Source organism: Sphaeramia orbicularis, chromosome 14, assembly GCF_902148855.1.
Source record: "Sphaeramia orbicularis chromosome 14, fSphaOr1.1, whole genome shotgun sequence".
NCBI classification, from domain to species: domain Eukaryota; kingdom Metazoa; phylum Chordata; class Actinopteri; order Kurtiformes; family Apogonidae; genus Sphaeramia; species Sphaeramia orbicularis.
Window position 1 is genome coordinate 11,495,025 of NC_043970.1, and position 72,089 is coordinate 11,567,113.

At 37.9% G+C, this 72,089-nt stretch overlaps 4 protein-coding genes across 5 annotated transcripts in view; 1 reads left to right on the forward strand and 3 right to left on the reverse strand.

Annotated features, from left to right (window-relative positions):
* The window catches only part of LOC115433251 (solute carrier family 22 member 4-like), a 16,478-nt gene extending 417 nt beyond the window's left edge, over window positions 1-16,061 (reverse strand). The window contains exons 1-10 of the mRNA XM_030154560.1: window positions 15,666-16,061; window positions 12,391-12,494; window positions 12,150-12,304; window positions 10,755-10,926; window positions 7,521-7,647; window positions 6,744-6,844; window positions 6,148-6,362; window positions 4,758-4,940; window positions 2,864-2,999; window positions 2,450-2,481 (exon numbers count right to left, since the gene is read on the reverse strand). Of these exons, the coding sequence (XP_030010420.1) occupies window positions 2,450-2,481; window positions 2,864-2,999; window positions 4,758-4,940; window positions 6,148-6,362; window positions 6,744-6,844; window positions 7,521-7,647; window positions 10,755-10,926; window positions 12,150-12,304; window positions 12,391-12,494; window positions 15,666-16,061 (1,621 nt within the window). The remainder of the gene's footprint in view (window positions 1-2,449; window positions 2,482-2,863; window positions 3,000-4,757; window positions 4,941-6,147; window positions 6,363-6,743; window positions 6,845-7,520; window positions 7,648-10,754; window positions 10,927-12,149; window positions 12,305-12,390; window positions 12,495-15,665) is intronic.
* A 9,418-nt stretch (window positions 16,062-25,479) lies between these two features.
* LOC115433252 (solute carrier family 22 member 4-like) lies at window positions 25,480-41,894 on the reverse strand. Its single transcript, XM_030154561.1, has 10 exons — window positions 41,420-41,894; window positions 40,703-40,806; window positions 40,462-40,616; window positions 39,034-39,205; window positions 37,197-37,323; window positions 33,747-33,847; window positions 31,803-32,017; window positions 31,533-31,715; window positions 25,896-26,031; window positions 25,480-25,555 (listed from the first exon to the last, which is right to left on the reverse strand). Exons 1-10 carry the CDS (start codon window positions 41,825-41,827, stop codon window positions 25,480-25,482), a joined length of 1,677 nt encoding a protein of 558 aa, XP_030010421.1. The 5' UTR covers window positions 41,828-41,894.
* A 447-nt stretch (window positions 41,895-42,341) lies between these two features.
* On the reverse strand, window positions 42,342-54,162 carry LOC115432484 (solute carrier family 22 member 5). The gene is given in 10 exon segments (XM_075353510.1): window positions 42,342-42,754; window positions 43,204-43,339; window positions 43,515-43,697; window positions 45,922-46,136; window positions 47,989-48,077; window positions 48,774-48,900; window positions 49,031-49,202; window positions 49,357-49,511; window positions 53,230-53,333; window positions 53,424-54,162. Coding segments are annotated over 10 exon segments (1,686 nt in total). The 5' UTR covers window positions 53,814-54,162; the 3' UTR covers window positions 42,342-42,639.
* Window positions 54,163-60,603: 6,441 nt separating this feature from the next.
* LOC115432483 (solute carrier family 22 member 5-like) overlaps window positions 60,604-72,089 on the forward strand; it is a 22,038-nt gene continuing 10,552 nt past the window's right edge. The window contains exons 1-5 of one of the 2 annotated variants that reach the window (XM_030153342.1): window positions 60,604-61,120; window positions 61,931-62,034; window positions 66,420-66,574; window positions 66,668-66,839; window positions 69,034-69,160. In XM_030153342.1, the coding sequence (XP_030009202.1) occupies window positions 60,671-61,120; window positions 61,931-62,034; window positions 66,420-66,574; window positions 66,668-66,839; window positions 69,034-69,160 (1,008 nt within the window). In that variant the 5' untranslated portion in view covers window positions 60,604-60,670. The remainder of the gene's footprint in view (window positions 61,121-61,930; window positions 62,035-66,419; window positions 66,575-66,667; window positions 66,840-69,033; window positions 69,161-72,089) is intronic. The other variant, XM_030153343.1, reaches the window with a different exon arrangement.

Sequence of the window (72,089 nt, forward strand, 5' to 3'; positions counted from 1 at the left end):
TCAGTTAAGACCTGTATAGGAAGTATCTCCTAAAAAAGATGCAAAAAAAAATGGACAAAGAAATGGTATATTTGGATGGACAGATTGGGAAGGCCGACCTAGGAACTCAATTAGTGGAACGCCAGTTGAGGTGGGTGCACTGTCACAGGTGTCGGGTATTAATTGTTGGAACAATATTACAGATCCTAATTATTGTATTTTTACTACTAGGGAATAAAGAGCAACAAAATGTGAATTCTTTGTCTTTATTTGACTGGTGAGGATTGTAGTAGTGGCCTGATCTGAAAAGTAATGTCTGTAAATTAATCTGACAGCCCTTCCATCCTGGACATCTGCATGGTGAATTGGATGGTCATCCTCAGGGTCATCAACGTCATATCAGAACTCGCTTAAATATACACGCCACTTTTAAGTGGTGCGCTTTCTGTATGGATTATAAGCTTTCCACATGAATGTTCACGCCGTTAGTGGCCCCCTGTCCAACCTGATTCGATGCGTCAAATACCACGCCCTGAGGGTTAGGGTTATGTGAACTAGAAATCTTGGCCTAAATTGACAAGTGATCAAATGGCGTTGAATAACATGCGAAAGGTCAAAAGTGTGTACGTATAAAATGCCACATGCCAAAAGAACTGGCATGACATACAACGCCATTTCATGAGAACCGTCTTGGGTCATTCATCTGTACAGCCAGGTGTTGCTCTCCTTTAAAAGTGGCTATATTATGGAAAACAACAGATGCCGCAATGATGTCACTTGCCCTTCCTGGGGTCACCCTGAGCTTACCCAGGCACTGGAACCTCGATTTGAGCATGCCTATGGTAATCTGAATCTACTCTAGTCCTGCAGGGGGCCACATTAAAATGTTGTTGAAGTGCCAGGTCAGGGTAAGGGGTCAGCAGAGAAAGCTGGCATGGATATGCTGTGTCTCCCAGTAGGTGCCCATCAATCTCTCCAGTACATGCATTTGGGGGTGTTCATATCAGGGAGACATAAATGATAATCGCACAAGGCGTTCAGTTTCGTACCATGTGTAAATCTGTGGCTTAGGCCAAACTCTGGATATACTGTATGTGGGACTCATGTACAGAGACAGGACACTTATTTGTGATGATGTGTGCTAGATCAAATGATGTAGATAGTTCAGAGACTGGCATTATGATCATTATTATTATTATTAGCTGCTGTATATTGTGATGTATACTGTCATGTTCAAGACAGTAGTTAAGATACCTGGACACTGACACTGGAAGGACTTCCTCTTAATATGGTCCCCTTCATTTTGTGCAGGAGCAGTAATAATACTGTGTGTTTCATCTACACACCCAACTACATTTGGAAGACCAGCAAAATGAAGCTTATCATTGATCTAAGTCTGAGTTTGCAGAACGTCTCTATATTAAATCCTAAATTATATTTAAAATAATGTTAGAGTGTAAGAGTGAATTGATAATGATAAACTTTATTTCAAACATAAGTAAGAATAAAATATTAAGGTGAACAAAAGGCAAAAAGAAATGTCAAATTTAAACAAAACACACCAAAATATTGAATATAATAACCAAAGAACAAGAAAAAAAAAGTTACACAATTGACAGCTATGTCATTGTGGCCTTGTTAGTAAACCAAACACAAAACCAAACACCAAAGTAATTATTAAACTGAAGCAGCTACTGACAAAGTACTGTGGCCCAAAATATTGGTTTGTCTATTACCACAGAGCCAGTCAGCGCCCCCGTTATATAATGTCTAGACTGGTAACTTGTCATGTCCCAAAAAGTACCAAGGCATTCAGATAGCAAATAGGTTAACCTTAAACACAGCAGAGATTTAGCTCAGTAGGTAACACTTCGGACTGCAACACAGAAGACTTGGGTTCCATTACCAGTCAAAGCAGCAAGGGTGCCGGTAGGTAAAATCTGACAGTGATATAAATCAGCCACTGGGACAGCATTCAGAGTGCAGAATTCGGACCGCACTCAATACACTGAACTGACACAGAACTGAGAAGTAACATGGCACACTGCCACATCTAACATGTAGCTCCGCCCACCTTCTCCAGCCTCACTGACTGCACAGAGCAAAGAACACCATAAAACAACATATAGAGCATTTAGAACAATAATTCCTATTCTATACTATATACTATCACTAATTTGTCATTTCTTCCATCAATTGCCACAGTACTGTGGCAGCAAAATGCACAAAAGAATGCACTGAAGTATACGCCATATATCACAATGGTACTGTGGCAACAAGAGGCTAATGAGTTCATGGAACAGTATCCATGATTGGCTCTAGTACAAATGCTAACATTTGATTGGCTCTGTGGCAACAGACAAATCGATATTTCGTGCCACAGTACTGTGGCAGTAGCCATTGCCTTATTAAATATATACAAACTATAACTTCGTTAATTTATTTTGATAATCAGATGTGCTCTTTCCACACTCAGCTTCATTTTCTTTTTTTCCTCGTCGCCTGCAAGAACATTAAAAAATAGTTAGAAATATGGAAAAAACACTTATGATATATGACACAGTAAATCATTATCTACAGTACATTATTTTTTTATTTGTAAAATAAAAGCCTGTGAAATAATAAAAATAATGATAGTAAAACAGTGAAAAAAAAAAAAAAAACATGTTAAGATTGTTTCACAGCAGTTATGGTCTACATAAAAAATACTCTCCACCTTGACATTAGCTTAATATTTATATTAATTCTGCATCATTATTGTATAAGTCTACGTGTATCTAATTTAATATTTTATGATATACTGTATGCACGCTACAAAGCAAGTTCCTTGGATTACAAGGATAGTAAATACAGTACAAAAAAAACATTCCTTGCATAGACAGACCTGCATATCGGCTGTATTTGTGATATGTCCTGAGGCAAAGGTTTCCCAAATGTCTCTGGCAGTAGGAGACATATGGCAGCACCAGCAATAGCAAAACCTCCCATCACTATGTAGGGAAGTGCCTTATAGAATTGACCTGCAAAGACAGAAATAATAATAATAAAGATTCAAACAGAAATATATAAGCCTTATGTTGTATAAAATGGAATTAAGACATGAATTACTTGCAAATCTCATGAACCCATATTTCATTCAAAATCATATTTACTATGAGATATAAAGCTGGAAAATAAGTTGTGATGAAAAGACAGCTCCAGGAATAGTTTGCAGCTACATATGGTCATTGGCAACAGATCAATAACATGACTATCTTACGAAAGGCAAAGTCTCTGAGAAGTAAAGATGGGCACAGGTTCACCAATCAACAAAAAACTGCTGCTACAAATTGTGGAACATTTTAAAACACTTTGCAGCTACATATGGTAGTTAGGAACAAACCAAAAAACAAACCAAAAAAACAGAAAACATGATTGGGTATAAAAAGACCATCTTACAAAATCAAAGTCTTTCTGAGGCAAAGACAGATTCACCAATCAACAAAAACTGCTGCTACAAATTGTGAAACATTTTTTAAAAATATTCTTTCAATAAAAGGCAAGGACTTTCAAAATCTAATTATCTTCAGTATATGATATAATTGAACGATTTTGAGAATCTGGAGAAGAAAGATATACTCCCAGGACAGAAGAGGGGCAGTTTGGAAGAAATGGGCATTTCTGACTTTGCATCACTACCTGACACTATTCAATCTCAGCGATGAAGCCTAGTTTAGGCAGTGGCGCCCCCTACTGTCGACACCACAAATACCGCCATGGTCAAAGGGCAATTAACCAGCAATTATTGTAATTTAATCAAGCAAATTCTTGTCAACAATTAATTGATAGTCGATTAATTGTTTACATCCCTTCTACTGACCGAAAATATTTAACTGCTGATCCACTAATCCTATCAATACATGCAAATAATTGGTGTAAAATACAATTTTCATTTTTCCATGGTCATCGGATATGACCCATTTGGACGTTCAGAGGCTCTGTAGTGAACGTGGAAACATCTTCAACACTGATTCACCAGTAAAACCCATGGAGTTTGATCAGTGACAGTGGATGGAGACACTTGGTTTATGTTCAAATAACTGATAGATTTTACTGAAAAAGTCACGTTTTCCTCAGTTTTCTCTGTTTTGATATAATAACCTTTGCATTTACTTTGAGTTTTCATGAACATCTACATGATCAGTGAATTAAATATTGGAAAATACATGGTTTATACTGAAAAATGAAAAAAAGAAGGGGATAATATTAAAATAAATGGTGATAAATCACATGAAAAAGGTTAAAAAGAGATAAAAAATTAATTTGGGAACTTCCACAAAAGTAGCACTGCATCTTTATGGGTTAAATTCTACATTTATTGAGTTTACACATTTAATATATTTTCGATATTCTACTATGAATAAAATAAAGAATATATCATATTGTCGCTATTGGGCTGAAACCTCTTATGTCCAAAACTGTTATTTTAGTTAGGAAATTGGAAATATTCTAAATGTACCCAGATGAAGTCAGAAGCTGTTTTCAACACTTTTCATTGGTTAAATATTTCTTTAAACATTGTATTCTATTTGTAATAAATTTAGGCAGTGTTTGGAATTGGGGTTGTATAAAATAAAATCAATAACTGCAAAAGATTAAAACACAAATTTGAATGAAGAATAAAAATACTGAGATCCATGACATTATGTCTAATATGTAGAGAATATACTGTCATAAACTATACTGTGTACATTTATGCAGCAGGTTGGAAAATGAAAATGTGAATGAAAAGTGCGTACCCAGGTAAATGATAAAGGGGGAGATGATTGACCCGACACGAGCCGCCATTGAGCAACATCCCATCGCTGTGTTTCTGATAACGGTGGGGAAGTGTTCTGATGAGAAGGCATACACCACACAAAATGCAGATGTGATGCCGAACTTCCCCAACATCTCAAGGAACACCCCCACAGCTGGGAAATCTACGGAAAAGGACATTTTAACAACACTGAAATAACTGAGCTTACACACATACACTATTGGTCAAAAGTTTTAGAACACCCCAATTTTTTCAGTTTTGTATTGAAATTCAAGCAGTTCAAGTCCAATGAACAGCTTGAAATGGTACAAAGGTAAGCGGTGAACTGCCAGAGGTAAAAAAAAAAAAAAAAAAAAAAAGGTTAGGTTAAACAAAACTGAAAAATAATGGTACTACCAATTCCTACAGGTGTCCCAATGTTTGTGAATTCCTTCCAACCCCCTCTGTCTGCATAAAAGTAGTGTTGGAACACACTTTGGTACCATACCGTTGTGAGCATTATTTGAACAGTACTGTACTGCAGAAAGTAGTGTGTTACTATAAAGATGGTGAGGAAAAGGCAATTAACGATAGAAGAGAGACAGACACAGGACAACAGCTTCAAGCACAGTGAAGATAGTGGTCGTAGTAAGCAAGTCTGAGTTTCCTGTGAGTCTCCTCTCACTCCAGCTGTTGATTCTCATAAACTTGTCTTCTGATTCGGTGGTGGCTTTGGCTCTGCCAGACCTCTTCCTGTCAGCATTTCCCCCAGTTTCTGAGTGCCTTTGGACGGTGAAGGAAACTGGACTTACTGACACCTGGACTTTCTTGGCAATTTCTCTGTAGGACAGACCTACATTTTTAAGTGTTATGATGGTCTGTCTCTCTTCTATGGTTAATTGCTTTTTTCTCTTTTCTATTTTTATAGTAACACACTACTTTCTGCAGTACAGTACTGTTCAAATAATGCTCACAACGTTATGGTACCAAAGTGTGTTCCAACACTACTTTTATGCAGACAGACGGGGTTGGAAGGAATTCACAAACATTGGGACACCTGTAGGAATTGGTAGCACCAACTTTCGAGGCTTGATCAACCTCCATTGCTGCAGAACTGCTTTTAGTTGTTAACCCATTTCTTGTTTGCCTTTTTGTATAATTCTGAAATGTAATGAAAACATTATTTTTCAGTTTTGTTTAAACCTTACCTTTTTTTTTTTTTTTTTTTTTTTTTTTTTTTTACCTCTGGCAGTTCACCACTTACCTTTGTACCATTTCAAACTGTTCATTGAACTTGAACTGCTTGAATTTCAATACAAAACTGAAAAAATTGGGGTGTTCTAAGACTTTTGACCAGTAGTGTATATATTTAATACCCCATCAGTCTTTACCTATTGGAATAAGGTGAACGCAGAGGATCATAACACCACCGACAAAGAGTGTCGATGACTGGCAGATGTGTCTGGAGCAGAACTTCAGCAGTACCAGGGCAATTATATAAGCTGGGACCTCTGTCACAGCAGACAGGAAGCAGTTCATGTACGGGCTGCCATGTAGGTTTGAAGTGTTTAGAAGTAACGCATAGTAGCTCATGGTAATGATGACCCTGAAGAGAAACAACAACAACAAACTGAATCACAAATAAAACATGAAACTACTTCACTTGTATCAATATTTGCCCAATTCTTTCTTTTTTTCTTTTATTTAAATCCTATATGTGTTACAAGTAAATTGGTCAAATATATTTTACATGTAAACTCAGCGTCAAGGTCATCAGCAACCTATTTTAGGGTTTGTGTTACAAATTTAAACTGATAGATTTTTCATTGTTTTTCAGTCACATGTTAAACACAGAAACAAACAAATGAATTTAGTACATCCATACCGGCTTCACAGTTCTATTACAACCATAACCCTAACTGTGTTCCATTGTTAATTTTGTCGTTTGTGTTTGTATTTGGGTGTAAAAACACAATGATGGACTTACCACAGAAGAGAACAAATCAATGTCAGGAGCAACATATTGCGGTTGCTTGAGATATCCAAAATGCTGTATTTTTTTTCTTTTTTTGCCAACACATCTTCAATCTGGGGAAAAAAGAAAAATTTGTGTTAAAAAAAAAAAAGAAAGAGACAAATTTTACAGTCAAAGAAAGTGACAAAGTGATAAGGGAAGAAGCACTGTTGTTTTCTATGCTGGACACAACTTTGCATGACAAGAATGGAGTTTGATGTTGAAATCACAGCAATTCCTCTACACATTTGAGATTATGAGGCCTAAAAAGGTATACATTTATTATGTTATGTTATTATTATGCTAAATTTTCTGCTTATTGATCAATGGTTCAGACTAAATTGTGACAGATCTGTTCATGTTTGGACACCTTTAGTGCAGTTATTGACAACACAAATCGAACGGAAAACTGAGGTGATTTGTGGTTTTACTGTGGCTGTTTCCCGTCTAATAACAGAGCTAAGCTAACAGCGCTATAATGTAAACTATCAGCTGACACAACAGGTGAAGGTTATAAGACAGTGTTTGTTTGCCACCTGCTGTGACTTAGTTTGAAGAAGAAAACTTAATAATACCATAAACAATGAGCTCTATACTTTATTCAGTGAGTCATATAGTCTGTGGATACATAGGGTTGGTGGTTTTGGTTGTATTAAGTATGTTCTGGGACGTTACTTCCCCTTGCTTGGTGTGTGTTTGAGTAATTATAGTTATAATAAAGTTATAAACTTGTTGATATTATGTGCGTACCTCATCCTCTGTAAAAATAGCCTGTGGAACCTTAACTTTATTCATCTTGGCAGCATCTCTCAGTATGGCCTCTGCCTCCGTTAAACTTCCCTGAGAAAAGAGCCATCGAGGAGACTCTGGGATTAACCTGGAAAGACAGAAACAAAGATAAGATAAGATAAGATAAGATAAGATAAGATAAGATAAGACAAGATAAGATAAGATAAGATAAGATAAGATAAGATAAGATAAGATAAGATAAGATAAGACAATAGAAACATGACAACCCCAGCTCTTGTCACTAAACAGATATTAGATCTGAGACATGAATGTTTTGATCCTGTCTGAATCATGTCATTATTTACGTATGGGATGTTTATCCTAAAACTGGTGGAGTATTAAAAATGTAATTCCTAATTTTCTCACTTTCTAAAAATGTGGTGGTTCTTATTTTTTTGTTTAGTATCTTTATTTTTTAGTTTTTGTAATTTTATATTCACTCCATTCCAGTGGCGGCTCCTCGTCTTTCAGACAAGGGAAGCTCATTGTTGGCTTACATTAAAAAAAAAAAAAAAAAAAAGTCAAAAATGTTAAGTTATTTAAACATACATTCGGCCCTCCGTTCCTTTTTAAGAAAATGGGCAGTGACCTTATCGTACCAAGTAGGCGTCTTTTCTAGGAACAGGACCAGTGTCCTCTCTGCTTAGATTGCCTTGGCCCATTGTGTTGTGGGTGTAAGACTTCAGCCTTTTTAAACAAGAGATGCTCCTTTCACTCCGACCTAGCCGACAGTTTGATTTAACCATCTACAAAACGATATTAAACTCGAACAAGAAATGATTAAATTATGTAACTGAAACAAGAAAACACTGAAATTATGTTAAATTGAAACAAGGAGGTACAATGAGTGTGTTTTATTTACAGTTCAAGAAATGAATGAGTAATTTCGTAGTGGTTTCTCTCTCTGATTTCACAGCAGAATGCGCAACAGTATTAAACTGAACTGTGTCAGTGAAAGAGGATATCTGAAACTAGCTGTCAATCAAACAGGATTCAGCCTTTTGACTGATCCTTCAATCAGCACATGGGATTCTGGCATCCAGCCCGGCCGAGCTCCGCCCACAGCTCCATTCAGCCCCAGAGACGACCGGCGTCCGGGGGCGGGACAACATGGTGGCATTTATCCAATTACCGTCCAGTTTTGAGGCAATGAAAAAAACTGTTCCACTCAGTCCCATTGAAGCCCATAGACGCCCACAGTCTACGGACAAATGCACTTAGCAGAGATCGAATGAGAAAACAGCGCAACGGGAATGTATGAGAAGTGAACAACATCAAGTCTACTGATCTGTGATAAAGCTGATTCTGAACGAACTCATCTGTGAGATGAACGCGTTCTAACACATTTGTAGTCAATAAAATGTCAACACAACCGTACATATTTAACGATTTAATTTTCGTAATTTTAGGGGAAGCCGGGCTTCCCTTACAGTCTATGAGAAATCGCCACTGCTCCATTCTTATTTCTGTAGCACTGGTGTTTGTAAATATTGCTGCACTGACTGGAGTTACACTCCTAATTTCATTGTACACACAATGACAATAAAAGCTATTCTATTCTGTTATTAAGTGAATTTCGGATGGGGGCAGAACCTATGGGGTGCAGCCATTGCTGGCCAGAAGGGACATACCCTCATTGATTCCGGGTGATTGAGTGCAAGTAAACAAGCAGCAGTTAGTGAGCAAGATTAATTAGAAAGCACATGTTCGCACTTGCTGCTTGTGTAGCCGTAAGCTTTGCACCCCATCAATGTCTGAGAAACACGACCCAGCACTGGTCTTTAACGTGTCATCTTAGGCTGGTGTCTGCTGTACGGGGTCAGTGACCAGTACATCGCACCCCAGGTAATCTAACAATCTGTCCTGTAATCGTCTTTTTGTCCTGCTGATGTAGAACACTTTGCAGGTCGGACATTCCAGTCTGTAGATGATGAATGTTGTTTTACAGTTCATAAAATGATTGATTGTGTATTGTCACATCACAAAAACAATACACAAAAGACGATTACAGGACAGACTGTCAGAACACAAATGTGCAATAAGAACTGGAAACATAAACTACCCGATGGCAAAACATTACCTGGAACTCCACAACAGTAACCCAGCCACGTTACAAGCTATTGGCATCGACTGTATTCCATCCTCCTTAAGAAAGGGGGACAGGCAAAAGACACTGAACCAACAGGAAGTTTTCTGGATTTTTAAACTCCAAGCCACTGCACCCCCTGGACTGAATGAAGAGTTGGACTTTTCTGTTTTCTTGTAATGCATTACTTGTTTCTTGTTTTACAGACTTTACACCGGTTTGATCTTAATTTCACAGGGATATGTAAATTTTGTAGTGTTTTTTTATTCATGTATACTTGTAAATATTTCTATTTGACCTGCAGTGACACCATCTACTGGTCGTTTACATGTGGACACCCTCTGCAGGCCATTACCTTCATGCCCAGCTGGCAGGTTCCTATTGGTTAGACCCTACTCTATAGGAACCTACAGTTTTTCAGGCTCCTGTTGACTTCCTGATGAAGGCTTGAAGCCGAAACGTGTTGAAGTGTTTTTTAGGTCTAGATATGACCATGCCATGGTAATAAGGCATTTTAATGTTTAAAGAGAGTGCCTTGGATTTTTCTTCCAGTGTGATAAATAATGTTGTTGACAATGCTTGACTGACGGAGCAGTGACTTAGTACTCACATGTACTTGACAATGTGCTATGGTGTTCCTCATGGAACCGCTACAATTATGTGATCTTGTGAAATAGCTAGCAATGAAAATTCACTACAGGTACAGTTGTTCAAACTAATTATGTTCAGTGTAAAGGTTTGGATATAAACAGGTACACTCTGTCTCTGTCTCTGAAGTTTGGTGGACATGGTACTATTTCAAGAACTGATTTCAGTGCCTTGAACTACCTTCTAAAACAACTCCAAGACATGGGATCAGTATGAGTCATCTGTGTAGTGAGAAGTATATGAGTTATGTCCCATTCCCAAACAAGGGCACAGGACATCATTTGTACTAAATCTTACTGTATTTCCTTTTTGTGTGAAACAGTAAAATGAGCTTTAACCTTCTTTTCTGGTGTGGCCTTTTTGCCCATGATTAAAACTAGTCAAGATCTAAAAACCACATTAAAGCAATAGTGTTAGTGTTGATCATGAGATATTGAAATCCGTCATATAAATATTCTTACCACCACAAAGGAATGTAGATCACACTGGAGGCAGCCACGGGAATCAGTAACATTCGCCAGTCTCGGATCAAGTAGGCAATTCCAGGCAATGCCATGTTCCCGATAGCTGAGGACATGAAAACTCCAAGGGAACAGAACACCACCCTGGCTTTTGGGCTTAAAATTTCTGTACCTGTATGAGTACATTGAAAGAAAAATCTGAATAATAATCATAGCAAACCTGAACCATGAGCCACTTACCCAGCAGGAACGTTGCACATATCTTCACTCTACATTCTTCTGTGTAAGAATCAAAATCTCTGAATGTGGTGTTATTGACACTAAGGTTGAAAATGTGCAAATTGCTGAGACAAAGTCCTTGAGTTTCTAACCCTACAACCAATGGACAAAATCACCCACGAATATTGTTTTAAATCAACCTTATGGAATTCTTTTTTGATTTTTGTCACAAATCCCCTCTACTGACCTTTGTTTCAACTGTTGTTTAGAAATGTTGTCATATCTTTTCAGACCCACAGAAATAAAAGGGAGATTGGAGATACTAACTCCGTTACAAACCATAGCACGAGTTAAAGTTGCCACCATCTCAGGAGATAGCAACTACACACTATGTCCTTTAAAAACAAGCTTCTCAGGTGTCAAATTCTTCATTAAAAGGATATTTCAGAGACTACAAACAGTTTTGGCGGAATTTAAATGAAGATTTATGTACAGACACAAATATCTCTGTCAACCTAAATGTATTTGTCATCAATGTGGTTTAGTCGAAATCTAAATACAAAACCCAGAAGTAACTAATTCAGATTCCTGGGTGCATTTCAAGGTGGCCATACCCTGAAAGGTCATTTTGACATGGTTCTCTAAAGATAGCAACACTATAGTACCATCTCACATGTCCAATCCTCTTTCTGTATTTATGGTCCCACCTTCCCCTGATAACTTTTAATGTGTCCCTGGCCTTGCCTCCAGTTGACACTGTGCATATGTATATTCCTGTGCATGCATATGAAATAGAGTGAGCAGTACTGTAAGAAAGAAAATAGGTAAAAGTTTAAAAAAAATTTTTGAATCTGGTGCCAAAAATGTATGTAGATCAGCTTTGTTTGATTTTTTCATAACCAACTATTCTCTTCTTGAACAAAGGTTTTTAGTGTTTTTTTTAATAAGTATTTTTATGAGTCAGTAAGTCCAGTTATATGTAAATCACTTTTTGCAGATGATAGCACAATTTACATTATCAACTTATCAATTTCTTCTGTTTCACATCAAAATGAAAGCAACAGAATAACAGTTGCAGTTCTTTTGGGCTCAGATTTATAGCTTCACATTGTCCACCAGTTGCAGTCATATTCCACACTGTCACAAATTTATAATTTGGAAGAAAAAAAAACATACCTAGCACAAATGCAATGATACAGTTGGAGAATCCCCCACCACCAACAAAGAAGAAAATGAGGGTGAACATCTCCCAGCTTGGAGAAAAAATCTGTGCTGTGACTGACACAGTCTGAAGAAGCATTGTGAGAAAAAGTGCCGGCCTCCTTCCAAACCTGGGTATAAAATTCAATTTATTGTTGGGTTAGTTTATTAAGTATGTTTACTTACATCCAATCAATACAATGTAATCCATACAGACCTGTCAGACATCTGGCCTGAGATAAATCCTCCCACCAACACACCAGCATACTGAATGGAGCTGGCCAGTGGAGTTTTGTATGCATCATCACAGACCAAGTCCCACTGCAAAACATACACATGTCCTTAACATGGTGAGATATAACTAAAACTTGACAAGTAATAAGAATAAGCAGCAGTCATATAGATGGCACAATGAGTCTGTAAGTAGAATTAGTATTGACCCAGGTCATGTAAATGTATTACAAATCTTGTCAATATTTAGAATTAGATTACAGAGGAAATTCTAATGACAACACAAGTAATGTTGCTAAGAACTAGTGTGTTCAGTTTTCTACTTTTCATTGAAGGTGTCATAAGAATTACTGAAAAATGACTAATTCTTCTTTTATAACCCAGAAGAGGAGGCAGTGTGTGGAAGCATGAATAAACATTTCTTTGACCCTGCTTTGTGTATCTAGTATTTCCATCTGGAAGGCATACTACTGTCTTTGACAGTTCAATAGTTAATCCCTTTAAACCCTAAGCCTAAAATGATCCATCTGAACTTTTTTTTTCTAATTTTGACGATAAAAGGTTAGAGAATATAATGTGAGTGAGTCCTTTTGCCCATTTTTCTAGAGCACTTAGAACTTACAAACTCTAGCTGCCATTTACAATTTACTGCATGTTATAATTTTGCTAAAATGGCTTCTTCTCCAGTTTCTAGTACAGGCATGAGCAAAATTACTGTAATGACCCAGTAAAGTCTATAAAGCGTGTCGTCTCAGGTTTCAGAAACCATTGGAATTTTTACCCTGCCCCTCGAAGGGGAGGCAAGGGGTATTGCTTTTGGTTCAGTTTGTTTGTTTGTTTGTTTGTTTGTTTCTTTATTTGTTCGTTTCTTTGTTAGCACTCTAGCAGCAAAACTATTGGTTGAATTCATACCAAATTGGGTTTATAGATTGCCAGTGACCCAGAATATGTCTTTTGCATTTTGGGAAACGTAGATCAAAGTTCAGGTTTTTTTTTATGGATTTTAAAAAATTTTTTCCCCCCATTTACTTTTAATGAGCAAAATTTCAAATGTCTATCAGTTTGGTTTCAAACTACTTCAAACTTAGCTCATATATAGAAGCAATTGATGTGCTGACATCAGCACAGGCATTGACAAGATGACATCTCCTGGACTGATGCCAAAATAAGCTATAATATATGCAAGAGGTGGGGTTTGTTGTGCCTGGCACCACTTGTTTACACTGTAAAAAAATATCCTGTTGTTTTTACGGAAAAAAAACTGGCAGCTGTGGTTTCCAGAACAATACTGTAAAAAACACATCCAACTGTAAACATATTTAACAGTAACATGTAGATTTAACATTTTAAACATGTAGATTTAACACTGGATTTAAATGATAAATGGACTGCACTTATTTAGCACATTTTCTCCACCTTCATGGTGTCCAAAGCACTTTCCAAATCCACCAGGTCCAACTGGGACCAGTTTAGGGTTCAGTGTCTTCCATGGACACTTTAACATATGGACAGTTGGAGCCAGGATTCGAACCACCAACCCTTTGGTTATTGGACGAGCTGCTCTACCAACTCTAGCAACCCATTAGTTCACAAATTTAAAATGTTACATTGTTAAATGTTTACTTTTTTAAAATAACTTGTATATATATATATATATATATATATATATATATATATATATATATATATATATATATATATATATATATGTACAGGGTGGGGAAGCAAAATTTACGATGAACATTTAGTTGTTTTTTCTCAGCAGGCACTACGTCAATTGTTTTGAAACCAAACATATACTGATGTCATAATCATACCTAACACTATTATCCATATATATATATATATATATATATATATATATATATATATATATATATATATATACATATATGTATATATACATATATATATACATACATACATACATATGTGTATATATATACATACATACATACATATATGTATATATATATGTATATATATATATATATATATATATATATATATATATATAAATATATATACATATATATATATATATATATATATGCAAATATGCCGTTATTTCAACATTATGTTCTTGCAATTTAAACGGCACCACATTGTTTTTCAATTTACAGTTTTATTTTCTAAAAACAATAGAAATACATCATTTCTACGTACAAATCTGGTTTTGTTAACATACTCTTCCTCTAAAAACTACAGCTATATTTGATTTAATTGTTAACACAAATTTTTTTTTCAAATAAACAACTTTGCATTGTATTGTCAATTACAGTTTTTTTATGTTGCAATTTTACAACTTTTTGGTGTTAATTCTACAGTCATTTTTTACAGTGTATTTATTTATTTTTTAAATAAGCATATGCGTAAATACATGTCCCCTTCATCATTGGCGCCTGCAGCCTTGTGTGTATGGAGTGAAATGTGAGTGAGTGAGTGAGTGAGTGAGAGAGAGAGAGAGAGAGAGAGATGTATGGGACATTGTGGCACTTCTGGAGAACACCCAACCCCTCCCCCGTTTTTACATATTATTCAATCCCCACCCCACCCACCCTCGCAAATTAGTTTTTTAAGCCCCGGGTGTTTTCAAGTCTTAACGACACAATTATTGCTTATTATTAAATATTAAATATTTGATATTTATTATTAACCCTTTCATGCACGAATTATAAGAACCTTAATCAAATTTTTTTCCTGAGTGTTTTTATTCCTCTTTAGGCATGAAAAAAAACAATGCAACTGAAAATTTTCTTCTGAAAAATAAATAAAATAAATAAATAAATAAAAAAAAAATTTAAAAAAATACATAAAAAAAAAATAACAGTAATGAAAAAAAAAAAAAAAAAAAAAATTCTTATGAACCTATTTTTCATGAAGTTGCAAAAATGTCCACTCAGCTGGACACCACACCTTTAATTTTTGATGCACAGAAACATATATTTTTTGGTAAATTGTGTGAAAACTATGGGGAGGGCTTGTGATTCTGGGGGTTTATTCTCAGGAGAGATCTATATAATGTTACCAATTCATGTCAGAAAAGATATGTAGTGTCATAAAACTTTAATATAGATATGTGTACAAAAAAAAACCAAAACATGAATATCGAAGAGAACAGCTGTAGAATAGCCGTCCACTGTAGTGACCAGTGTGCATGAAAGGGTGAAATTAGGCAAATGTATGAACTGGCTATTATACTTCTGTAAAGGACATCTTAAAAACAGCTTCAAATTAAAGTGAATCAGTGATTTTACTCACCTCTGTGACAATGGTAGACTGGTAGATTTCTTTGCTGTACGTCCATCCGTCCAGACAACGCTCCAAAGGAATCTGACTCACATTCACATCTACATCTGGGATTAGATTACTTTGAGAATACTCCCTGACAAGCTCCAGGTTAAGCCTTGAGCACGAGCTACGCTTTGTGATGCCGTCAACAGTTTCCAGTGGGATCGTCACATTCCTCCACATCTCACTAATGCTATAGTTTTCTGGGATTGTACACTCATGAGGTGGGGTATCACCTACAAATACTATGTAAACACCAAGAAGCCCATTTGGGATTATGCTGATGGCTAGGGCCAAAAAAATCCTTCTCTGGAAAGGTCCCCATGATCCAAGGAAAGATGTGATGGTGTCGTAGTCTCTAATCATGAAGCCTCCCATTGCACAGTAAATTCAGATATTAGAAGAAACAGAAGCTTTAACCAGTCAGATGATGTGCAGTGTTGCTGCGTCTGTGTCTGATGTACATGTGATAAACTCAGAGGCCAAGTTCAGCTTTTATATGTTTCTCTCTTCACGCCTCTGGGGTGATTACACAATTGCTGGCAGTGCAAAAATATAACTTTTGTTTTGCTGTGTTAGAAACTGATTTACACATTTACACATTTGCTTACTGTACAAAAATATAAATGTAATATGTTTTGCTGTGTTAGAAACTGATTTAAATGCTTACATGTGCGTTACATACAAGTTATGCATAACAGCTTATAAAAGCAATCACAGCAGAGAAAAAAATCTGCTGTCACTCATTCAGTGACACAACGACGCTCAAAAACATACTGGAATGGATTTCTACTATAAATACATTACTAAGTAAATGGCAATATTAGTAAAGATAATGAAGCCCTCTAACCGAACAAAATAGTCCAAACAAGGCTTGCTTTCTTAATTTGGAGGTCCTCCTTTATGTAGATGTGTTTTGTAACTGAAACATACAGAACATGTAATTACTAATTACATAACACATGGGATGCGCTTCTATAGCTAGCACATATACAGGTGTAAGGGCAGGAACGTTAGCTTCACATGTTCACATAACATATTCAAAGTATTAAGCAACTGACATTCAGAACTCATATTCAAGTGTTTACGAACATATACACTCACAAAGACGAAAATTTCCCAACGTACACTCTGCGCGTCCATGTGTGGTTTTGAACTGAGATTAGATGCTCCTCACTGAACGGGAAAAATAGATCCAAGATCAACTCTAGGAGAGAGTGCTCACTCTGCATATTGAACCGAAGCTCACAGCTGGTACAAAGATCCTTTTAGAAAGCGACCTCTCATTCTTATCAAGGTTCAAAGCCACTGCATTCTAACAGTTTTTAAAATATCAACTTATTTATTTATTTATTTATTTATTTACTTATTGTAACTTATTCAAGTGATTTATTCAACTTATAAAATCTTATAAAGTCTTTGACCTAAAAACATCACAGGCTGCATGTATTGGTTTTCAGCCACACCATAACTACATATCACCACTATGATACACCAAAGTACATGCACCACAGTTCAAAAAAATATTAATTTAAGCCTTTCATGCATACTGGTCATGACAGTGGACAGTTTTTCTACAACTGTTCTCTTGTGTATTCATGGGTTTTGTTGTTTTAGTTCCATATCAGCCAACACAGTGGACTCTTATGCACCATCCCATCCACTGCAATTCATACCATTACCAGAACTTTGGTTTTCTAGATAAAACCAGATCTGCATCTTATTGTGTAAATCAATTGCTAATTGTTATTAGACTGTAATTAACAGTTCTCTTAATCAACAAGTTTTTTAATTTGCATATTATCTCCATGAACTGAGTAACAACTAGTATTAGAGCATGTTCAAATGTGAGAAAACAGCACTGGTGGCATTAACCCTTTCATGAATGAATTATGAGAACCTTAATCAAGACTTTTTTTCCCCAGGTAATTCTAATTCCTCTTTGGGCATTAAAAACAAAAAAAAAAGCAACTGAATTTTTTTATGAACCTATTTTTCATGGAGTTACAAAGATGTCCACTCACCGGGATACCATGCATTTAATTTTAGAAGCAAAAAAACATGCACTTACTGATATACGGTGTGAAAACTATGAAATAAAAACATGTTTAATGCAGCTAATCTGATGTTTTCTCACATTTTAACATACTCTGATTCTAGTTATTACTCACTTCATGGAGATAAATGCAAAAAAACAACAACTTTTTGTTTAAAAAAGCAACTACAACAAAAAAACAACTGTTAATTACAGACTAATAACAGTTAGCCATTTTTTGGGGGGTTTTTTTTGGTTTTTTTTTTTACACTAAAACATGTTATTGCAGATCAGGATTGTCAAGAACAGGAATGTTACAGTAATGGTATGAATTGCAGTGTATGGGATGATGGTCCACTGTGTTGGCTGATCTTGAACTAAAACAACAAAATCCATGAATATACAAGTGAACACCTCTGAAAAGCTGTCCACTGTGGTGACCACTATGCATGAAAGGGTTAAATTAAAATAACAATACACAGTGTCTGTTTTCAGTCCTTTATTTTTTTCTATGTAAATTTCACCCATCTATCCTTCGAACATACAAAATTTTTCTATGACTCTACTGTTAAAACACAAATTCATCCATGTTGTTTGTGCAGCCGGAAGCTCTCACTCCACCATTGTCCATGGACGCCACAAACCAAACATGGTCAATGGTGGCATGTAACACAATGCTCCTGCTTGTAATAGCACACCGGATACTATTCTATGGCCCATGAACTTTTTTTTCTTCATTGGTCTAACAGTTCTTCCTTTTGAACACACTGTACATTGGGTTTTTTGTTTTGTTTTGTTTTTTTGTCATCCTTTGCACTCTTTGAACTCTACTGCTACAGTGATTATTGACAACTATTATACTGTATGTCAGGATTTCATCTTTTCACTGACAAATCACCATAAAGAAACAAAAGGGGAAAAAAACCCTAAAAAACCCCGAATATGCATTTTAAACTTAGTAGTTAATCATCTGATCTGACAATTTGAACAACATCAATAACCAATGTTCATTTGAGTTTTCATATCTGCATCAGCTAAACTGTTAAAGCTCTCTCATTGTAGCTTTCTCTAGTGTCCCTCCCCCTTCATTTTGCTGTACAGTCTTAGATACACAGCATTATGGTCATGCAGGGCCAAAGTTTTCCAACTAAATCACAGGCTCTAATCTTTAAACAAACTTAGCAATACCCTGTCTCTCACACAATATTACTCGTTAACAACTACTTGACAAAAAAACACATCTGAAAAATGAGGCAGGAGACAATTTATGACCTTATGACACTTAGCATCTGTCACGTCAGAGAGTGCATTAAGTACACCCCTTAGTCTCTGAGGTGTCACACAAGTACACTCATAATTTATTTAATTTTATTTGCACCCATATTAACTGAAATGCACTATTCAGTAATAATAATAATGACAATAGTATTAATACTAATAAAAATCATCATGTGATTTAACTGGTAGGGATCAAAAAGTCACACAAAGTGTTTTGTGTGAACAGTGTTCATGCTTTTTATGGTCCATGTTCTTTCAAAGTTTTTTTTTGTCCTGGTTTCTGGTGATGTAAGTTAACATTTGTTACTGTATTATCAAAATGTCGACAACATAAATTTTAAAATATATGCTGCCACATATAACCTAAAGCCTAAGGATGCTTAAAATTGGAACATCAAACTTTTAGTGATAAAAAGGTGGAGCACTGAGAGGACTATACTTCAGAACAATGGAAAAAACCTTTCTGTTTGATAATGTACGTTTCAAGGTAAGTAGGAAAAGTCACTTATGAACAAAATAACGCTACCTTTTCATGCATCTTTTCAAGAATAACCATGATTTTCTAATGCTCCCATGTCTTGGGAATACAAAAATGTGAAAAAAATTCAAATCAAGCCCAACCCCCCGCCCCCCAAATGTTTTTTCAACCCTTCAAACATGGGGTTTTTGGCAACTTTCAAACCCTCTTGACTTTTGATGAAGTACAGTGTAGCAATCTGCTCATGCTGGGCCCTTAAATGTTTTTTTGTGAGACATGTCATGTCTTAAGCGTGCTTTGCACCACAAAGGTGTAGTGTCAAGGTCAAATTATAGGTCAAAGGTCACCCAAATGGTCAAAAATGCATATTTCATGGAATTAAGCTGTTAATGTGGGTTCTTCCAAATGTTTGGCTCAGGTTCTCTCCTCAGAACACATCTATTTACCACAAACAACTTCCATTCAATAAGACACATTAAACACAACTGTTTACTCAATGTATTATCCATATAGACATGTTAAAAATAACAAACGGTAGTTTCACATAACTTTGCAATTTACATGTATATGTCCTGTTGTGGGCAACACAGTGGTGCAGTGGATAGCACTGGTGCCTTACAAACAGAAGGTCCTGGGTTCGATTCCAACACCAGTCGATGGGGGTGGGACCTTTCTTTGTGGAGTTTGCATGTTCTCTCCCTATCTGTGTGGGTTCTCTCCGGGTACTCCAGCTTCCTCCCACCATCTAAACACATGCACTGATAGGTTAATTGGTTAATCTAAATTACCCATAGGTGTGAGAGTGATTGTTTGTTATGTTCAGCCCTGTGATGAACTGGCGAAATGTCCAGGGTGAACCCCGCCTTCACCCGTAAGTAGCTGGGATAGGCTCCAGCAACCCCTGTGACCCTAGTGAGGGTAAAGCTGGTTCAGAAAATGAATGAATGATTGTCCCGTTGCAATACTTGTAGCTCCATAACAATGGGTTGTGATGTAGTGTTAGTGATGGGTGACAGGGTGGTGCAGTGGTTAGCACTCGTGCCTCACAGCAAGAAGGTTCTGGGTTCAATTCCAACACCAGTTGATGGGGGTGGGACCTTTCTGTGTGGAGTTTACATGTTCTCCCCGTGTCTGTGTGGGTTCTCTCCGGGTACTCTGGCTCCTCCCACCATCCAAAGACATGCACTGATAGGTTAATCTAAATTGCCCACAAGTGTGAATGTGACAGTGATTGTTTGTCTCTATATGTTCAGCCTTACGATGAACTGGCGAAATGTCCAGGGTGAACCCCGCCTTCGCCCATAAGTGGCTGGGATAGGCTTCAAACGACCTAGTGAGGATAAAGCGGGTTCAGAAAATGAATGAATGAATGAATGAATGAATGAAATGTGCGCTAGTGTTTCCCGTCACACTAATGGCGGCAAATTCAAATGGAATGTATATGTTGCGATATTTTGTCTCTAATGTGTCTTTAAAGGGCCAAATTCCTTGGGGGATGCCACCAGGAAACCAGAGGGCAGAGAACTGAGGACAGGTTTGATAAAATGTCAGAATGGTATGAATTTTTGAAAAAACTAGGCATTTTGGTGACCTTTAACCTACATCACGAGCTTGACATTAGACTTTTCATAGTACAAAATACTCTTACAATATAATACGGCACTTACAAGATCATTAAATGGCCCATCATGAACATATTTACACATTGCACAGGACAAAGGAGTGGAGACGCTGTGAAAGTTTCGATTTTCAGATTTAAAAAAAGTCATTTTCGGGGTGGGGTGGGGGGGTTTGGATGAAAATTTCAAAAAATTACACAGGAGTGCTTGGAACATCTTGTTGCATCAGAAAATCAGGGCTAATGTGGTATTTGATATTAAGACCCCCCCCCCCATAATCATGAGGAGGCAGCCACAGCCAAATACCTACAGAGGGAAAGGCAGGTCCTGAAAAGTCAGCTGAATGAAGATAAAAATAAGATCCAGGTCATTAACACCTATGCCCTGCCAGTGATCAGATACCCCACTGGCAAAATATCCTGGTCCCTGGAAGAGATACAAGCCTCTGATATCAAGACAAGAAAGCTCCTTACCATGCATGGTAAGGAGCTGAGGGGAGGCCAAGGACTAGTGTCAGAACTACTGTCCAGGAGGAAACAGCAAACCTCCAGGAATATATCAAGACTAGAAAAGCACTCAGAGAGCGCAGACCTCAGTGCCCCCCCCAGCCCCCACCCCCCCGATGTTTGTTTGTCTGTCTGTTTGTCTGTCTGTCCAAGATAACTCAAAAAGTTATGGACGGATTTGGATGAAAATTTCAGGAAATGTTGATACTGGCACAAGGAACAAATGATTAAATTTTGGTGGTGACCGGGGGTGTGGGGGGGGGGGGCATGGGGGCCCACTGATCTGCCTTGGTGGAGGTCTGCGCACTCTTTTCAAGAAAAGCACTTGGAGAGCGCAGACCTCTCCAAGTGCATAGTGTACAGGAACATCTGTACCGAGTATGGACTGGAGGTCCCAGGGTCCAGATGGGGATCAAGAACAAACTGTAAGTCTTCCAGATCCAGACTGACAAGATGGGGATGGCCAATCAGCCTGATATAGTGGTGGTGGATCAACATCAGAAGACAGTGGTAGTGATAGATATAACAATGTCAAGTGATAGCAACATCACAAAAAAAGAACACGAGAAGCTCAGGAAATACCAAGGGCTGAAAGAGGAGATAGAGAAGATGTGTGTCAAGCCTGTCCCCAGACGATAGTCTGGTTTTGTCTGTCTTTTATGTTGTCTGTCATTTCCTGTTTTATTTTGTTAAGTTTCCCTCGTGTGTCTTGTCTGGTGTCTTTACTTCCTTTCCCTGATTGTGTCCACCTGCTCCTGATTACCTGACTCCACCCTAATTTGTTCCACCTGTGTCTCATTGTCTTCCCTCCCTTTTGTGTATTTAAGCCCTGTCTTTTCCCCTTCTCATTTGTCAGTTCGTATGTTCCTTGTGAGATACGTACCAGCGTTTTTGATCCTGTCTGTCTGTCTGCCTACCTGTTTTTTGACCCGGTTTGCCATCTCGTTTTTGCCTGTCTGCCTTATCCCTGTCGGTTTTGTCTGCCTCATTCTAACCTCCTGGTTTTGACCTCCTCGCCTGTTTTTAACGGTACGTGAGCTAGCCTGATCCCTATGTCCTGTTGCCTGTTTGACTGCCTTCCCGTGTATGATCTGTTTCTGCCACTGACCTCCCTCTGCTTTTCCCTAGTCGGGGTTCCGACGCGTACCACCGATCCGGACGGAGGGTTCTCGTCCCCGGTCCGGTGTACTAAACTTGAGAAGAACCCGGTGTCCATTATCCTCAAGATTTTGTTCATTATCATTTTCATTGAACTGTCAGTGAGCTTGGTGTTTAATAAACACTGTGAACTTTTCCATCTGTCTCTGGGTCATGCATATGGGTTCAGTTCTCGTACTCTGAGCATTACAATGTGGGGTGTGAAGGCAACAGTGGTACCAGTAGGTGTTATGCAACAGAGCATCCAGGTACATATCATTTATTACAATGAAAAGTCCCTCCAAGGTGCACAATTTTGAAAACGGAGAAAAGGTGAGGTGGAGAAGAGATTCAATTATAGGGGTATGTAACCTTTTATAACATAAAAAAAAGCTTGATGTTACCATGGCCATGGGGAACCATTTCAAATGGGGGGTGCTGTGAAGATCATGCCAATGGTGACTCAAAATCAATTAGGTTTTTCAATCAATGAAAATACATTGTTTGACTATTAATGTGATATTACTTGTGTAAGATAGATAAATAATTTTTAAAAAGTACAAGATATAACAAAATATACAAAAAATACAAGACAAACGAGTGACTGACTGAACACTGACTCATACAAGCCAGAGTTACACATTACTGCAGCAAGTACCGACAACTGTTCACTCGCAAAGTTGAAAATAATCCAAAGCACAGGCAAACACACAACTGGCAGCTGTGTGGGCTACTGGCTGCAGAAAGCAAGATTTACAAAACAGACTTCTTTAAGAGCATGGACTACTGATAAGTAATATTCAAGGAAAAGAATGGACATGTGTTTCTTCAAACTGAGGTGATCATGAGTAGACCTAGACCTGTTTATGCCCAGTCTGACTGTGATTTGATGTGGGATGGGAAATGAATTGTCTCCCTTCTCATTAAAAGTCCTTCGCTGATTGACAATAGAAACACTAGGTTGTTTTTTTTGTGATGAAAACAGTGATCAGATTAGACACTGACAGGTGAATCTGCGATAGGTGACAGGAGTGTGAGCGGTGCTGTCCGTGGTGCTGAAAGGGTTAATGTTGGTCACATTTTATTACATTCTAAACAATGGTGTTTTCCCACAATTTACAATTTATATGCATGTTTTTTTCATTAGGTCCAAAGGAGACTCTTCACATACGACTTGCCTACTGTCATTTATCTTCATAAACTTTTCCAGCTTTACATTTTTCCTAAATCACACTCTGGGTTTACTGTTGTAGCTGGCACACGGACCTTAAGCTGATGCTCCAAATGTGTTTTTGCGATCTGAGGCCACATTGATGAAAGTTGTCACCATCTCCTGTATGTCCACCTGTTCCACATTGTCTGCATGCATGTGCATGAGTGTGAGGTGCATCAGTCTCTTCTGGGTCATGCCCACATAAACTAGGAAATCTTAAATCTAACGCCAAATACATGTCTCGCCTAGGGCACCAAAATGTCTGGAACTGGCCCTGATGGCAGGTTCAGTCCTCCATAAACTACAACTAGAATTAAAGATGATAACATGCTTTTGCCAACAAAATAGACGCAGAAACACTGCCTCCGAGATGGTCACGAATGTTCATGAATGATCACGACTTTTAGTGTCTGCCCTCCATAGCGTTACTTTCTGGATACTCCAGCTTCCTCCCATGATCCAAAGACATGCAATCAGTCTAAATCTCCCATAGGTGTGAATGGCTGTTCCTCTCCATATTTCAGCCCTGTGACGACTTGGTGCCATGTCCAGGGTGTAGCCCACCTTTGCCCGATAGCTGCAGGAAAGGCTCTGGTACTCCCACAATCATCTGGTGGATTAAGTGGTTCAGAAAATGAAGGAATGAAAGAATGAATGAAAGACTGCTCCCCAGTGTGAAAGTGAAAGGGTGTTTGTTTTTATGTGTCAACTCTACAATGAATGTTGAATGATGACATGTCAACTTGTCAGCATTATATTGTTTTACTGGAAGAGGAACTTCACTTTTTTGCGCCCCCAGGCTCTCCTATCTTTTGTATTGAAGGGGGTCTACTGTGCATGCACCATTTATAATGAGAGTCTATTATATTGACATACTATTTCGGTAAACGGAGAGCCTGGGGCACAGATTTTTCTCTCCAAACAGGAAACACATGACTGCTCATTAAAAGACCAAAAACATTTTCAAACTACACTTGAGAGCAGATTGTAAACAGTACTCACAGGTTGTATCATACATAGCTCATTTATTTAAATATTAAAGTTTCAGTAAAATTATTTTAGGTGGTTCCTATCATCATCTTCTTCATGTGAGACAAGTGGGACGGCATCCTAGTGCCCTCTATTGATGAGCCACCACTGGATAGATCATTATTTTTAACTGTGGTATGGCTTAAATAAAGTGTATATGATGAAACTGCATCTGAAGACATCATGAAGAAACTAAAATATGGACACAAACAGAGTTTTTAGGACAATCACCTCAAGCTGACAGGTGTCCAACTTTTCAAAACTATATTTATTTACAAACAATAATTATTTGATTGACAAAGGGCCTCACAATAACTTAAGTATATGATAAACACATTAAAACACATTTAATAAAATGCTTTACAAACAAAGTCTAATGCGCAAGATATAAAACAATTATTTTTTGTTTTTGAGACAAAAACTAATACAGTAACAAAACCAAATTAAATATACACAGAACTAGTAATTAAATACATACAAACAAACAAACTATAACTTGGTTTCTTTGTATTGATAATTGGATATGCTCTTTCCACACTCTTCTTTTTCTTTTTTTCCTCGTCTCCTGCAAGAATATAAAGAAAAAAAAAAGTTAGAAATTTAGAAAAAAGGCTCTTGATATATGACACAGTAAATCATGATCTACACTACATTATTTTACATTTGTGAACTAAAAGTCATAAAACAGTGAAATTAAAAACAAAACATGTTATGATTGTTTCACAGCAGTTATGCTCTAAATCAAAAACATTCTCCACCTTGACATACGCTTAACATTTATATTGGTTCTGAAACATTATTGTATAAGTCTATGTGTATCTAATTTAATTTAATATTTTATGATATACTGTATGCACACTACAAAGCACTACAGTACAAAACAAACATTCCATGCGTAGACAGACCTGCATATCGGCTGTATTTGTGACATGTCCTGAGGCAAAGGTTTTCCAAATGTCTCTGGCAGTAGGAGACATATGGCAGCACCAGCAATGGCAAAACCTCCCATCACTATGTAGGGAAGTGCCTTATAGAATTTACCTGCAAAGACAGAAATAATAATAAAGATTCAAACAGAAATATATAAGACTAATTTTTTTTTTTTTTTTAATTTGGATGTTGTGTAAAATGTATATAGGATGTGAATTACTTGCAAACCTCATGAACCCATATTTCATTCAAAATCATGTGACTGAGAAAATATAAAGCTGGAAAATATGTTGTGATGGAAAGACACAGCTCCAGGAACATTTTGCAGCTACATTTGGTCGTTGGCAACAGATCAATAACATGACCATCTTACAGAGGCAAAGTCTGTCAGAAGTAAAGACGGGCGCAGGTTCACCAATCAACAAAAAACTGCTGCTACAAATTGTGAAACAATTTTTTTTTTTTTAAATCTTCCAAAAAAGACAAGGGCTTCCAATATCTCATTATCTACAGTACATGATATAATTAAAAGATTGTAAGAATCTGGAGAAGAAAGACAGACTCCCATCCAGATGGTGTCTTTTTCAGGGAAGGCTTTGCATATTTCAACTACACAATTCTAAAGGACATACTGATCTTTTAAAACACCATGGCTTTGTAATAAAAGAGTCCAGGTGCTGAACTGGCATTTTTTCAGTCAAGACATGGCATCAACTGAAACATCATCATCTTCTACAACAGTATTTTTCAACCTTGGGGTCGGGACCCCATGTGGGGTTGCCTGGATTTCAAATGGGGTCGCCTGAAATTTCTAGTAATTGATATTTATTGATTGATATGATACTTAAAAACTTACTAATAAAAATATATATTTTGAGTTGAGGGTGACAATCACAATACTTAAAAGACATGACAAGCTCTGAAGCTGAAACTGAAGCACTGTGGTACTGTTTATCTTTCAAATGTTCATTGCGGTCAGTTTCAGATGCTGCAGCTCTTTCATAATTCATAGTTTGTGTTATTGTTTGTTCAGTATTAATTGTCAGCCTTGTAAATACAAGCTGGACTGACTGTACATATCCTGACCAAGGAAAATAAAATTCTCACTTCATGCAGTGATCTACACCTGGCTTTTCTGCCTCCGCCCCAAATAATATACATTATATAGACTAAATGTCATCTAAAATTAATGTTTATTTGCAACATAATATAGCAAACTATCACATGATCAAAAACAGATTAATTTTAGCATAAGAAAAAAAAAAAAAAAAAAAAGCCTCCTTTTAGAATGTCTGGGGTCGCCAGAAATGTGTGATGTTAAAATGGGGTCACAAGCCATAAAAGGTTGGGAACCACTGTTCTACAACCTTGATTCACCAGTAAAACCCTTGGATTTGGATCGATGAAAGTGGATGGAGACACTTGGTTTTTATTGTTATGATAGAGTTAGAGGGAAGAGAGTCAGTCTGCTAACCAGGCTACGAGCTAATGCTAACGCTAGCAGACCAGCTATTCCATCGCTCTTTTTATCTAATGTCCGGGATTTGGATAATAAAATGGACCTGCTATGGCTGAGGCTGAGCCAGAGAGAGATGCAGAGCTCCAGCATCTTTGTCCTGACAAAGACTCAAGAACAACATGCTGCACTCCGTCTTTGAGCTCGACAGCCATTTACTTTTTTGTTCAGTCCAACCAGAGGGGGAGGACTATGCATCTACATTAACAAAGGCTGATGCATGAACTGTTTGGCGGTGGACAGACACTGTTCTAAGGCTGTGGAACACTTAATAGTGAAATGCCACCCTCACTATCTGCCCTGAGAATTCAAAGCAGTGTTTACTTTGGCTGTTTACATTCCCCCCACAAGCTACCGCAAATAACACTCTGAGAGAGCTGCATGATAGCATCGGCTTACTTCAAATTAAACACCCTGAAGCATTGTATGTGGTGGCAGGGGACCACGTGAACCTGCAGGACACTGTACCCGTGTTCCACCAGCATATTATAAACACTCTGGACAACGTGTATATCAACAGACAAGGAGCATACAGAGTCGTGCCCTGCCCCTATCTCGGTGCCTCAGACCCCGGGGTGCCATTAAGCGGGGGGGGGGCATGACACATTCATGGGGCCCAGCATTTGATGGGGGCCCATAGAGCAATGGAGGGGGTCCAGTGAATACAGGTTAGAAGTTGTGAAAATGTTGTGTAAGGTCCACTGTATAATAGAGGCATAGGAGTCGGGAGTTGGACATTGAAAGCATGTTGAGTTTCAGTTCTGTTTCGTGTCAGTGTAAGTTATGTTAGTTATGGATTGCACCCCCACATACACCCACCTCCAACAGATCGACAAGATATTGAATTTTTGAAGGGTCCACAACGTATACCTTTCATGGGGTCCACAATTGCTAGCGGTCCCCCCGCTCAGACCACTTCTCAGTCCTGTTAGCTCCTGCTTACTGTCCAGTGTCTAAAAGCAGGAACAGTGTAACAAAGACTGAGGGTGGTTTGAGGGTGCTGTGTCCATACTCCAGGACTGTTTTGAGACCACAGACTGTCAGGTATTCAGGGATGCTGCATCATCTGGGAGTAGTGTGGACTTAGAGGAATACACATCAACTTTCACATAAAGAAATGCTTGGAGGATGTGACCACCTCCAAGACCAAAACCATCTGACCCAACCAGAAACCTAGGCTAAAGGCAGAGATGCACTCCCTGCTAAAAACCCAGGATACAGCATTTAGAGATGACGATGCAGCAGCACCCAGAGAAGCTAGAAGGAACGTGTCAGTGAACATAAAGAGATCCAAGTCCACATATGCTCTTTAGATCCAGGGGCCTTTTGACCTCAAATGACCCACAGAGCATGTGTAAGGGCATCAGGTGCATCATGGACTACAAGAAGAGTGATGCACAGTGCCTTGCATACCCAATGCTCTCCAACATCCTGAACACCTTCTATGTCCGCTTTGAACCATCCAACACCACCGCCCCTCCCCTGATGAGCCCCCAGTCGTCAACATCACAAAAGCAGAGGTGATGAGGACACTGCAGAGGGCCAACCCTAGAAGGCTTCGGGCCCTGATGGGATTCCAGGCAGAGTTCTGAAGGACTGTGCACACCAGCTGTCTGAGGTCCTGACAGACATATCCAACATCTCACTGTCCCATCATGCCTCTTGTCATCCACTATCATCCCTGTGCCACAGACCTCTGCAGCATCCTTCCTCAATGATTACCACCCCTGCACTCACCCCTGTTACCATGAAGTGCTTCGAGAGGCTGGTGATGAGGTACCAGAGGCAGACCATCGACGTGGCTGAGGACTCTTACTGGTGGAACCGGTCCACAGGTGACACCATCTCTACTGTGACCCACTAGGCCCTTTGTCACTTGGAGAATCAGGACTCCTATGTGAGGCTGCTGTTTCTGGACTTCAGTTCTGCATTCAACATCACGATCCTGCAGAAACTGGTGTTCAAACTAGCAACACTGGCTTCTTCATCCATGTGCAACTGGGTCCTGGACTTCCTGACCTGCTGGCCACAGAGTGTCAGGGTCAACAACTATAGATCCTCCACCATCATCCTGAACACTGGCTCCTCCCAGGGCTGCGTGCTCAGTCCACTGCTGTACACACTGATGACTCATGACTGCAGAGCTCACCACAAAAATAACCTGGTGGTGAAGTTTGCAGATGGCTGGACTCATCAGCCAAGGAGATGAGTCGGCATATAGGCTTGAAGTGGAGGACCTGATATGGTGGTATGGAGACAAGCTATTTGCACTGGCTTTCATACAAGTGTGTGACTTTTATTTGTTTTATCTTCTGGTTGTGTTTTTAGGTACTATTTATGCTTTTAATGGGTATCTGTTTTAGTCATTTTAGTTTATTTTATCTTCTATATCTATACATTTTTATTAGTTTTATTAGGTCTTTTATTTTTACCTGTACGCAGTGACCGGCAGTGAGCGAAAGCTCGCTGCAAAACAAATCTATCCATGGGTACAAATAAAGTCACCTCGAACCTTGAACCCTTGTAAAGCACTTTAGGCACTTCGTGTTGTTGTAAATGTGCTATATAAATAAACAACCTCAACCTGAACATTGAGAAGACCAAGGAGATGGCTGTAGATTTCCACAGGTCTGGTACCACCCTGCCTCCTCTCCACATTGATGGAGCAGTGGCAGAAATAGTCCCCAGGTATCTCAGGATACACCTGCCCAACACCCTGACCTGGCGCACCAACACCACAGCTGTGGTATAGAAGGCCCACCAGTACCTGTACTTCCTGAGGAGGCTGAAGAGGGCCGGACTGGATGCCAACCTCCTCAGGACCTTCTACAGGTGTGTGGAGGAGAGCGTGGTGACCTTCTACCTCACTGTGTGGTACAGTAGCTGTACTGGCAGAGAGGGAGGCTCTGCAGAGGGTGGTAAAGTCTGCACAGAGGACCATCAGGTGCCACTTAAGACCCATTAGGGACATCTACACCACCAGATGCAGGGGGAGAGCCACCTGCATCCTCCATGACCCCACCCACCCTCCACATTTACTGTTCTCCCCCCTGCCTTCTGGCAGGAGGCGGTGCTGCATCTGGGCAAAAACATCCAGACTGAAAAACAGATTCTATTGTGATGCAGTCCGACTGCTGAACTGCTCCACCCCCCAGACACTGCCCCCATAGACTGTCCACCATGCACCTTAACAGAATCATGATGCTGCTAAAGTCATAAATCGACTTTATTTCATTGCTGCTCATGCTGCCGCTACATGCACCATCACTTTAACTGTACTGTTGCTGCATACTGTGAAATTTTGTATATATTAAGAGTTATTTTATTATTTTTTATTTCTGTTGCATATTTTTTATAGTAGTTTTTATTCTACCCTATTTAACTTTTATATATTTTATTTTATATTTTATCCTTTTATCTTCTGTGCTACAAACCAAGACCTGGGTAACTATATTTCGTTCTGTCATGTACCAGTGATTAAATGACAATAAAGCTAAGTTTGAGTCTAAGATTTTACTGAAAAAGTCACTTTTTCTTCAGTTTTATCTCAGTTTTGATATAATAACCTTTGAATTTCCTTTGAGTTTTCATGAACATCTATATGATCAGTAAATTAAATACAGGAAAATACATGGTTTATACTGAAAACATGAAAACGAAGGGCATAATATTATAATAAAAGATGATAAATCACCTACAAAGGTTAAATACAGAGATAAATTCATTTGGAAACTGCCACAAAAGTAGCACTGGGTTTCTGTGGGATAAATTCTACATTTTTTCAGGTCACACATTTGATACGTTTTCTATATTCTACTATGAATAAAACTGAATAATATTTACAAAATGTTGCATTCAAATGTTTAATACAGTTTACACAGTGTTTGGAACTGGGGTTGTATATGATAAAATCAATAAATGCAAAAGAATCAAAATTTGAGTCAAGAATGAAAATACTCAGATCCATTACATTAGCTCTAATATGTAGAGAATATACTGTCATAAACTATATACTGTAAACTGTAACTATATACTATATACTGTGTACATTTATGCAGCAGGATGGAAAATGAAAATGTAAATGAAAAGTGCGTACCCAGGTAAATGATAAAGGGGGAGACGATTGACCCGACACGAGCCGCCATTGAACAACATCCCATCGCTGTGTTTCTGATAACGGTGGGGAAGTGTTCTGATGAGACGGCATACACCACACAAAATGCAGATGTGATGCCAAACTTCCCCAACATCTCAAGGAACACCCCCACAGCTGGTAAATCTAAGGAAAAGGACATTTTAACAACATTGAAATAACTCAGCTTAGTTACATTCACACATATACATTTAATACCCCATCAGTCTTTACCTATTGGAATAAGGTGAACACAGAGGATCATAACACCACCAAGGAAGAGTGTCGATGACTGGCAGATGTGTCTGGAGCAGAACTTCAGCAGTACCAGGGCAATTATATAAGCTGGGACCTCTGTCACAGCAGACAGGAAGCAGTTCATGTACGGGCTGCCATGTAGGTTTGAAGTGTTTAGAAGTAACGCGAAGTAGCTCATGGTAATGATGGCCCTGAAGAGAAACAACAACAACAAACTCAAATAAAACATGAAACTACTTTACTTGTATTAATAACTGTCCAGTTCTGTTCAGTTATTATTAATTTAAATCTTAGTATGTGTAAAAAGTAAATTGGTCAAATATATTTTACATGTAAACTCAGCTTGAAGGTCATCAGTGATGTATTTTAGGGATTGCGTTAGAAGTTTAAACTGATAGAGTTTTCATTGTTTTTCAGTCACATGTTAAACACAGAAACAAACAAATGAACATTCATATGGCATCACAGTTCTTCTGTTACAACCCTAACGCTGTCTTTGTTCTATTGTTAGTTTTATCATTTGTATTTGGGTGTAAAAACAAAATCAGAATCACAATACTTTATTGGCTTTATTGGCTTTATATATATAAACCAGAAAAAATATAGCTGAACAACAAAACAACAAAAACTATAACACACACACACACACACACGCACACCTACACACACACATACACACACACACACACACACACACACACACACACACACACACACACACCAATTACATGTATCAAAACACTCTATGAACACACACAATTAGAAAGCAGTTTGCACAATATGTAGTAGACAATATATAATCAATTTGATAATTAAAGAAACGTACATAAAAAGTGCGCAAAAATATAGTTGTGTGCTTTGAGGTTATATGGTGAATAAAAAGTGCTGTATGGGGCCATTATTGTAGCAATATTATTTGCAAATGCGTGTGGAGAGTTGAGTGTCCGCATCTCAATCTGTCTGTGCGCAGTCGGATTTGCAAATGTGTAAATGAATCTGTAAATGCGCGATGAGATTTGTGTGTCTGCACAACAATCTGCAAATGTGTAAAACAACTTGTGTGTGTGTAATCAGATTTGAAAAGTCAAAGTATTTTCACTACAAGACCCAGAATTACAGACAAATCATTGGTTACAAGTCAAGCGGCTTCTCGATTGGCTCTCTTTACACACGTGAATTTTGCTACACTTCTGCCGTGACAGATCCTCAAATGCGCAGCGGGATTTGTCTGTAAAACCAGGGTTTAAAATGAACAGTGAAAGATGTTTTTCACTGTTCATTTTAAAATGTTCATGTTCATTTTCACTGTTCATTTTAAAATGAACAGTGAAAGATGTTTTTCACTGTTCATTTTAAAAGGGTCATGGAATCCACCTTGTGAAGAAGAAGATTAATCTTCTTCTTCTTCTTCGATTTTTAGTGGCAGTTGGTGAACCTTGCAAGCACAACTCATGTAAACTCACGTCAGGTACAAGAACGAGCAAAGCCGAACGCAGCCGGAATGAAGGAGCCTGTGAGCCTGAGCCCAGGGCAGCTGAGCCCAGGCACGCAAACCCTGGTTTTACAGACAAATCCCGCTGCGCATTTGTGGATCTGTCACGGCAGAAGTGTAGCAAAATTCACGTGTGTAAAGAGAGCCAATCGAGAAGCCGCTTGATTTGTAACCAATGATTTGTCTGTAATTCTGGGTCTTGTAGTGAAAATACTTTGACTTTTCAAATCTGATTACACACACACAAGTTGTTTTACACATTTGCAGATTGTTGTGCAGACACACAAATCTCATCGCGCATTTACAGATTCATTTACACATTTGCAAATCCGACTGCGCACAGACAGATTGAGATGCGGACACTCAACTCTCCACACGCATTTGCAAATAATATTGCTACAATAATGGCCCCATAGTGCTGGACTTACCACAGAAGAGAACAAATTAATGTAAGGAAAAACATGTTGAGGTTGCTCATGATATCCAAAATGCTGTATTTTTTGTCTTTTGTGGCCAACACATCTTCAATCTGGAGGAAGAAAAGAACATTTTTTGTTTAAATAAATAAATAAATAAAAGAAAAAAAAAATATGGTCACTTTCTTTGGAAAGTGACAAAGTGATAATAGCTAGAAGCATTATTGTTGTTTTGTACACTGGACACAGCTTTTGGGCTAGTACATTGCACTTTGTCAGGCCTCTACCCTTATACCTGTCCAACATCTGAAGGCTAAGCTTCTGCTGATGTAGCTGTTAGCATAACTGAGGCATGCAAACTCCCTAACCATAATTAGGTGGCAATCCCTTAGAGGGAAAATGGAAAAATAAAACAACAAAACATAAAATAAAACATTCCTCATCAGATAACTACTAAAAACATGACATTCACCTTCATTGGATGGCCTATATCAAATATATTCAAACTCCTCAATAACACCTCTCACAACTGCCACTATTAACAAACTAGATTCAGATAACTTTATTTATCCCCTAGGGGCGATTCAGTCAGCAGACATGAGTCGCAACAGGACAGGACATTAGACACACATTCCACAGCACAATACACTCAGATCTGTCAATGGACAGGGCAGCTGAAGGGTCCAGCCATGAGGTGCAACAGTGACAAAGTGCAACAGTAGCAATAAATAGATCAAATACATTTAAAACCTAAAAACAACACATGTGTACCCTACACTACACATGACCCACTGTCACTGGCATTTAAAAGCCTGATGGCAGAAGGAATGAAAGAATTGGCGTAACTGTTGGTTTTCCTGCTAGGAGCGAGGCAGCGCCTCCCAGAGGGCATCAACTCCTACCTGTTTTTGAGCACATGGTCAGAGTGAGCAACAATGCGCTTTACTTTCTGAAGCACTTGCCTGACTCCACAGTCAGTGGTCTGCACACCCAGGACCCGAGCACAAACTTTAACAGTGCCAGACAAGCTGTTTTTGGTTTTCACTGACAACCCATGAAACCAAGAAATAAAGGAAAAAATTAAAAAACTCTTGATAAAGGAATGATAAAAGACACATAAAATGGGTTTAGATACATTAAAGAGTTCAATTTCCACAGCAGGTAGATACGTTGGTGACCTTTTTTAGAATAGCCTCCTTTTTTATGTCAAGCTTGAGGTCGGGGTCAAATATTGTGCCCAAGTATCTGTACGTATCTACAATTTTGACCATTTCTCTGTTGATGATACTGACTTCATGTTTTGAAGGTTTTTTTCTGAAGTCAATTATCATTTCTTTTGTTTTTGTCACATTGAGATCTAGATAGTTGTCTCCACACCATGTGACAAAATCAGACTGGGCTCTGCCATGCCCTGATTCAGAGCCCTGTAGAGGAGACAACAGAACAGTGTCATCTGAAAACTTGACCAGATGACTGCCTTCCTGGCTGGCTCTGCAGGTGTCCATATACATAATGTACAGCAGGGGCCAGAGAGCACAGCCCTGGGGTGAACCAGTGCTGGACGTGACACAGTCAGACATTTGGCCATTCACTAAAACCTGCTGAACTCTGTCAGGTAAAAAATCTAAAAGCAGCAATAAAATCTGCTCTGAGAGGTTAAAATAAGATGCCAGACATTCAATTAAAATATGTGGTTCCATCTTATTAAAAGCAGAAGAGAAATCTAGAAAGGGTAGGCCAAGTTACAAAAAAAGACAAATTATTTCAAGTCTTGAAAAATAAAACTGAAAAATGTAATAATAATAACAATAATAATAATAATAATAATAATAATAATATCCACCCAGATCTTAACAACAAACAACATAGAATTTGTCTGAAATGGATGGCATAATTCTCAAATAATTTTGCTAATAAAGACTAAAATAGGCCCTCTCACTCAGTATAGCCAATATTTACAAAACAAAGAATTTACATAGTAATAAAAAACAATCCACCATGTCTAATTTGTGGAACACAACAGATTTAGAACTGAATACTTCAACTTTTTTCTTTTTTGTGTGTCTTTTTGTCTTGTTTTAAGCTTGTTTGATTTGCAAACAACTGAAATCTAACTGAACAGCTCCACTCTCCTTTTCTCCTGTTTCCCTTTGTAAAAACCCTCCCAAATTCATCCATATCCAAACTATTTGTTAGGAACTTCTCATTGGCCAAGATCAGCAAATTCCTCTTTTTGTTATGTAATATAATGTGGCGATAGGGGGTGAGGATCCGTGACAAAGTGGAGAAGGAACTCTCACACGTTGCTGAAGACACACCAGTTACCAGGGCTGTTACATATAGTTTATGCAACTCAGGAAAGGCTTCCTTGTACTCCTGCAGGAGAGTAACTATCAGTACAGCCTTTCATTTGTCAAAATGTTGCCTTGGGAAAATCATTCTTTGTGTGAACAACACTTAGACACAAGTCCTCCAGTCAGAGAGATATTTTAGGGATATTTAAAGGACTTTGGCTCTGTGTTGCAGACAGGGGGACAGTGGTGCTTATGGGATCGAAAACGAAACACATCTCTAAGTGACTAAAACTGACAGAAGAATAGACTGTTCCCCAGTTGACGGTACACATATAGATGTATTTTTTAGCTGTTGTTAAATATTTCATGAGTTGCTATGATTTTGATGACAGAGATCTGCTGCTTCCTCGAAGTCTCCGGCTGTTGTGAAGCTCATCTTGCTCTTCCCTGCCTACTGATACCGGGTCATTTACATACTAACAGTGATTGGATGTTTATCTGGGGGGAAGGTGAGTGGGGGATCACTGCTGAGTGCTGTGTGAGCCTCCACACAAACAGAGCACTGAGGGAAAGAGTGAAGAAGAGAAGCTTTTTCCAGCAGATTTTTCAGCTACTGAGGTTAATCTTGTCTATATTGAGTTTGTGGCTAATCTATTATTTTCTTTCCCAACGTATGAAAGTTAACAATAATAATAATACAAAAAAAAGTACACAGCACTTTGGCTAACTGTGTTGTTTCTAAAGTGCTTTATAAATAAAACTGACTTTTTATAATGTTGTAAAATACAAATATTTTTCTTGTATTCTTTATATTTACTTCTCTTATGTTTTTTTTTTGTTTTGTTTTTTTTTTGCCACGTAGTGGTAAGTAACCAAGGATTGTAACTTCATTGACCGTGATTTTCTCCATAACAATAACAAATTTTGAAAAATTTCACAAAAGTAAAATAAAAAGTTTTGTTATGTCTTCCATTAACACACTAAGGTTGAAATGTTGAATTTCAGAGGATTTTTGAGTGCCCTATAAAGGGTTAAGTATGTTCTGGTACTTTACTTCCCCCTGCTGGTGTGGTTTGGAGAAGTGCTGTCAGTACAATCCCTTAAAAGGTTGTCTGAGTAATTATTGTTAAAAAAAAAAGTTTGAAACTTGCTGGTGTTATGTGCATACCTCATCCTTTGTAAAAATAGCCTGTGGAACCTCAGCTTTATTCATCTTGGCAGCATCTCTCAGTATGGCCTCTGCCTCCGATACCCTTCCCTGAGAAAAGAGCCATCGAGGAGACTCTGGGACTAACCTGGAAAGACAGAAGCAAAAATAAGATAAGACACAGCAATAGAAAGGTGACAACCCTAACTCTTGTCACTAAACAGACATGAGATCTGAGACAAAAATGCTTTGATCCCGTCTGAATCATGTCATTGTTTACATAAATGACGTTTATCATAAAACTGTTGGAACAATAAAAAATGAATTCCTGATTTTCTCTTTCCACAAAATTTAATGAGAACAAGGTGAAATGTGTTTGATTGAGGGTCTTTTTGGTGTTGGTGAGTGTCGCAAACTGCAATTTTATTAGAAAACAATCTTTTAATTTGAAAAGCATCATATGAGTAATAGGTATAATACAACTGAGATTAAGGGAGAAAAATCAACTTTTGCTTTACTGTTGACTATTATACATCTGGGACTACAAGAATAGAAGAGACTTCCCCTTTCTATGACGCTAATGCTGGCAAGAAGAGGAGAGACTAATGAAATCAAACATGTAAAAAAGAGTAAAGTTGACACTTAAAATGTACCTGTACTGGTCATGCTTATGACATTAGTTGTGCTTTGTGTGTTACTTATAAACAAGAGAGGCACAAATTCAGTAAAAAATGGCCATAAATGCACCACACGGGACCTTTTTATTACATGAATTAAAGGTGGGGAAGGTAACCTATGGGGAGCAGCTATTGCCGGCCAGAAGTGATGTACCGTCATTGTTTCTGGGTGATTGAGTGCAAGTAAACAAGCAGCTGTCAGTGAGCCAGATTGAGTGGAAAGCACATGTTCCCGTTTGTTGTTTGTGCAGCCGTAAGCTTTGCGCTCCGCCATTGTCCTAGAGATACGACCCAGCACTGGCCGATAATGTGTCATCTTAGACTGGTGTCTTCTGCACCGGGTCAGTGACCAGCCCATCACAGCTCAGGTAATCGGACAATACAATGTTACTGCGTCACTACCGGTACTGGAACAGACCGTGAAGGAAGCAACATGCATAATTGGCGGAGCAGTGACTTAGTACTCACACAAACATGACAAGAGGTTGTAATATAAGTTAATGGATGGAACTGCTGGTATTATGTGATCTTTTGAAATAGCTAGCAATGCAAATTCACTACAGGTACCCTTTAATCATTAGTTTGGAGAAGATGGAAATAATCTCTCTGAAGCTCCAGCTCAGTTATGGGATGCTTCAATCACCCAAACAGTTGTTCAAATGAATTATGTTCCGTGTAAAGGTTAGGATAAAAACAAGTACACTGTCTCTGAAGTTTGGTTGAAGTTTGAGATGGTACTATTTCAGGAACTGATTTCAGCGCCTTGAACTACCTTCTAAAAGAACTCCAAGACATAGGATCAGTACGAGTCATCTGTGTAGTGACTTAGCTTTGACATTTGGCTGCCTCTGACTGATAGTACATGTAAAGAACTACACTGAACAACAGTACAAGCAGGTGATGGAGAACAGGTACATGCTCAGTGGGTTCATTACTCATAAAAGTTGAAACAGAATTACTGGGTCTTAATAAGTCAGCAGTATGTATGAAGTATCTAAGTTATGTCCCATTTCCAAACAAGGGGATAGGACATCATTTGTGCTTATACTTATTGTATTTCATTTATGTGGAACGGTAAAATGAACTTTAACCTTTTTTCTGGTATGGCCTTTTTGCCAGAAATGAGATATTAAATTATGAGATATTAAAGATATTAAAATCTGTCATATAAATATTCTTACCACCACAAAGGGACGTAGATCAAACTGGAGGCAGCCATGGGAATCAGTAACATTTTCCAGTCTCGAATGAAGTAGGCAATTCCAGGCAATACCATGTTCCCGATAGCTGAGGACATGAAAACTCCAAGGGAACAGAACACCACCCTGGCTTTTGGGCTTAAAATTTCTGTACCTGTATGAGTACATTGAAAGAAAAATCTGAATAATAATCATAGCAAACCTGAAACATAAGCCACTTACCCAGCAGGAACATTACACATTTATTCAACTTCACTTTTCTGTGTAAGAATCAAAATCTCCGAATATGGTGTTTTTGACACTAAGGTTGAAAATGTGCAAACTGCTGAGACAAAGTCCTTGAGTTTCTAACCCTACAGCCAATGGACAAAATCGCCCACGAATATTGTTTTCAAATCAGCGTTGTGGGATTCTTTTTTGATTTTTGTCCCAATTCCCCTCCTACAGGAGTTTGGAGATCCTAACTTGGAGTTTAAGTTGCCACCATCTCAGGAGAGAACAACTACACACTGAGTCCTTCATGAACAAACTTCGCAGGTGTCAGACTCTTCATTAAAAGGACATTTGAGAGACTATCAACAGTTTTGACAGAGCTTAAATGAAGATTTATGTACAGACACAAATATCTCTGTCAACCTAAATGCATTTGTCATCGGTGTGGTTTATTCAAAATTAATTTACAAAACTCAGAAGTAACTAATTTCGATTCCCAAGTGCATTTCAATGTGGTCATACACTGAAAGATCATTCTGACGATAGCAGCACTATAGTACCATCTCACATGTCCTATCTTCTTTCTGAATCTATGGTCCCACCTTCCCCCTGATAACTTTATCAGCCTGTCAGCATGCCCCTGGCCTTGCCTTCAGTCAGTATTGTGCATATGTGTATTCCTGTGCATGCATATGAAATAGACTGAGCAGTAATGTGAAGCAGAAAATGGGTAAAAGTTAAAAAGTGGTGAATCTTTTCTTTGTGAGTCCTGGCGCAAAAATGTGTGTCACTCAAGTAAGAAGGAGTGATTTTCTTATGACCATCTATTCTCTTCTTGAACAAATTTCAGAGATTTTTGGTGAGGTTCAGATCTGGAAATATAGAGTAATCTCTGAATTTGCTCCAGCTGTTTTTGTTTGTTTTTTTGTTTTTTTTTACTTTATTCATTAGGGACCATTCACAGTTATAAAGATAAATGTTGCCATTCGATGCATCGTACCAGAGTTAGCCTTTGGCTAATTTACATCTGCAGTCCAGTTTTATGAGTCAGTTCTTTTGAGCTCAGATCTATATTCTTCTATTAGGTCGCTTCTGAGATCTGAAGGAGCACACTGCCCTGGAAATTACATGTGGCCTAAGATGTAACAATCACATTCCACACTATCAAAAATTTACATTTTAGAAGAAAAAACATACCTAACACAAATGCAATAGTATAGTTGGAGAATCCCCCACCACCAACAAAGAAGAAAATGAGGGTGAAGATCTCCCAATTTGGGGAAAAGATGTGCGCTGTGACTGACACAGTCTGAAGAAGCATCATGAGAAAAAGTGCCGGCCTCCTTCCAAACCTGGGTATAAAATTCAATTTATTGTTGGGTTAGCTTATTGAGTATGTTTACTTACATTCAGTCGATAAAATGTAATCCATACAGACCTGTCAGACATCTGGCCTGAGATAAATGCTCCCACCAACACACCAGCATAATGGATGGAGCTGGTCAGTGGAATTTTGTATGCATCGTCACAGACCAAGTCCCACTGCAAAACACACACGTCTTTAACATGATGAGATATAACTGTAGCTCGATAAGTTATAAGAATAAGCAGCAGTCATATAAATGGCACTATGAGTCTGTAAGTAGAATTAGTATTGACCCAGGTCATGTAAATGTATTACCAAATCTTATCAATATTTAGAATCAGATTACAGAGGAAATTCTAATGACAACACAAGTAATGTTGCTAAGAACTAGTGTGTTCAGTTTTCTACTTTTCATTGAAGGTGTCATAAGAATTACTGAAAAATGACTAATGCTTATTTTATAACCCAGAAGAGGAGGTAGTGTGTGCAAGCATGAATAAACATTTCTTTGACCCTGCTTTGTGAATCCAGTATTTCCATCTGGAAGGCATACTACTGTCTTTCACAGTTCAATAGTTAACATAGTTTAATTGACACATGAATGTTATTACTGTTTTTGGTATAATAATAATAATAATAATAATAATAATAATAATAATAATAATAATAATAATAATAATAATAATAATAATAATAGATTAGGTAAATGTATGAATTGGCTATTATACTTTTTGTAAAGGAAATCTTAAGAACAGCTTCCAGTTAAAGTGAGTCAGTGATTTTACTCACCTCTGTGACAATGGTGGACTGGTAGATTTCTTTGCTGTACGTCCATCCGTCCAGACAACGCTCCAAAGGAATCTGACTCACATTCACATCTACATCTGGGATTAGATTACTTTGAGAATACTCCCTGACAAGCTCCAGGTTAAGCCTTGAGCACGAGCTACGCTTTGTGATGCCGTCAACAGTTTCCAATGGGATCGTCACATTCCTCCACATCTCACTGATGCTATAGTTTTCTGGGATTGTACACTCATGAGGTGGGGTATCACCTACAAATACTATGTAAACACCAAGAAGCCCATTTGGGATTATGCTGAAGGCTAGGGCCAAAAAAATCCTTCTCTGGAAAGGTCCCCACGATCCAAGGAAAGATGTGATGGTGTCATAGTCTCTAATCATGAAGTCTCCCATTGCACAGTAAATTCAGGTATTAGAAGAAACAGAAGCTTTAACCAGACAGATGATGTGCAGTGTTGCTGCGTCTGTGTCTGATGTACATGTGATAAACTCAGAGGCCAAGTTCAGTTTTTATATGTTTCTCTCTTCACACCTCTGGGGTGATTACACATTTGCTTGCAGTGCAAAAATATAACTTTTGTTTTGCTCTCATGTGTGTTACATACAGGTTAGGCATAACCGCTTTTGGCTCATAAATCAATCACAGGAGACCAAAGTCCTGTCGGAATGCTATCACTGAGGAATTTAACTCATTCGGTGACATAACGACGCTCAAAAACATACTGGAATGGATTTCTACTATGAATACATTACTTAATAATTGGCAACATTATTAATGATAGTAAAGCCGTCTAACTTGAATGATGTAGTTTGTACAGAGTAAATAAGATGAATAATAGAATGTGTGCATCATTAGATATAAAATCAGTATAATCAGATATCACCCTCTTCATTCAAACACAGTGTATTAGAGTAGTAGGACATGTACTCATATTTTATTAAACAGATTAGCTAACAACAATTGGACATCATTCCGATGAACATGAATTTCAATTTTATACAAAAATGTAAAACTCTAAAATATGTTTGAATTAGTAGACTTTATCAGGGTTAAAAAATAATGTTTCTAATAAATGATAAAAATGCAGCAGTTCTTGGTAGTGAACTGTGTATGTTTGGGGCTGCATTTTCATTTTAAAGACTGTTATTTTGAAGCAATAGAAAGGTTTGATCTTTCTTTGCTTCATTCTTAAAAGTGAAGGCCATCATGGAAATAAGACAACAAGGCTTTGCACATTACATTTGGTCTAACTTTGTAAAGGGAGGTTGACAGTTCCTCCATTTTGGACACACTTCTTCTCTTTGGTTCCATTGCACAACCTATTGAAGAAGAAACAGTAAGAATGAAGACAACTGAATATCATCAAAAGGGTTACAAACATATAAAACTAGCTGATGGATATATCTTGATATATTTTTAGGTTCAGAGCATTTTTCCAGAATTCACCATGAATATGAATTCGCAGAAAGTAACCCCCCACCCCAAATATTCCCCATGTGTTTTTGCATAGGGGGTAAATATAATTTATGTAGTTTGGAATACATTTGTGGTGTACATGCCTTTGTATTTGAATGAGAATTTTTGGGTTTTACAATTAAAAGTCCTCCAGAATCATGTAACGTGTGCAACATATTTGACCATGTGGTTTTGCACGTCAAAGTCATTTTTTCAAACACTAATTGTACCTTGTTCTTATAAAAGGTGCTAGTATAAGGTTTTATGATAGCCTTTTAATGTGGTGAACTACAATGACCTGAAATGAACCTACCCGTGACATTCCTGCATTTGCTCCACTGTTTCTGGAAGATCCGCATTCAGTGTCTCCGGAAGGAAGAAATTAACAACAGAGGAGGCAATGGTGAGGCTTCCCATGAGAATATAAGGTAACGCCTTATTATAAGTACCTAGAATTCAATCAAAAAAGAAAACAATAATAAATAACCAAATTTTGCCAAACTGCCATCATTAGTTAATGAAAAAAGTGCTTCTTCTAAGTGTTTTAATTTCCCAGTGATAGATGTCTGTCTGTATACCCCTGGATGTAGTATCAAATGATGTACTCATTTAATGACCACACACCTAAATAGATGACATAAGGAGCTGTAATGCTGCCAATGCGTGCAGCAGAAGAGCACATTCCCATGCCCACGTTCCTGAGGACAGTGGGGTAGATCTCAGCCGTGTAGATGTAGACGATGCTGAAGGCCATTGTGAAGCCAAACTTTCCAGTCATTTCCAGTGCCAGAGCAACGTACTGAAGGGCTGAGGGGCAGACAAAGAGGATACATGACGCATTTGGGCATTCCTATGAATTGTCCATTGTCTGGGGACATGTATTCAGCAATAATTATCCAGAGCACTTAAATGTTGAATGTTGTGTAATTATTACTCAAAAGTGGGTACTGAACAGTTAACACTTAGACAATGTCAGTTAATGTTAGCAGGTTGCTTTTGTATGTCACTTCAAATAGTAAAGTTCCACCTCTGCCTTCTGTTGAAACACTCATGTTACATATCTGTGGTGGTGCTGTCCATGACATAACAGCATATAATATATTCACAGTAAATATCTAAGTTGTGCAATCTGCAATATAACTGCTTACACATGTTAAACAGACAGAAGTTTATCTACCTTTAGCTTGCACATTTACAACTTCCTCTTATCTAAACCCATCTCTTGTAATCAGCTAAATTCATGATCGCATAAAGGTCAGCAGGGACACACAGGACATAAATGCAGATCATTCATATCTGGCACAGTAAGTGCATTCTCTTTTGGAGTAGGACTTTTTTCCCATTTGTCTCCATCATGTTTTAAATAAATGTTTGCTGGAATTTGAAGTCAGATGGACTTGATGCTTGGGGGGATGGAGACGCTATAGATACTGTCCTGATCAAAATCTTAAGACCAGTTGAAAAATAGCTAGAATTTACCTTTTGCACATTTGGATCTTAATGAGGTTTTAAGTAGAGCTACAATATACAAAAGCAAGAAGGGGGAGTGAGATGAAAAGCACTTTGAAAAAGTAATTTATTGAAAACAACAAGTAAACTGAAATAGGCTGTTTATCAGCTGATCAAAAGTTTAAGACCATCGCTCAAAAAATTACAAAAAACTCTCCAAACCAGAACAAAAAGTTTTCTCAGTAGGACTCAGTAATGAGTAGCTCCACCGTTCTTGTTAATCACTTCAAAAATTCGTTTGGGCATGCTTGATGTGAGTGTTTCCAGGAGGCTGGTGGGAACATTGCTCCAAGTGGTGAAGATGGCTTCGTGAAGGGCATCAGCTGTCTGGAACTGATGGCCATTTTTATAAACTTCCCTTGCCATCCATCCCCAAATGTTCTCTATGGGATTTAAATCAGGGGAACATGCGGGATGGTCCAAAAGAGTGATGTTATTCTCCCTGAAGAAGTCCTTCGTCAAGCGAGCATTGTGAACTGCAGCGTTGTCCTGTTTTTGAACCCAGCTGTTACCACACAGACGAGGGCCCTCAGTCATGAGGGATGCCCGCTTCAACATCTGCACGTAACCAGCCGCCGTTTGACGACCCTGCACCACCTGAAGCTCCAGTGTTCCACTGAATGAAAAAGCACCCCAGATCATGATGGACCCCCCTCCACTGTGCCGGGTAGGAAACATCTCAGGTGGGATCTCCTTGTCATGCCAGTAACGTTGGAAGCCATCTGGACCGTCAAGGTTCAATTTTTTCTCATCAGAGAATAAAACTTTTTTCCACCTTTCAATGTCCCATGTTTGATGCTCCCTGGCAAAGTCTAAACGGGCAGTTTTGTGGCGTTGTAGGAGACGAGGTCTTTGAATTCGTTTTTTGTTTTTGAAACCCTTTTCCCGCAGATGCTGTCTGATGGTTATTGCGCTGCAGTCGGCACCAGTAAGGGCCTTAATTTGGGTCGAGGACCGCCCTGTGTCTTGACGGACAGTCAATCAGATCCTCCGGCTCAGCGCAAGGTGTAACTTTTTTGGGTCTACCACTTGACTTTTTTGTTCCATAATGCTCAGGATCTGTCAAAAAATTTAGAATGACTGTCTTGCTGCGTCCAACCTCAGCAGCAATGGCACGCTGCGAGAGGCCTTGTTTATGCAGCTCGACGATCCGACCACGTTCAAGAAGAGAAAGCTTCTTAGCTTTAGCCATCAGGAGGGCATGACCGTGTGAATGCCCGAAAGAAAATGAGAATTTTGAGCAGATTTTGGCTTTTATAGCCTGCGGTCTCAGACTTTTGATCAGCTGATAAACAGCCTATTTCAGTTTACTTGTTGTTTTCAATAAATTACTTTTTCAAAGTGCTTTTTGTCTCACTCCCCCTTCCTGCTTTTGTATATTGTAGCTCTACTTAAAACCTCATTAAGATCCAAATGTGCAAAAGGTAAATTCTAGCTATTTTTCAACTGGTCTTAAGATTTTGATCAGGTCTGTAGTGAATGAAACTCATGGTTCTTCTTAATTGGGGAAAACAAGTCTTACTCTCTGGGATGAACTGGATGAGCAGAAGAACTCCTCCTCCAATGACAAGGAATGATGACAGAAGGGCTCTTCTTGGGCATTTTTTTAGGAGCCAGGTTGAAACTACATAAGCTGGGACCTCAGAGGTGGCCGATAAAAAGCAGTTCATGAAGGGGTTTCCGCTCAGGTTTGAGGTATTCAGAGATAATCCAAAATACCCAATATTTATGGCCATCCTGTAACGGAACAGAAAAGGACACATTTAAAGAACATCAGAGAAACTTAATATTTGTCAGCTGTGATCGTCTAACTCAGTGGTTCTTAACCTTGTTGGAGGTACTGAACCCCACCAGTTTCATATGCGCATTCACCGTACCCTTCTTTATTAAAAAATAAAATATGATTTTTTTCCAAATTCAAGACACAGGTATATGTTTTACTGGTGCACAAAATGAACTGTGCATTAACATCACTGTTTTCAAAGAGCAAAACCAATACAGTGCATGAAGTCACAACAAATTACATACCTTTTCACAAAGACATGACCTTTTTTAATACTACCACACTGAAATGGTTTTAATTTTTGTATTCCAATAATGAACTTATTGTATTTATGCTATTTATCATTTTTAACATTTTAACACACACCCATCACCTAATTTCCATCAGGCTACAATAATAATGAATATTTACTGCAAATCAGTGTGACTTCTGCTGTTGCCTTTGAGAGACCAGTTCAGAAATGCGTGGCTTCACCTTGGCAAGTGCCACTCTCATGTCATTTTCACAGCAAAGTCTGTACCTTTTCTTCGTTTTTATGTCCAGCATCCTTATTACGGCACTAACTCGGCTTTAGTGTAATACGATTTCTCCATCCGCGACGGTGCGTCGGTCGTCACATGATTGTAACTGACCAGTGCGGTGACCGAAAATGTAAACAAACGCTACACATGGCTGCCTCCGTTGTTAACAGGAAGTAGCAAAAGTCATAACAACGATGTGGAAAATACTCAAATAATTCATCATCAGACGAGTGGAAGAGATTATAAACACTTCTGGATGTGTTGTAGTGCTATAAGCAACAACAATACACCGCGTATATTGGATGTCAATCAGAGAAAGAGTCTCCGAAGCCGTTTGTTTACATACACGGACCTAGCCCGACACACACACCCGACTAATGAGTCGAGTGTGTGTCTTGACCTCCGCCGAACCCCTGAGACTGACTCACTGAACCCCTAGGGTTCGATCGAACCCAGGTTAAGAACCACTGGTCTAACTACTTGCCCTAGTCACTTGATCAATCCTCAAATACATAAGATAAGATAAGATAAGATAAGATAAGATAAGATAAGATAAGATAAGATAAGATAAGATACGACTTTATTTATCCCACCGTGGGGAAATTTCACAGTTAACAGCAGCAACATACAACAAGCAAGTGCAGGGAAAAAGACAGACCGCAAACGAGTGAGAAATTAAAATATAGAGGAAAAAAATAAGAAATTTGGTATTTATATAGATATCTATATAAATAAAGAATAAGAATTCAAATTAAAAAAAAAAATCTTATTTACATATTTACATCATCATGGATACACAAGTGCATGGTGTGATATGGGAGGTGGGGTTACTGGGAACTGTTATTGTTATGGTTTGTGTCTGTGTGGCCGCCGGCTCCTCCCTCTTCACATCATCACCTCATTATCCATGATCTGACTCACCTTCTGTGCGCTGCACGGCTGCGGCGCATCACCTTTCTGCCTATTTAAGGCTTGGTGCTGCAGCCGTGCAGTGCTGGTCCATTTGTCTACGCCACCCACTCCATAACCCGGACATTCAATTCAGCTTCTGCGGACTGTGACAACTATCCAGGTTTTGTGTTTCCCGTTGTTTTAGTTTTCATTTATGTTTAATAAACTTGTGTTTTTTCCTTTCAGTACCATGCACTTGAGTCCTCTCATTTCCACCTTTGTGACAGTTATAAAGTTTAAAAAAGGAAAGGAACATCTAATACAATATTACTGGAAGATATAACTAAACATAAATAATAACTATTTCTTCTCTGAAAAAATTGTAATAACTCACCATAAAACCAGACACATCAGTGTGATGCTCCTTATGTTCTTGGATCTCAGGACATCCAGTATTGTATATGCTCTGGTCTGAGACGTAGCCTGTTGCAGAAACCAGTGTAAGCAAAAGAAACTGATAAATTTCTGCCCAGTGGTCCAGCACTTCAATATCTGTAGAGTCTCAGGTCTTTGGAGGAAGAACTAACATCTGAAGAAGTGGAAAACAAGATCTGAAAAGGGATGACTTTGTTGTAAAATAAGTGACTGTTTATGTTTATGGCCCTTGTCACCGCCAGAAGGTTATTATTTTATTTTATTTTATTTTATTTTATTTTATTTTATTTTATTTTATTTTATTTTATTTTATTTTTTTAAACAATGTGCCTTCCAGTAACTAAAACACTTTCATAGCCTAAAATTAACAGCACTCTGTAAAAAAAAAAAAAAAAAAGAAAAAGGCAAACAATTCAATGAAAAATAACTTTGAGATATTCCATGGTTTGCAGGAATATACTGTACATTGTAAACTTTGTTTTGGATAAATTCCTTTTGCCTGTCAGAGCTGGATTTCCTCTCATGCACATTGAACGTGACTCTTAACATGAGGTTATAATGCTTTCCTTTGTGATGATAGAAAAATAACAGCAAATATGTTACTAAAAAGCACATATTGCTCAACAGTTGATAATGCTCACTAGTTATGACTCTGATTATAACAGTAAGTTTATAAGGTGCTCTGAAATTAGATTACATCAGACAGAACAAAGTGTGTTAATAATGTTCATATGTGAACCTCACCTCGGTCTCTTTAAAAATGACAGGCGGTGCCTCCACTTTGTTTTTCCTTGCTGCATTTCTCACTATAACGTCTGCTTCCTCCACTCTTCCCTGAGTGATCAACCACCGTGGTGACTCAGGAATGAACCTGTCCAAAAAGTTTAGCTCTAATGAATGTCAACAATATAGAATGCTGAATGTGACAACATAATGTTAGTTGTGAAAGTATAAGCTTAGTATTGTTACAAGATGTCAGTCCAAAATTTGGAGTAATTTACCACCACAGTGGAATATAGACCACAGAAGTTGTGGCCAAAACAGCAAGAAGAGTCCTCCATTCTCTGATGCCGTATGCTATCCATGGTAGTGTCATATATCCAATACAATAGAAAAGGAAGGCCCCGAGAGTTGTAAAGAGCACACGCATAGTTTTACTCAGCAGTTCTGTTCCTGTTAAAAAAAAAAAAAAAGATTAGAAATGATAACTACACAATGTAAATTAGACTAATAGACTAACAATTATTACATGAGTTATTCCTGAAGGAAAGCTGTGGCTGAAGGAGCATTGAATATGAAGTTGAGTGATTATATTTATAATTCCTACCAAGTACAAATGCAGAAATATAGAGGGATATCTGAGAGGCTCCAATAAAGAGAAACATAATACAGAACATTCTCCATGAGTGCGAAAAAGACTGCAACAGGACTGCGACACACTGGGCCCCGAGAGAGATGAAAACAACCTTCTTTCTTCCAAACCTAAAAAGAAAATAGTGAGATTGAGATTTTAAATTAAATTAAATTAGATTCAACTTCATTGTCATTACACATGTACAAGGAAAAGGTAACGAAAAGCACCAGAAGTGCAATCAGTTGACAGTATGTGCATAAATGCTATAAATATTCTATATGGACTGAGATTTACTGTACAGTATCAGTTGATTCTTCCTAGACAGAACTTCTTTAGAACAAAGCAGCAGAAAATTCATCAATTTAGAAAGAACAACTAGTGTAACCAATTTAAAGAATGTCTTTACAGTTTGTACATTATTGGTATGTATTTAAAAAGCCAGAAATAAAGTCTCCTAATTCTTTCATTTAGACCTAACATTAGAAGTCAAAGCACTAACCTCTTCATGCAATTTGGCAGCATATACTGAATGAACTGGAAGCTCTGTGCAGCTTGTTGCATTATGTTAAGCAGTTAAACTATTAAAACATCTTGCAGCTGATTAATACATCAGCTAAATAAAGTACAGGTGTCACGTGACATTTGAGCAGCTACTGCAGTGGCTAGCTAATACCCTAGAAATATTCTCAAAGTCTGTAGATTAACAGATTAGGACTTTTGAATTCACCTGACACTCACAGTACTTGATTTGCAAACACCTGAATACCCACTGGGTTTACCACTGACCCATTTTAGGATTAAGGTTAGGGCTAGATTCACATTTGAGATATGCATGAAGGGACGTGAGTCAAAGTGAGGTTGAGTTTAAATATATTTCGAAAAGGAGAGGAGCTTCACCTCGTACATGAATTTAAATATCTTGGTGTCACTCTTGACTTAAAATTAACTTTTAAAAAACATCTTAAAAATACATCTAAAACTGTAAATTTTAATCTTAACAATTTAAGGCAAATCATATCCTTACTGCAAAAATGTTTCTTCATTGTATGATCTTTTCTCAGAATATTGTATCATCAACTGATCACTGGCAAGCATGACTATGCTAAAACTATTAGAATCTCTCTTCAAAAAAGCTGTAATAGTATTGGATATGAAATCCTTTTCCTTCCATCACTGCCCTATACTCCAGAGATACAATATTCTAAGTTTTGAAAATTTTAAGAAATTTTAATTTGCTTGCTCTGTCTATAAGATCTTGCATGGACTTGTTCCACCGCCTTTGGGAGAGTTCATTATGTTCAAATCTAGCACCAGTGGGAGAAGAACCAGAGCCTCCTCCAGGTGTCTGTACCAATTAGACACACAGCCTTCGGTAAACAGGTGTTATCAGTCAAAGGTACTGAGGTTTGGAATGAGATTCCAGCTCCAGTAAGAGACTGTACCACATTTAACACTTTCAACGATCTAAAAAAGTGGCTAAAAAGAAACCAGATCTATCGGCACTAATTTTATGCTTTTCTGTGTCTTTCCAGTGTTCTTTGTTACTGTCATTAGTGTGTGCCAAATGTTCAGTTCTTCTATTCTGTTGTTATTTTCTTGTATTTGTTATTTGTAATTCTTGTCGTTATAATGTTACTTCTTCTGACCTGCCAGGGACTGCAGATGGAAAGTCCTGAGGCTAATTCTGGCATTTTCACATTTACATGTTCCTTAATGTGCGTTGTCCCGTTAAATAAATAATAAATAGTAAAAAAAAAAAAAAAAACATGGTTAAAGGTTAGTGGATGTTCCCTTTCAGATGAAATTGAATTCACATGTTTTATGCTTGTATTTAAACCATAACCCTAAATCTAAACTATGGTTAACAGTCAGAGGTTATTGACATTTTTCAAACTCCTCTGAGGGCTCAGGGTGCACTGGTGGAGGGTGTCAAGTGGTATGTCAGATTCCCAGTCCACATTATGTGAAGGACCAGATGCAGCTAGAGATAGGGATAAGAGTTCACAGAGTTCTATGAAAAGAGTAGATGTTAAACATTTAATCAACAGACAATAAGAATAATACCCTGTTCACAAAATATCCTCATAAACAGTGTTTAACTGAATTACTGAGAACCTCTTCTTGGTAAACATACCATGCTAGTGTAATGGTAACACTCTATTGATACCACACATACTGTTAGCCTCATAGCATAATTGCCTAGGTCATCATTTTGGCCAAACTGTGATATCTGCGTAACTGTACTCTCCTAACACTGCTGAATGATTTTATGCAGAAATCACAATTTGGCCACAAAATATGACTAAGGCAATTATGCTTTTAGGCTAATTATATATATATATATATATATATATATATATATATATATATATATATATATATATATATATATATATATATATATATATATATACATATATATATATAAGGAGTATGATTCAAGACATTGTGATGTCTGGCAGTACTGTAAGCAGGGCAGGGCCATATAAAGACTGTCGTAGATACATTCTAGATAATAAAGAAAAGCCTTTACAGTATATACATGGGATCTTTTTATACAGTCAGAACAGTTAGCCGTGCTACATCCTGTCTCAACTGAGGAGACAAATATGACTGATATGATGTTTTTGTGGTTTGATAAAGCACGAAACAAAATGTTATATTTTCTCACACTCCTGGCATACATGGATCTTTTTTTTATCTTAATTTTAGTCTTTGAAATTGTCCAGTTTGACAGCATGTACAAAAAGTCCAGAACCTCAAGGACCCCAACCCCCTACATCTCGACCCCTGGGTGTACAGTTTTCACAGCTGCAGATCAGCTAAACAGTAAAAGGCCTGTCATCGTAGCTTACACAAGTGCTCTTTACCGCTGAGTCCTGAGCTTTTCACTTCAGGGTCTTCAAGTCTGAACAAACTGTCAACAATTTGACAGAAAAACTGAACAGGTGGAAACATAGTTATGTGATCCCTGGTTTAGTGTCTGTCTGATCATCCCATAGACTCAACGGTGAATAACAGATATAATTCTGCTATTTCTATTAACATTCAAGGCCATCCATAACCTCACCCCTCCATATCTGTCTGACCTCCTTCCTGTTGCCACTTCCTCTCGCACCCTCAGATCTTCCTCCTCCATCCACCTCACTGTTCCCTCTGCCTGTCTCACCACCATGGGGAGCAGAGCATTCAGCCACTCTGTTCCCCAATTCTGGAACTCCTCGCCGCCGGAGCTCAGAGACATCACTTCACTGCCTCTCTTCAAATCCAAACTCAAAACCCATCAGTTTAGGACCACTTTCTTTTTGTGGTTACATTTGAATTGTCCAATTTTTTTTAAACCTGCCTTTTACTTTTTACTCTATGTTTTGTTGCTTGTTTTATACTCTCCTTGTTAACTGTACGGTGTCCTTGAGTGCCAAGAAAGCCTCGTATAAATAAAATGTATTTTTATTATTATTATTAGTATTATTACTATTATTATTATTTGGGATCCATCAGTGCTCGACTAATGAATGCTGAAAACTGCAGCACATGGACACATGCGTGAAAAGCCTCTTTCAAAAATGATGAATTTAAACAGTAGATGGAGCTGTTGTAATAATCTTGGATGCCAACCAAAAGTATCCTCAACTAATCCTTCTTTTTTGAATTAGGATAATCCCAGCAGTCAGTCGTTCCCTTACTTCTTTCATGAAATTTTTCAGATCTCTTTCTTTTGTTTTCAGCAACATTTGTATTATGTCAAAGACAGCTGGAATAACACACTTTGCCATCATTATTTAGTAAATGAGAGAAAAATATTCAACCACTGAGTACATCTGAGTGATAAGAAGTATGAGATACCTGTCAGAAAGCTGTCCTGAAATTAGAGACCCAACGAGGTAGCCAACAAACAGGGTTGAGGATGCAAAGGGAACTTTCCACTGGTCGTCACAAACAAGGTCCCACTGTGAAAAGATGTGATTTGCATACATATTTGACAACAACTATATAATAAGGGATTATAAGTGAAAACACAGGTACTTGAGCACACTGACCTCAGTGACTATATTGGATTGGTAGATGTCTTTGCTGTAGCTCCATCCATCTAAACAAGCCTCCTGCTCCAGCTCAGTGACGTTGACATCTTTTCCAGGAATATATCCTTCAGCAGAGAGATTCCTGACAACATTCAGTTTATATCGACTGCACTGGCTCTGCACTTCCTCACCGTCCACTATTGTAAAGGGAATGATAGCATTTCTCCATTCCTCTGTTAGGTTGACATCCGGAATGAGGCAGTGATGTTTGGGAGCAGCTCCGACAAACACGATGTAAAGTCCATTGAATCCAGTGGAGACAAAAACTGTGTTTAAAAGGAAGAATGTGGTCCAGAAGTAAGGGCCAGTCTGTCCGAGGAATGCAGTATCTTCATCAAAGTCACCCATTCTTTGTAAAAAAAAAAAAAAAAAAAAAAAAAAAAAAAAGAAGATGTCCCTGTTGTCTAAGATGTGGTCTCCTTCTTTAGGATTTAAGATCGGGACAGCGTGGTGGGGTTAAGCTCCTTGTGGGGCAGTGGTACACTAGCCCCTCGGTGGGATGGAGTCAGTTTCAAGTCCTGAAACTAAACCTCCTTTCAAGGGGACAACAGTTTCATCCCTGAATGAAAATGACTGCTAGATCCTCCTTCTCCAAGACCAACAGGGAAACAATTTGTCTCACTAATTGATTTGATTTGATTAAATGAAATAAGCTTCTCAGTGGCCGGTCTAGATGTATGTGAGTCTAGCCCGTGCACCACTGTGGTCAAAGTGGCATTTTCTCTAAACAACATTCCACACTTTTAAATACCCCAATGATCTGCACGTGCCTGTACTCTAAATGTTGCTAAGTAGCATTAAGAGTCCCATTGAACTATTTTTGAGCCACTTTGCAGTAGCCAGCATGCAGAGACCAAACTGTTGCAATATTAAACTGCAAATTCAGCATTTAACACTGACACAACATCTGGAAACTATTGTGACATGCAAGTATGCACCATTTTCAACAACCTAATCCATAAAGAAGGAGAGATTTAGAATAATTTATGTTCTTCTTTTGCAAAATAGTTTTTGTTTGCATACATTTTGCTGTTGAGGAGAAAATGTTAAAAAAAAAAAAAAAAAAAACACATCTAAACTTTACACATTTGAATGTGTTTACTGCCTGTACACAAAACTAACCAAAAACATGGTTGGTGTTTAGTAATGGCTTTGTGTATTTATTCAAAAAGAGTTTATCATGTAAGGACTTTTGCAAGACATGCAATGTTTGTTTTTGCTTTTTTAGTGTGAGGTCTTGCAAAAATAAAATTTCACAGAATGCACCTAAGCCACGGTACACTCAGTACTTGTTTGCTTTGTGTTGCGCTGATAACATTTTTTTTTAACATCCTCTCTGTGCTAATGCTAATAGCAAACGCTAATGCTAGGTGCTGTGTGTATCAGAATAAGTGAAATATAGAGACTGAATTTCCCAGTGGGCATAATAAAATGAGTTATATAGATAGCCTTTATTGTCCCATGGGGAAATTTATTTTCACAGTCTGTCACATGTAACATATAACACAGGGACACGGTGCAGAAACACCACAAAATGTTTAAATAGAAGAACATATATAGTTACACACACAAGGACTGCCTCAAGGTGTTAACTTTTAACCTGCTAATTCAGATATTTAATGGATGCAATAAGTTGTGTGTTTATTAGTGTAAACAGTTAGAATAATTTTGCTTTCAGGCCAATTCCTCTTTTTCTTCCTGTTAGATGCAATGATTACATACTGAGTCCCAGTTATACTTTAACTATCAAACTAGTGTTTGCTCCTGGAGGATTCTGTTGGGTTCCTGTAAATTGGCTTAGAGTCTGGTTTCAACCAACTCGATATGCAAAGTGTCATGAGATAACTTATGTTATGATTTGCCACTATATAAACAAAAATTTGATTGATTGATTGATCAAAGATAAATCGCATTGTTTAATTGAGTTTAGTTCAGTTCAGTTTAGTTGAGTTTAGTTTATTTCAAATATGCAACAAAACAAAGTAATCCTACTTAGTCCTAATAAATGAAACAGATTACACTGGGTTACAAAAAAATGTTTTTTGCAAGTTGTCTAGGTTTTTTCAACTGAATTAGGACCATTTTGCACCACTAAATCCAAAAATGACATCTGTTTTTCTCAATCAGGTCAGGTTTTTTTGCAAATTTGATTTGGAAAAAATTGATCTTCTCACAAAATTGATTACATTTTTGTGACTTTATCAGTTGATTTTTTTATATAGTTCTCACCCAAAATAGGTTTTAAGAGAAAAAAAATCATTTTCTAACAGGATTCCTGTTAGGTACAATGGTGTATTCACCGCAGATGTAGCAGAATATGTCAGGCTTATTTTTGCAAGATCTTCTAGTCGAAGCCATTTCATTCACCTGTAATATTAAAAAAAACATTAATCATAAATTGGCAAATGTAAAATCTTCAGAACTCGTTTATTGCAAGAAATATGAAAGAATTCTGTATCATATGATGTGAAAATGCCCAAAAAGGTAAGCAAAAATGTTAAAAAGCCAATATGTAGCATAGTTCAGAAAGTTGACCTGACTGAGCAAAATTAATGTGATTTTTGGATTCAGCACACCAAAATTATCCTAAATCAGCTCAAAAAACTTAAACAATAAATTTGTTGTTGACCAGTGTTATAAGAAAACAAAACAAACAAGAAACAAAAACCTATATATAATGAAATAAAGTATGACTTCATTTGCACATTCAAAAAGGAGAGGGAGGAAGTAGAACTTATTTAATCCCACCCCTTCCACAAACAACAGTCTATCATTTAGCTTCCTATCAGCATAACATGATAAAAAATCATGTCCCTTGGATCAGTTAACCTCCCTTATCATCTTCACATGCACATACATACAAACACACCTATACTGACATACCAGAAAAGTGAAAAATAAAGAAATACACACATACATACATACATACATACATACATCCTTGAAGGCAACACAAAATGAACACAGTAAAGTAAACAATAAGACAAAGTGAACAACAACAGCAATCAAATAAAACATAAACAAATCAACACACACACACAAAAAAAACCATTGCCACAATTATTGTATGAAAAGAGCAAAAACTGATGGAAAGATCTGGTCATAAACTTTAGGTATCCTGAAGTGAACCAAGTCAAGATGCTCACATTCCACTGTAGGTTAACTAATCTAAATCAACTCCTGCAGACTTACAAGCTCCGTGATAAGTGGTTAATGGACTTAAAAGATTGATTCTAATCAAATTATGATATTCACATGACCATCCAAACTCAGATTGATTGTAACAAATGTAAAAGTACATTTTTCTGAAACTAAAATGAAAACATGAGTGCATCTGAACCAACTATTTAACCAGACTTTTAATCAGTAATGTTTTCAAGGTCAAGTTTATTTATATAGCACTCATAAAACAACACAAAGGACCCGAAGTGCTGCACAAAGTTGTAAATTCAAATATAAGACATGATAAAACTCATAAAATATGAATAAATACAAGATATACTAAAGCTGATTAAAAACAGATAAAACAGGATAACAGGCACCTAAAACACAACCAGGAGATAAAACAAATAAAAGTCACACATTTGTATTGAATAGTTTTTAATTTTGATTGTTTTAACTGTCAATTTCAAACATCCTATTGAATTTAGTAGTAAAGTAATTCTCTATACTTTAGTATATTTGTGTTTCTAATCTTTAAAGATGTATTCTGTGGGTTTTACTTATTATTTGTGACGGCTACAAGACTTTCAAACTGTGATTTATGCAGAGGTGTGGACTGTGAACAGGCTAAGTAGTTATTGTAAGTACTTGGTGTGTAACTCTCTTAAGTGAATAATATGACATGACAGCTCAGTGGGGAACGTCCCTATAGCCGCCGGTGACATTCCTGTCTGTCAAAGAATGTTGAACACCAGCCCTTTGATGTAGGAAGAAACTATTACAAATTAAAATATGTGTTAAAAAATACAATAATAATCCTTCTCAGTCGTCACCTCTGACCATTTAGGAGGGTGTGGTGTTGAATTTACTGCTACCTCTATTGTGGATATTTAGTTTTTGTTTTTCTGTGTTTGGGACATTGCTTAACATGAACCTTTAGATACTGAATTCTAGTTCATGTGGTTCAGTTCTACCTGAGAGACAAATCTCTGGGAAAAGCAGACTCATTGTATCTCTCAGCCTGTTTATCAGACAGGAGAAGGAAGCTTAGCATGTTTTCATCTGAGTTTATCTGACTGTCTGTCTGTCTGTTAGCAAGATAACTGAAAAGGTTATGGCTGGATTTGGATGAAATCTTCAGGAAATGTTGATACAGGCACCAGGAACAAATGATTAAATTTTGGTGATGATGTGTGTGTGTGTGTGTGTGTGTGTGTGTGTGGGGGGGGGGGGGGGGGGGCTGATCTGCCTTAGTGGAGTTCTGCACTTTCCAAGCGCTTTACTAGTTCTTTACTTGTACACCATCTGAAACTTTCCTATAAAGTTTTTTTTTTTTTCCAAAGTTCTTTTTTTAATTGATTTTTTTTTTACAACAGTAGTGCAAAACAAATGTCTAAACAATAGGAATTGTTGTTTTTACACAGAACAGAAAATGTACAAAACACACATACAACAAAACAAACGAAAAAAACCATCACAAAGCAAGTTTTATTTTTGTTTATTTTTTATTTCTGTTAGAGACGTTTCGTTAGAGTTTGGAATTACTGTCTGTCCTGATGTTGCACTGTGTTGTGTATTTTTATCAGATGTAACGCAACAATTTCCTTATGGGGAGAGTAAAATATCATAATGTTTCAAGTTCTTTGTAACAATGTTTCATGTGAGGTTCAGTCAACTTTACAGTAAAGAGAACTGACTGTGGAAGTGTAACTTTTACCGTTTTTCCAATTTCAGAGACTGTACTTTTTCACACTTGAAGTAATATGTTGAATCTGTACTGTCACTTTAACTAGAGGCTTTTTTCCCCACAAGTGTTTTTACATCTACTGTATTTGATTAAAGAATATTTGTGCCTTTTTCACTTCTGTGAATCTTGAGTCTTACTATTGCCATGTAATTGACACACCAACATGTATGTTCATATGATGCATTGTGCAAAAAAGTTTCTTCCAGTTAACACATTAAACGTCTTAAAAGAGTGATATTTTGCTTTTTTAAAATGGAATTATGCATTTTATGTGGTCTACATAAACTGTAAATGCTCTGCTTGGGTCTGAATTTTTCATTAATTCAACTCCACAGGTCCATCTTCAACCCTATTTCTGAGTAATGACACCAGAAAGGTCATTTTGAACACTGGCCCTTTAAATGCACATGAGCCACTTCATGCCCCACCCCCTCCAGGTTGTTGACTGTGCTGCTCTGTCCCAACCAACAACTGAACATTTTAGGTCATCAGTTTGAAGTTTGGACATATTTTCAGAATGGACTACAACCACTGCTGCTGACAAACAATTATGTCATACTCGAAGAAATGTTCGTCGAAAGTCTTATGTGCAAATGTCGTGATGTAACTAGTTATAAACGTAACAAATTAGGAAGGAATTAAAACAGGTTGTAGAAATCCACTCTATTTTTGCCAAAATGAACATAAAGATCGCTTTGCAGCACCTGGAGGGTTCAAATTCAAACTTTATGAACTATTATGGTCCAAATACACAAATAAATGTACCAAAGACTAATAAAAGTGGCTTTAGCTAAATAGGACCCCTGTAAGTTAAAATACCTTGCAGTGAGGCTTACCCTGTCTGTTCTTAACCCATAAAGACCCAAACCTCCACGGTGACCATAAGTACTGGTCTAAACTGTTTAATGTCTGTTGATCCACTAATCCTATCAATACATTAGGGCTGCATAATCTTGGCCAAAAATAAAATCCAGATTTTTTTCTTCTAAAAACTTGATTTTTGATGTAGATTTTTGGGCAAAACTGCAAAAGACAACAGAAGTTGTCATGTCATGTCGTTTTTGTGTGCAGCCTACAATGCAACGCACTGCTCCCTACCTCAAATCTGTGATGGTATCACGGATTTGCAGAAAATTCCACAATAGACCCACAGAAGTTATGTGGCCGGTGGACACAAGTGAGATGAAATCAATTTGACGAGTTCCCTTTTTGAAAAATCATCCTATTAAAAAAATCTGATTTTGATTTAGATTCGATTAATCATGCAGCCCTACAATATATGTAAATAATTAGGTCTGTCATCGTTTTCATGGTCATCACCATCTGGACGTTCAGAGGCTCTGTAGTGAACATGGAGACACCATCATCTTCTACAACACTGATTCACCAGTAAAACCCACGGAGTTGGATCAGTGACAGAGGAAGGACACACTTGGTTAATGTTCAGTTAATGATAGATATTGCTGAAAAAGTCACATTTTCTTGAGTTTTCTTCACATTTCTCTTCAGTTTTGTTTTCTGATAAAATAACCCTCAACTTTAATCTGAGCTTTAATGAACATGCACATGATTGGTGAATTAATGATAGAAAAATACATGATTTCTACTGAAACAATGCAAAACACAGCTGGTAATATTACAGTAAGTGGTGATAAATTACTTCAGAAAGGTTAAATTTAGAGGAAAATAATCATATGGGACCTGCCACAAAAGTAGCATCAGGTTTTAATGGGTTAAGGGTTTAAACTAAACCCAAGAAGACCTGAGGTTACTCTGGACAGTTGAATCTTATTTTATTGTCATTTAAATATGAATAAACATAAGCTTTAGCAGATCACATCAAAGAAGATTCTTTTTCGCATCAAAAGTGAAAATGATCTGAAAAATGAACCTGTTAAAGACTGTGTCATGTGTCCTTGTACTCAGTAGAACCTCAGACCTTGGACTGCAGATAGTCTTTCCCAAGTGTTACCGCAGAGTCTTAGTAATTGTGCAAACGTGTGCACGTGACAAACGTCACGCAATGTTACATGGAAAGTGATGATTTCTGAAACGCACCTTCAGTCTTTTACAATAGATAATGATTGACAGTTGGGAACTGGAACTGGAATGGAAACAGACCAAATAACAGATTGTTCTGTGACTTGGTGGGTGGGCTTGTTGTGGGGCAGAAAACCCCAGCTTTTGAAATGCTCAGTTATGTTCTCCACCGCACTCTCCTGTCCACTCTGTCCACTCTGCCCACTCTGCCCCACTGTGTGCGCACCCAGCCCGACGCACCGCAAACACTGGCTCCATGACTGACTACGAAGCTGCCACCTCCTTTCTGGGGGAATGGGGACCTTTCCAGCAGCGGATATTTTATCTGCTCTCTTTATCCCTGTTGCCCGTCGGATTCCACGGGATGATCATCGTGTTTCTGGCAGACACGCCGGCGCACAGGTGCGTCATTCCCGCACACGTCAACCTCAGCGACGCGTGGAGAAACAGCAGCATCCCCCTGGAGGTCCACAGCCACAGCGGAGCTCTGGTCCACAGCAGGTGCTCCAGATACAAACTGAATGTGATGCAGGATTTCTCACAGAGGGGACTGATGCCTGGCGTTGATGTGAACCTGTCAAATGTGGAACAAGAGCGATGTTTGGACGGGTGGGAGTACGACCAGAGCGTCTACACCTCTACAATTGTGTCAGAGGTTTGTGTTTCTGAGTGGTTTTCTGGTAAAGCAGTGGGATGTATGTTGAAGGTGTGACCTTCTGCAGGAGCTCTGCGTTTGTTATGGAGAACACATTTGAAAGTGCTTTGGCAGTTGTTGTCATTAATTGACAGATGACGGAGAATCTTGCAAAATATGTGCCAAACTATATATTTTAATATTTTAATTAAAAACGTTTATATTGCATATATATGGAAATATGGGACTATTCAATTCACATGCAAAGTATAATTAAAAAATTAAAAGTATGTTTCATTCTACTTATTTCTTTTGTATAACTGGCTAAATGTATAAACACCTTTCAGAATCATGGACTCAGTGAAACAATATGCAGTTAATGCACACTTAAAATGATGTATAGCATGTAATAATGTGGTCATTTTAATGCAATAGGCTGTGCATTAGCTTGCATAAAGTTGTGTGAGTTGTATTATCATGATAATGGTGAATGGTACTGGACACGCCTATGGATGATCACACCGGAACACCTTAAAACTTTATGTATCTTAGATTTTTTAGGAGTCTGAAATTTTCAAACACGTTAAAATTTCAATGGCAAAAAACATATAAATATAACAGTTACACTTGCAGTGTGGGGCAATGGCAACACAGTGTCAAATAAGCTATAATTACATACAGATGTATTATTGTAATATGATAATGATCACAAATTCTTTATCTATTGTATGATAATTACTATATAGCTACTACTATGTAGCATATATGATTTAGATATATATGCTACCTGAGGAGTTTGGACAAAGACAAAACAACATTGTTATGAAGTCTGTGCTTCTTAAACACACTGATCTAAGTACTATTATATGTGTGCTTTTGCAGTGGGACCTGGTGTGTGATAACAGTTGGAAAACCCCGTTGACATCTTCGATAAACTTTTGCGGTGTGTTCGCTGGTTCCCTGGTTTCAGGCCAACTCTCTGATAGGTAATACATGATGGATGAACTTCTGCTGTTTTAAATATAACAGACATGCGGGTCAAGCTGCTGTAAATCACTAAGCCCCCATGTTTTGACCAGTTCTTGCTGTTACATTTTTAATCCTTCATTTTCTAAAACATTAACCCTCTTTATCAGGTTCTGCTCTGTGACTCACTATTGCATTTCACTAAATAATAATGTACTGTGTAGTCAAAGATCTTATTGGTGACTCTAGAATCCTGTCTTCTCATGCTTGTTTCCCAAGTAAAACAAAAGACAGACTAGTTTCATTCCATTCTTCCAGTTCAGGTAATCCATCTATCTAACCTTACTTACAAATAAAATCATACATATTAAATAAGACAGTTTTCCAAAACAAACAAAAACATAGTCCCTGAAAAGTTATAATTAGTGAAATAAATTGTGAAGATCTTTAAGATAAGCCACAAATATATTATTATATAGATTCAAATACGGCCTCAACATCCTACTTTTAGTGGTTAGCACTCAGCCTTTGGCAACACAGTGAAGTCTCTGTTCATCAGAACTAATGACACTTGTGATGCACAGTAACCTAAAACAGTTTTAACTCTTTATAGGGCACTTATAGAAATACTCTGAAATTCAAAATTCCAACCTTAGTGTGTTACTGGAGGACATAACAAGACATTTTGTGAAATTTTTGAAAAACATTTTATTGCACTGTAGAAAATTAAGGTCAGTGAAGTTACCATAATATTTGGTTCCTTACCCATAAGTGGCAAAAAAAAAAAAATACAAGAAGTAAATACAAAAAATACAAGAAAACACATGTAAGGTGAAAGGAACATGTATTTTAGAACATTAGAACATGACTTGTAGAACATTAGACCAACACAAGTGCTTATCCAGACCCCTGTCCTCATCCACATGATCCCTTTGAACATCATTCCTTACATTAGTACCATTACTTCATGGTACCTAACAAAGCAGGTACACTCACTGTTCATGCATAGGTGGACCTTACAGACCCTGTAGACCACATTGGACCTGAGATTGTTGACTCCCTGTCCTTACTGGAACTGTTGCCGTCACTGTCTGGTAATGTGTATGGAAATTACCAAAAATAGTCACTTGCCTGATAAAGGGTTAATAAGGCTAAAAGGTACAGCTCTGACATGTGCCATGGATTCACCAGAATTTATGATCACTTTCATATCAAATGTGCAAGAATATCAAACTACATGTGATTGATGTTGTACTTTCATTCTCTTACATGTTAGTTGGTTACTGTTATTAACCTGTTGTTGTTGTTGTTGTTGTTGTTGTTGTTGTTGTTAACCTGTGCAGCATTATTACTTGTGAGTTAAAGTACCTATAAAAACTGTTGACCCTCGTGGAGGTTTTCCCCTTTTACTACTTTCAAAAATGAAATCTCAGTCAATATAATCTGGCTTTTTGGACAATAATTTACAAACTAATGTCAGAGTGAAAACAAAGAACTACATAGTAATGTCAACTAAGTGACATTACACTGAGTCTATGTGGTTCAGCCTTGAACATACAGACTTTTACTCATTCTTCTTCCAGCCTTTTTTAAATCCAGCCACCAATTCTCTATCAGATTGAAGTTTGGGCTTTTGCTTGACCAATCCTGAACTTTTACTCTGGAGGTTTTATTTTATACTTTGGGTCACTGTCTTGATGGAAATTAAATCATCTGTCAAGTGCTAGCCCTCTTACAGACCAAATCAGGTTATCTTCTATTATCTATATTATTAAAGCCAAGTGGCCTCTGTGTGTGTGTGTGTGTGTGTGTGTGTGTGTGTGTGTGTGTATGTGTGTAGGTGTGTGTGTGTGTGTGTGTGTGTGTGCGTGCATGTATGTGTGTCTGCTTTATAACTGACAAACTGGACAGACCTAGCCTTTGCCTTTTGGAGTACTTATGTACTTTGGGTCAAGGATCCGACAGGTGAAAACAGCTTATTGATACCAGTACTTTTTGAGTTATTAGTAGTTTTTACCCTCGGCCATACTGGCCGCAGGGTATTGTCCTCAGTTAGTCGTCCCTCTGTCCATCTGTCCATCTGTCCAAAAACTTTGCCATGCACTGAATAGTCAGGCCACTGGGGGCAGTAGTGTGCCTGATATGTCAGGCCAAGGGTTTTCAAGTGTGCACACATTATGTTTAAAATTACTTTGGGTCGCTGAAGAGCCGTTCTGCACAGATTCCAATCAGACAGATCGGAGTTCAGCAGATTCGGACACAGAATGGCATTGAGTCGCAATAAACCGTCATGTTCAGTCCTGTGTAAAAGTCTCTGATCCACGTCCATGTCAATACAAAACAAACTGAGGGACATTGTATTTCTTCGGAATCTTTGTGTTACACCAGTAAGCTTCATCAAGTCATCAAGTAATGTGAATGTGATGAACTCATCCAGTAACATTACTGTAAAGCCCTTTCAAAGAATATTTAAGGTCATTATGAATGCATTCTTTTCTGTTACTTTTGATTTCAATACAAAACAAATGACGGTCATTATCTTTAATATCATAACACTGGAAGGACTCAGAGCGTCTGTGTATGTGTGTGTGTGTGTGTGTGTGTGTGTGTCAGTGTGTGTGTGTGTCAGTGTGTGTGTATGTGTGTGTCAGCACGATTCTGACAAATTGAGACGTTTTTAACTGGCCGATTTGGTACCTACAGTTGAGGAATTGTCCCATCTCCACATTAAATATCTCGGCCAGTTGATAGGACCAATATTTTCAGAGATATCAGTGATTTTGGAGCACAATTGCCTTACAATCACAGAAGCGCAACACTGCATGATGGGAAATGAAGTTAAAAACAGGAATGCCACATTCTCTCCTGGCTTCGTCATGCATGCCGACAGGTTATGGTGTAGTTAGAGTTTCTGTGTTCAATGACCAGGTGGGTTTCTTCTCAAGCTGCATGTTTATAAGACATGCTGCAACTTACAGAACACAAACAGGTAACTGGCCCTCCACATCTAGAAAGTGTAAAGTTGTTTTCTTTTGTCAACACAATCTAAAGGTACTTCCTGTTTTGACAGACTTCAATATAAAAGCATTTCCTGAAATTACTTAAATTAAAGCATTTTCTCTTAATAATTATCAGCTTTGTTATGATTCTGTTTTACTATTAACCATCAACTGAAATATCTGAAAATAAATAAATAATGCATCCTTTCAAAACTTAACCCAACATGAATTGCCTGGTTTTCTTTAAAATCAAATACATTGGTAACAACAGAAGTATTTCAGTCTGACCACCCAGGGAATCCAGGTGGGACCCAAGCCTGGCTGGTTCCTCACAATTTCACTCTGCAGGCATGCCTGGGTATGAATACTGTATATTAATTTTTGTTTACATTTTAAAGAATGACTTCCCAAACAATTATTATGCCACTAAAATATAGACTAATATATTTTCCCAAAAGTCTGCTCTCCCCAGCATAAAAACTACCACATCTAGAATCCATGGTTCCCCACTGGCCACATACTAGTCTAATGACAAATTCAATTTTCTCATCAGACCAGTCTCCAAGTGGGAGGAGACTATTCTGACACGACGATGGGAGACTCCCATGTGTCTTTGTGTGAATTCTAATTGAGATTTCTTCAACAGTGACTTGCTCTTTGCCAAATAAAAGAAAAGCTGTGACTGGTGAGGAACAGTTGTCATATGCACAGTCTCTCCCATCTCAACTGCTGAAGCTTCTAACACTTTCAGAGTGGTAATAGGTGTCTTGGTGCTCTCCCTCATTAGTCTTCTTTCTCTTCAAGCTCATTTTGTGAGAATGTCCTGTTCTAGGCAGGTTTGCACATGTACCATATACCTTCCTTCATTATCTAATGATGAATCTGACAGAAGTCCAGGAGATGCTCATGACTCTGGAGTGTTCTTCTGTGTTTATGGTGTAATTGTTGCCAGGGATACTGATTCATCCACAACTGGACCTTTCTGTCACAGGTGCCTATTATTATAGTATTTAAACACCTGTGACTGAAGTGATAACAGTAATAGTAGTTGTAACAATGATAAGTAATAAGTAATTGAAGTAATTGAAGTAATAGAAGTAATAAATAATAATAATAATAATAATAATAATAATAATAATAATAATAATAATAATAAGAAGAAGAAGAAGAAGAAGAAGAAGAAGAAGAAGAAGAAAAATAAATTGACAACAAACTAACAAAAAACATTGCACACTGGATACAATAAACAATATTGCACAACTTAAAATGCAGTCTCTCTGATGGATTAATAGACAAAGAATCCAAATTACAGTGACCGTGATTCCATTTATAAAAGCAATAAAAGGGGAAAACATCCAAGGGACTCAATACTTTTTACAAGCATCTGTGTCTCATGTCCTTTTCAGGTATGGGAGGAAAGTTGTATTGTTTGTTGCCCTCGCAACACAGACACTGTTCTCATCCATCCAGGCCTTCGCTCCATCCTGGCCAGTGTTCTGCGCTATATTCTTTGTTGTTGGGATGACAAGAGTCTCCATTTATATGTGTGCTTTTGTGTTAGGTATGAGTTTCTATCTACTCCCAGATTTGCTGTTTTTTGTTCATAGTGATGCTTAATCCCTCTGTGTTTATTTTGTTATTTTTTTCTGCTCAGGAACAGAGATATTAAACCCACGTGTACGGACGGCGTTCGCCACTCTTGGTTCATGTTTGTTCTTTTCTTTGGGCTACTTGCTGCTGCCCCTGGGTGCTTTCTTCATCAGAGATTGGAGGATGCTAGCCTTAGGCTTATCCCTGCCTTGCTGCCTCCTTGCACCTCTCTGGTGGTAGGTAGGTGTGAGTTTTCTTGTGTGTGTGTGTGTGTGTGTGTGTGTGTGTGTGTATGCGCACAATTATTGTTATTACTATTTTGTTTTTTTACGTGAATTGTACTTACCAGCTATTGAAGTTATTTTTCTAGTGTGTTAGTCATGTTCACTATCAGAGGAAGGAGGGCAGCTGCTTGTGTTATTGAGAGCTGACAAACCTTTTCTAGCTCCTTTGATTGGGAAAGTCAAGTGATGCTGTTAATGTCCTTCTTATGGAGACAATATCCAGTAATATCAGCTCATATGTCTCTAATAGTCACCCCAGTGTTCCAGATCACCTGTGGAGTTAGGATGTTAGCCTACTAGAAGCTGAGGCCTCAGACTTACTTTGGTACTTGGTTGAAGTTGTTAAAGCCATGTTTAAGGAGGCAGCACTCTGCAGTTTCTTCAGTTGGCTTCTTGTGCTTGCATTCACCTTTACTGCCTAAAAGGGTACAAACCTTCACTGCTAGGTTGATCGATTTCTATTTGGTTACAAAATTGATCTTGTGAGAGCTTGCAACATAAAAGTATCTAAACCCCAGAGCAGTATCTGAAATAGATCTTCAAAAGTAGAAAGCAGAGGTATAAAGTGAAAATAGGAAAATTCAAGTGTAGTAGGCCTACTTACATTTCAACAAAGAGAGCAATAAAGACCAAGTATTCTGCAAACTTATAACAAATATATTTTGGAGTTTACTCTTTAACAAGAAAGAAACTGTCTCAAAAAGTGCAATTAAACATCACAAGTTACCTTTTCAGCAGGAAACCTTCCCAAATGGACTCTAAGTCCCATAGGATGCTATAGTGCTGTCCTAATGTGGGTTTACTTTTATCATAAAACTATTACACTTTAAGATATATGCTTATACTCTGTTGATTGTTTTGAATTGAAATTATTCATGATGTCTGTAATAGATTTTATATATTTTGGGTTGGTATCAAAACATGAACTGGATGAAAAATGGCTGGAGTTGTCCCCAGAAGTCTCTAGAGTTAGTTCCCCATGTCCACCATGTGTTAGCAGTGGTGTGGTGGTCCCTGGAGAAGTGGGAATACTCTCAAATTTTGGCTTTTTTTTTTTAAATTTTAAAGTAGTCCAGAAAAATGCCCTGTTTTATAAACAGTGACATGTAAGACTACTCTATTTAGTTTACCCAAAAATCAGTCAGTAGTATTTGCTCACTGTTATAAAACTATCATGACTTGATCAGGAGCAGTTTGTAGGTGTTACTGGTCACACAAGCAGCTACATGAATGTAAATGTATTCAACATGAGGCAAACATAGGATAACGTTAGCCTTTCATAACATTAGCCTTTCATAACGTTAGCCTAAATAACATTAGCCTAAATAATGTTAGCCTTTCTTAACGTTACTACTCACACATTTTAACTAATTGTGACAAAATCTCTTCTCTAAATGTGCAGTCATATGGCCAGTAGTTTAAAACAGTTAGTCATTCTGAAACCATGTTAAAACTTACCTCAGAATTATGTATTCCATGAAAATAGGTTCTCTCGTTATGTGTCACTCACTTGAAAGACATTTATTCTGCCTTTCTCGTTCACATTTCCAATATTCGCGTATCTTTCAATGAGATGTGCGGTGACCTGTCAATCAACTGGGGTGGCACTGGCACCTGAGGTGTCCAATCAGGTTCCAGAGGGGGCCAGCACTAGTTAACAATATTTTCCTCAGCATAACCTGCCCTACTCTACCTCTGATTGGCTCATCAGTCCTCATGCCTAAAGTTAACCAATCTATTCTGTGAAGGCAGCGAGTACTAGTCAATTAGAGGCAAGTAGGGCGGGTCACCGTCCGGGGGATTAAAAATGGGCAATTTGGCTCAGATGCTACTGAACAGTGCGCATCAGGGGGATTTAGAAGTGGGATATGCAATGAGGACTGAAAAATAAGTAGGTATACACCATACACCACCGTATACCCTGGACTACACCACTGTGTGTTAGACTGTATGAGGTTTAATATTTGATTGTAGGATGCCACAGAGATAAGAACTGAAAATCTTTGGCCCATGTTGTACTACACAAATTACACTGTAAACCATTCTTGCAAAATAACTATCAAAATTGTTTTTGAGGATTTAAGTAATAACCAGTAACATGCTGAATCAGTCTTTGTTTCACTCTGTTTGTCTACTACTGAGACAGGTTCATCCCAGAGTCTCCCCGCTGGCTACTCTCTCAGGGTAGAGTAGAAGATGCTGAGGTCATAATAAAAGATGCCGCAAAGACAAATAAAATTGAGCCTCCACCAATCATCTTTACCCCCTTGCAGGTAAGAACAGTGTTCTTGTCTTGTTGTGCGCTGAAGTAGACTGAATGACTGCAAATGTGCCTTTTTTATTTAAGAGTGCATTTTGTAGGATTTAGTGCCCTCCAGTGGTGACGATATAGACTGCAAACACATCCACATTTCTTGCCTGTGTTATAAAGCAGGTTCAAGAGGTTAGTGAGGTCATTTAGAGTTCTGTTTCATGGCTTTTAGTTTCATGAATATGGTTTTGCGTTCTACTGGGGTAAATCACAATAGTAACTTATTCTTAAAGCTATACCTACCGATGTGGCATTTCTCACAGCACTTAGTAAAAGTTTGAACATGAACAACCTGCCTCCCTCCAAAGCCCCGCCCCCTTCCTTCTGCCTGAGCTCTGAGGCTCCTCCTCCTGTCTCCTCCTCTCACCTGATGCGCGATGGAAACAGAGGAGGAAGCAGAGGCGGAGGTCCGGTCCGTTTTGGCGTGTCCGCGGACCCCTCCCTCAGTAATCAGATGCATCATCCACCTGCCGCGGGCCCGCGGCTCCTGTGCCATCAGTAGACCTGGTCTGTGCAGTACTGGGTCAGTGTCTTCACTGCAGTGCCCAGGGGATGGGCGCGCGCACTGTGAACGCGCAGCCTCTGCGAATTTTCCGTGGACATTTGAAGTTTCCTAGTCCATACAATTATCATCCTACATCATCTTACATGTGTGACACCATGTACATGTACCTGTATGAGTCCCACCGTCATAAAAGCTGAGCTTTATGCAGACCTGTTCAGTCCAGTACAGCTGACTTCTGGACTTTTATCTCCATCATTCATTCATCAGACTCCCGTTTGTGCCCCTCAGTTGTCATTTCTGTTCATAAATCCGTTTATTCCCTTCCACATGTGCATGTCAGTTCTATCCAAACACATCCTAGACAGACTGTGGTCAGTGACAGGAGAAGCAGCGCGAGTGAAGCGTCAGATTCAGAGGGACACATATCGGATGTGAGACGGCGATAATGGATCGGATGCTGGACGGCCGTAATAGATGATTGACAGGAGGCTCAGTCAGGTTCGGCCAATTATTTCATTCGGACCGACTAAAATGATTGGTCAGACTTTTATCAGAAATATATGAGAATTAAACATTTCTGAGTTTCAATACCTGGTGGATTTCTTTTACATTTTAGTTTGACACACACTTATTAGGAGCATTTTAAGATGACAAAAGAAAAGTGTAAAAATGCCACATCATACGGTATAGCTTTAATACATGCTATAGAGTAGGTAGTGGATCAGTATGAATAAAAGCCCCAAGTCATAACAATTACTCACCATTCAACCCCCTTACAAAAACATTTCTCACAATTAATTTTTTGATCAGACTCATTAAGCTTCAGGGAAATAACTGCATAGTAGTTAGTGTTATCTGTGTAAAAATGCATGAATCATTCACTCTTTCTTTTTCTTCATATCTTAGACTTGAATCATCATTTGATCAAAAATAAAAATGTCCTATTAAAGTCAGTCACTGGATTTGGTGTGGATTTTTAAGATCATTTTGGATGTTCTCTCATTACTACTCAAAACCTTTGAGACTCATCCTTCCACCTAAACCAAACAGCAACTTTTTTTTTTAATCTGAGTGCTCGGATTTTACTACCTGGTGATTTTATGTGTTAACTAGAAGCACTCGGAGAGTGCAGACCTCCGCCAAGGCTGATCAGTGGCCCCCCCCGTGGGCCCCCCCCACGCCAAGGAGGTTATGTTTTTGCCAGGGTTTGTTTGTTTGTCTGTCTGTTTGTCTGTACGTTAGTGTGCAACATAACTCAAAAAGTTATGGACAGATTTTGATGAAATTTTCAGGGTTTGTTGGAAATGGGCCCCCCCGTGGGCCCCCCCCCCACCCCCGATCACCACCAAAATTTAATCATTTCTTCCTTATCCCATTTCCAACAAACCCTGAAAATTTCATCAAAATCTGTCCATAACTTTTTGAGTTATGTTGCACACTAACGGACAGACAAACAGACAGACAAACAAACAAACAAACCCTGGCAAAAACATAACCTCCTTGGCGGAGGTAATAATCTAACATATGCCACAGAATAATATACAGTATGATGGCCCTAATGGTGACCATAATCTTGAACTCGGTTTTACTTTGGGTACAATCCTTGAACAGAATGATTTTAACTCAGATCTCATTATATTATATCAGATGCCATTTAGCATCCAACTTGGAAAATGTCATTTCAGAAACAGTCCATTGTTGCATTGTCTTCTGTTGCATAGGCTATCATTTTGTCATTTTGATGACATTCGTTAACATTGAAACATGCTGTATGAGCCCTTGATGCTCCAGCTTCTCTTAAGCTGAAGTTAATACCTACATTCATTTCACCTCTGGTTTAATGATGACATTTACTCTGTGAGTTGAGAAACCAGATAATCAGAGCTGAGAAAACTACTTGGTAGCCCATTGCATTCAAACGTACTGGTACGTTCAGAGGATTTTTGGTGTGTCACATGGGTCAATTCTTGGGCCAATTTTACTCTCAGTATAAATGCTGCCTTTAGGATATGCGATCATTAAATCTGGTTGTTTGTTCTGACATAAAGCTCTGTTCTACGTAGTGGCTAGTTTGTATGAGTATTGTGCCTATGGGGTGTTTTGTTGTAATGTTTATAAAAATTCTTTATTTTAGTTTTTGTTGCCTATTGAGAAGTACTTTTTATATCAGATTTTGAAAGGTTCTATATGAACAAAATTCTACTTATTATGTAAACCTGTAATTGTAGAGGACATAATAATGACAATGTGCACAGCCTCTTTTTTAGTTTGGCACGTCTGATGCTGTGTGATGGTGCTGCCAGTTGTGAGTGCTAAACAGAACATGAGTATTAATGTAATTTGTAACTGTGAAATCAAAGATGCATTCACTGACATTAAAAGCTAT

Bases quoted from the DNA above. Each gene is read 5' to 3' on its own strand.
- LOC115433252 (XM_030154561.1), bottom strand. From the start codon at position 41,827: ATGGGAGACTTCATGATTAGAGACTATGACACCATCACATCTTTCCTT. The intron at 33,848-37,196 runs GTATGCACATAA...TTCTTCCTCCAG, and splicing joins CTATTTTTACAAAGGATGAG to ATTGAAGATGTGTTGGCCAC. The intron at 31,716-31,802 runs GTAAAGACTGAT...CCTTTTCCTTAG, and splicing joins TGTTCACCTTATTCCAATAG to ATTTACCAGCTGTGGGGGTG.